Raw genomic sequence first — 72,089 nt, forward strand, 5'->3', positions numbered from 1 at the left:
GTTTATTTCTAAAGAAACACAACAATGCATAAAAGGCTCCGTTACCTTGTATCTTACACTATCGCCCCGTAGAAGCTGTTTTTGTAAAAATAGGCTAACTATTGCGTCATAACCAACGCGACTCTGTCGCACAGTTGAGAAATTACCGTATAGACCTGAGGAGGCGCTCGCAGGCAATCTTTTACTGTCTATGAGACAGTCGGGGGGACGTGTAGACATAAAGTCTGATAAAGTCAAGGGGAAAGAATGGGGAGAAGCCCGTAGTGAGCCAAAAGCAACGGGATAAAATATTTAAACGTGATTCAGCTTTCACTTTCCACAACTACTAGAAGACCTACAGCTGTCAGACAGGAGGCTCACGTCACATCTACGTCGTCAAGCTCAGTCTGAGCCTGCGCAGTTCGCTCAGCCATCAGGAAATCAGTGCTCCTATACTGACATCACTTAACGCCGTAGAAGGCAATGGGATCCCTCCGTCCATTTCTTTTACTGTCTATGGTAAATGAGAGGGAGACTGCAGGCTTGTTTCAGACAAACCCTGACACGCAAATGGTTGCCGTGGTAACAAACAACAAATCCGTAACGTGCTAGACTGCTGGTATGTAGTCTAACTTTTATTTAATGCATGAGGAATATTTAATATGAGGAAATCTGTTGTAATAGGCTATTAGGTTTGAACTTATTGGTCCTGCGCTTTTTTAGTGGCATTCAGTATAAGTATATGGCTGTTCAGTGTTCATAGATTAGTTAGTGATCTCATTCTCTCTTGCGCTGCTGCTTCGCTAGCAAGAATGAATGAATGAATGAAAGCATCGTCGGCATCGGGAGTTAAAGCAGTTTGAGCCTACAAACTCTGTGTCTACAGACATTTCACCCTCCTCCAGTCCACTTCAGGTGAAGGTTGTGGAGAAAAGTCCTCTAGTTTAGATGACTGCTCTGTTGCAAAACTACTGTCCTCACTCCAGTCACTATCCATCTTTGCGAGTCTGACAACTGTCAAACAAGTTGTCACTACGGGTCTCCCGCTCATCCCCGCCCTCATCTCGTCCCCTCTGTCTCCGCTGGGCTCTGCCCACTTTTGCAGCATTTTTCAAATATTGCCAGAGGGCGGAGTTAGGCTGTGAACAGGGGTTTAGTTACCCTTTAAATGTAAATAATTACATTCCAACGTGTTTTCGCTTCGGTGAGTAATGTAGCCAATCACAGACATATTTGTAATGTTCTACAACATTATACTTGGAATCACTCACTGCTCAAGTGTTTATGAGGCGCCACGTAGGATTTAAATCAAACTTCGCTTATCAATACATAACACGTGCATATACACCTATACATTACTGGCATATACATGTATACTATTGGATGTTCAAAATACATATATGAAATACACGTGCACACTAATATGAAATCCATACCAATACATATAATGTTAGTAATGAATGCATACACACTTGTGAATAACTTGCATATACATATAAACTTGACGCACGCATAGACCTATGAATACTCGCATATACATATAAACTTACATGCATATACACCTATAAATACTCGCATACACATATAAACTTCCATGCATATGCACCTATAAATACTCGCACATACATATAAACTTCCATGCAAATACCATAGACAGTAAAAGAAATGGACCGAGCGTTCCCATTGACGTCAACGGCGAAAGAATGAAGTCAACCTAGGGGCACTCACTTCCTGATGGCTGAGCGAACTGCGCAGGCTCAGACTGAGCTTGACGACGTAGATGTGACGTGAGCCTCCTGTCTGACAGCTGTAGGTCTTCTAGTAGATGTGGAAAGCGAAAGCTGAATCACGTTGTTTAAATATTTTCTCCCGTTGCTTTTGGCTCACTATGGGCTTCTCCCCATTCTTCTCCCTTGACTTTATCAGACTAGTCTCCAGGACATGTCTCCACGTCCCCCCGACTGTCTCATAGACAGTAAAAGATTGCCTGCGAGCGTCTCCTCAGGTCTATACGGTAATTTCTCAACTGTGCGACAGGGTCGCGTTGGTTATGACGCAATAGTTAGCCTATTTTTACAAAAACAGCTTCTGCGGGTCGATAGTGTAAGATACAAGGTAATGGAACCTTTTATACATTGTCGTGTTTCTTTAGAAATAAACAATGGACAAATGGAGTCTTTAAACGTCTCAGATGTAAAGTTATTCACTGTCAAAGTGACTCAAAAATGAATGGGAGTCAATGGGATGCTAACAGCAGGTGGTGGCTTGGTTAGCAATGGCAGCCCCTAGGGGTGGAACGCTTTCCGAGTGCTAGATTACCCCCTTGGCAAATACACCTATACTCACTCGCATATACATATAAACTTCCATGCATATAAGGGCTTGGGCGCCGCGTTGCATTCTGGGACGTCGCGGCCATGTTGATGGCCTCGCGAATGTAAACATACAGCAATTCGAATGAGGAGAAGCAGAGTTGGGAGAAAGAAAAAACATGTTAAAATCCTGAAAGGGATGTGGAATTTACCGGGATACGTTAAATAGGGAAGGCAGGGACCGCTATAGAGACAAAATCGGAACTATTAAAGTTTTGGATCCACATGAATTTCCAAAGAAAGAGCGGAGCACCGACGACGACGAAAACTTTATTTTGTTGGTCCCCAACAGACATTCTACTGACTATAAGTAACTTTGCAACTACAATTCAACTTATTCTACTAACCCGAACCCAACACATATAACCATAACCTACCAGTCTACTAACAGTACAGTTAATACTCTAATTAGTGTTAGTTGACATGCTGTTGAAAACGTACATAGTTAGTAGAATGTTTAAAGTGGACTATCGAAGTAAAGTCTAACCGAAACGTATATATTATTATTATTATTTTTATAAAATATAAGAAATTTCTCTGCCTCCGTTTTTATTTGTTATTGCAATGTTATTGTTTACTATATTTATAATTTGCACTTCCTCCATTTTCTGTGTCTTTTGTTGTTATTTTATAGATACCTATTTATTTGCTTATATAGTATTGAAATAATTATTTTTTTTTAAAAAGTGTATTTATTGTTGTTATATAAAGTGCACTCCGTTATATAAAGTGCAACAACTTCCAGTAGCAGTATTAACATTAAGTGACATGGCATCTGACGCACAGGAGCCAATGGCACATGTCGCGACACACGCAGTGGCACTTCCGGTTCTCATTGGCATATGTCAGTGGATAGTGACATGTGTCACTGACACTGTCACGAAACGCTGACACTGGCAGTGACACTTAGTCGCGGAACATCTCGCTGTATGTGACACTCACTGGCAGATGAGCTGAACAACTATACTCACGTAATTGTGGCACAAAAGCCAAAATAAATATCCTATTTTCGTGACTTTTTTCCTCTCTTAAATAAATGTTAATCTAACTTGTTAAATTTGGTAATATGTGTTAGTTTGTGACAAGCAGTATCTGAGTGGCATGTGCCACTGAATGATTTATGCAATGCCAATATTGGTGCCAATGTTGTTGATCACGCAAACTGCACGTCCTAGAAAACACGTACAAACCTATGGAGGGATTTTTCAGTCAGATTATAAACTAAAAGTCTAAAACTAAAAGTCTTAAACCAAAACTAAAAATCTAAATTTGAAACTTAAAGTCCAAGTCGAAAATGAATTTGGTATTTAGGATTGGGCATTTGGTATTTAGGATAGGGCATTTTCTATTTAGGATTGGGCATTTTCTATTTAGGGTTGGGCATTTGGTCATTTAGCCATTTAGGATTGAGGATTGGGGATTTGGGGATTTAGGATTGGGAATTTGGTATTTAGGATTGGGCATTTAATCATTTAGCCATTTAGGATTGAGGATTGGGGATTTAGGATTGGGCATTTGAGGATTGAGCATTGGGGAGTGTATGCAAATTAGGAGGCGTGGCCCAAATACTGGAGGCTGGGTTTGAAATGGCTGGTGCGCAGATGCACCTTATGGACAGCAGAGGGAGCTCCCAGTGCTAAGGAGCACACTTTAATGAAACCAAACGGAGCGAGTGAGCGGCTTGAGCGAGGACTGTGCGATAACTTCAACTTAATGACAGCTTTGTAACATTTGTGGCCTCAAACACAAAGTCACCAGTGAAAGGAGTGCTATCGGTCTGACGACGAGAAAGCAGCAGACAGTGCAGCAGGTAAGATGCTAACATTAGCTACTAGTTATATAAGCTGATATTGCTAATATGCTTTAGTAGGGAATTATTATATTGGGACATGCTGCCTTGTTTTTTAAACTGCGGTTAACCCCTCTGACATTAGTAGATACACTCCTTTCCCATTGCCACTAGATGGTCTTGTTTATGTTTTTTTCTTTTTTGCTATATAGCCTATATACATTTTATTAAGATTGTGAGAGAAAAGAAATTAGGCTTGTTCGACTTGAACGCTGCACACTGCAAGACCTATCGGTTTATGACATCAAAGTACTGCGATGCAAAAGCATAAGGAGCGTCTACTCTCTTTGATGTCATATGTTGTGTGTGTATGTATGTATACGTTAAGACGATGTCAGTCAGAGCATAATATAGCAATATATTGCGGTCCTTTTTACACTGCACAAAAACCCTGCTGTTACATCGTCACTGGCCTTCATGATTGCTTTCCTAACCTTGTTTATATATATATATATATATATATATATATATACACATACATATACTCTCACAATCTTAATAAAATGTATATAGGCTATATAGCAAAAAAGAAATAAACATAAACAAGACCATCTAGTGGCAATGGGAAAGGAGTGTATCTACTAATGTCAGAGGGGTTAACCGCAGTTTAAAAAACAAGGCAGCATGTCCCAATATAATAATTCCCTACTAAAGCATATTAGCAATATCAGCTTATATAACTAGTAGCTAATGTTAGCATCTTACCTGCTGCACTGTCTGCTGCTTTCTCGTCGTCAGACCGATAGCACTCCTTTCACTGGTGACTTTGTGTTTGAGGCCACAAATGTTACAAAGCTGTCATTAAATTGAAGTTATCATCGCACAGTCCTCGCTCAAGCCGCTCACTCGCTCCGTTTGGTTTCATTAAAGTGTGCTCCTTAGCACTGGGAGCTCCCTCTGCTGTCCATAAGGTGCGTCTGCGCACCAGCCATTTCAAACCCAGCCTCCAGTATTTGGGCCACGCCTCCTAATTTGCATACACTCCCCAATCCTCAATCCTCAAATGCCCAATCCTAAATCCCCAATCCTCAATCCTAAATGGCTAAATGATTAAATGCCCAATCCTAAATACCAAATTCCCAATCCTAAATCCCCAAATCCCCAATCCTCAATCCTAAATGGCTAAATGACCAAATGCCCAACCCTAAATAGAAAATGCCCAATCCTAAATAGAAAATGCCATATCCTAAATACCAAATGCCCAATCCTAAATACCAAATTCATTTTCGACTTGGACTTTAAGTTTCAAATTTAGATTTTAAGTTTTGGTTTAAGACTTTTAGTTTTAGACTTTTAGTTTATAATCTGACTGAAAAATCCCTCCATACAAACCATCATAAGTCACTACAAATATCACATTAACAGTCGCATCCGTTACTGTAGTAAAGCTTTAATTTTGCATCATGCTGCACGCTCTCCTCTAGGTGTCAGTATAGCCAGCACAAAGATACACCATAACTTAAGACAGTTGAGAAACATCAACGGGTGGTGTATTTGACATTTTGTTTGCAAGTTTGACGGTAGCAAAAACAGTATCTGATAGTATCAGAGTCTGATATGTTAAGACAAATTTGTAAATACTTTATCAAATTTATTTTTTGCATACTTAGGCCTACTCAGTCATGGCTTTAATATTTCACAACTAATTATATTGGCATTGCATAAATCATTCAGTTGCACATGCCACTCGGATACTGCTTGTCACAAACTAACACATATTACTAAATTTAACAAGTTAGATTAACATTTATTTAAGAGGGGAAAAAAGTCACGAAAATAGGATATTTTCAGGACATACAGCGACATGTTCCGCGACTCAGTGTCACTGCCAGTGTCAGCGTTTCGTGACAGTGTCAGTGACACGTCACTATCCACTGACTTATGCCAATGAGAACCGGAAGTGCCACTGCGTGTGTCGCGACCGGTCGCGAAACATGTCACTATCCACTGACATATGCCAATGAGAACCGGAAGTGCCACTGCGTGTGCGACATATGCCATTGGCTCCTGTGCGTCAGATGCCATGTCACTTAATGTTAACACCGTCTCTCACAACTTGCACTCCGTTTTCTGTGTTCATTTTTTATTTGTTACCTTTTACCTTGAAGCATTCCACATTTCTGTGTTCTCAGGTTGCACTACTTGCAGATAAACACTAAAAAAAAACATCTGATTCTGTGACAATTCTTGCTTTTTGCACATCGTACTGTTATTACTTCTTGTCCGTGGTTGCGCCTCCAAGCATGAAAGCGGTGGAAAGTTAATCCATTTTCGATATTTCCCATGGTGATTATGTGTTGCGCTGTTACACCCCAAAATGCAGCAACGGTTTACCATAGTTGAAATAACGCCAAAATAATCAAATTAAGACACACGACTGAGAGGGAGTACGTCTATAAACAGTGCGCAGTAGTCCGAGTAGTAGTAAAGGATGCCATCAACATGGCCGCCACGCCAAGTAATGACGTCATGACGCCCAAGCCCTATAAACACTCACACATACAATAAACTCGATGCGCGCATACACATCCATAAAACGCGCATACATACAAAATAAAACGTGGATGCATGCTTTAGTTGTGTATAAATGTAAATGCGAGTGATTTCATATGTGGATGTGCGAGTGATTTCATATGTGGATGTGTGAACTTTTCAGTGTAAAAGGAAGTCATTTCAGTGTAAAGGAAGTCATTTGTGTGTACACGGAAGTAACCTGCCTATATTTACCGCATTTACAACTTTGCAATCATGGAGAGGGATCGTGCTACAACTAAAGCAATAGGCTAGAATTTTGCGAAACATGCTTACTTGGCGGTCCGTGTACCTTCGGATAATTTGTTTTTTCCTTTTTGTCTTCCAAACGGAAAAACTAAGAAAGCATTCATTTATCATATCGACTCTCCCTATGAGAATAAATGAACAAACCTTGAGTGTTTTTTTCCCCTCATATTTTTATTTTTGTTTTAATCACACTCGGTTCCAATCCGCCAAATGGGGAAAAAATGGATAAACAGCTTGAATATTCACACACACACACACACACACACACACACACACACACACACACACACACACACACACACACACACATTAAATGCATATTTTTTTATTTGTACGAATTTGTGTCATTTTTCATATCAGACCCCCGTACCCAGCGAAACCCCGTTGCTGCCGCCACGGCCAAAATCTCACTCTGAACTCAGTTCAACTTGAGAGCCCTGTAACCTTTCACAGTGTGCAGCCCGGCTGAGGCTGTGTTCTGGCGGGAAAGCATGACGTTGATGCATACCCTCTATTTCCTTGGAGCGGTGTTTCTGATGTCAGTGAGCGAGGAGTGGGAATTGGGAAATTATTGGGAAATTGTCAAGAAGTCCTCGCTGCAGCCTGTAGCACGATGACGTACTGGATCAGATCCAATATGTACTGGACGCGCATGCGCGGTGGTTTCATTCACAATTCGATGACGTCATAAACGCATGCGCAGAAGAGTTTTGAGGATATTGAATGCTCAGGAGAGTTTTGCTGGATAGATAAATACTCAAACCGCTCGCGCAAAAGTAACGATTAATAATATGCTCACGCCATCAGGACACGCGTTTTGCATTTTCCCTTGAATGTGTTCTGGTATTTTAAAGTTCTTTACAGATCGTGTTGCATTGAGGATTAAAATTACAGAGACAATTACTTGACTCATTTTTCCTTCCACTCAACAGCAAGTATGATCAGAATATATAAAAATTAACTGTTTTGCATGCATGTACAGCGAAACTAGGATAATTTAGGCATCACATTTATGAAAAGATGATTTATTAATCAAAAATTAGCCTACTTAATACTATTCATCAGCAGTACTACAACTACACAGTTTAGAACATCATATACAATAATGATCATACTTTATGACTAGCACATACGCATTATAAATTAACTCAGAGATCTGTATAATTGACATTGCCATAACTGTTGTGATACGTAATACGTGATGATGTAATACGCTGTGTACGTATACCGGATGTAGTGTGATGTTGAGCACATTTATCCCCAGTAAAGATGTTCCTTACAACCTCTGATGCTGTCCAGTAATACTTCATGGTGGCAGCGGTAAACAACCGTGTTATCATCCGCGCATATGTTGTGTTCGTAAGCAAAGTGACGCTAGCTTAATCGTGTCCAGCTGTGCTGAACGCCTAAACGGGAGATCAGTCCGTGACGCGGTCTTTTGTATGTCTGTGTGGGATCGTGAACGAGCATTGTCTGCGTGATAATTGCTAATGGTCCAGAGAACACAACACTATACAACTACCTGCAACGTGAGTAAAAGATAAACATTAACATGGCAGCACACCTACCAATGATGAACTGGTCTGACCCTGATCTGAGTGAAGCAATGTCCTTATTCAGACAAAAAATGAATCTTTACCTGGAAGATGAAGAAATATCAGATGAAGCAAAACAAGCTAGGAAAATATGTCGTGGCATTGGTGATGAAGGATTAAAACGACTCAATGCGAGTGGGCTTAGTGATGCAGATAAGAGAAAACCTGACACCTTGTGGAATTTCTTTGAAGGACAACTAAAGATAAATGTGAATTTCAGAATCCACAGGCTCCATCTCATGCAATATAGACAAAAAACAAACGAGAGCATCGATGACTTTGTGACCAGAGCTAGAACTTTAGCACTGAAATGTCAGTTCACTGATGAAGAGCTCAATGAACGTCTAGTTGAACTTATCATTGCCAGTACTCCCTTTGATGCTTTAAGAAATGATCTATATAGTAAGCCTAAAGGTCACCCCATTGCTGACGTACTAGCAGACGGGCGAAAATATGAAGCCTTAGCAGCTGGTAATGAACAGATACAGCAGCTTGGCATGACACACACTGAAAATGTCCATGCTATAACAAGAGGACGAACATGTCAAAACTGTGACACAAATCACAAGCCAAGGCAGTGCCCTGCATACAATGATACATGCTCTATGTGTGGTAACAGAGGCCACTGGGCAAAATGCTGCAAAAAGAGCAGACGACCGAGACAGCAATCCAGTCAGTTCAGAAGAAGTAAGTCACGAACACGCAACAGATACCAAAGCCAAACAAATGCAAGAAAAGACTACAAACCCAGAGACGAACACAGCATCAATGTTGTAGACGGCACTAAAAACGATGATGAGTATACATACCAAAAACACTTTTACTCCATCACCATTAGTGCAAAGTGCATGCATAGCATCCATGTTAAACCACCCAGAGATGAGGCATTTACAACTCTGAATGTTAAACCACCTCTCCTGCAAGGTCATGGATATACGCTTCGCCTGAAAATAGACACTGGGGCATCTGGAAACACACTTCCACTGCGTACATTTAAACAGATGTATGGTGCATCACCACAAAGCATGGAGCACCTAAAACCAGCATCCAATGTGAAATTAACATCATACACTGGTGATGTGATTGCTTGCTTTGGAACCATCAATATGCCATGCCAATACAAAAACTCCAGGTGGATAGATGCAAAATTCTATATTGTTGACGTACCTGGACCAGCTGTGGTTGGACTACCCACAAGTGAGCTTCTCAACCTCGTGACAGTAAACGTCGATGTGATGTCTGAACGGGAAAACAATGGACATGAAGGAAGACAATCAAAAGAGAGTACCCAACGACACATAAAAAGCATCAGTGAACTAAAAGAGAAATATCCAGACCAATTTGACAAAATTGGCAATTTCAGCGGCACAGCTAGGCTCATTCTCAAGGAAAGTGCCAATCCATTCATCGACCCACCACGCAAATGCAGCATCCACATCAAGGACAAGCTTCAAAATGAGCTGAACAAACTTATCGATCAGGGAGTCCTGCGAAAAGTTGAAGAGCACACGGATTGGTGTTCGAGTCTTGCCTTCAGCACAAAGAAAGACGGTTCACTTCGAATCTGCTTAGACCCACAGAAACTAAATGCGAGCCTGAAGAGGTGTCCTCACAAAATTCCAACTGTGGAAGAACTAAACCCAAAATTTGCAAACGCAAAAGTGTTCAGCAAACTAGACGCAAAAGCTGGATACTGGTCGATACATCTTGACGAAGAGTCACAAATTCTAACTACGTTCCGCACCCCTTTTGGCAGATACTGCTGGAGACGTCTACCATTCGGTCTCAGTGTGTCCCAAGACCTTTTCCAAGCCAAAATGGACCAAATTCTTGAAGGTCTTCATGGTGTAATTAGCATAGCAGATGACGTTGCAGTATGCGGAGTTGACGAAGAGGATCACGACAGGAATCTGATAAGCCTAATGGAAAGAGCTGTGGAAACAGGCCTGGTGTTTAACAGTGATAAGTGTGTCATCAAACAGCAGAGCATTTCTTTCTTCGGCAACCTGTACACAGACAAAGGCATCAGACCAGATCCAGCCAAAATCCACGATATACAAAAAATGCCAACACCACAAAGCAAAGATGACCTGCATCGATTCATGGGCATGCTAAACTACCTGTCACCCTACATACCAAAGTTTGCGGATAAAGCCCACAACCTGAGAGGTTTGCTAAAAAGCGACTCACAGTGGACATGGGACACTGATTATCAGAAATGCTTTGATGACCTAAAGACAACATTGACTGTTGATGCCTGCTTACGGTACTACAACCCAGCAATCACCCTCACACTGGAGGTGGATGCATCACAGAGAGGCATTGGTGTAGCACTGGTGCAAGACAGCAGACCCATTGCTTTTGGTTCAAAGACGCTAACTGAATGTCAATCAAGATACAGCAACATTGAAAGAGAAATGCTTGCTATTGTGTATGGTATGCAGCGATACCACACATACCTCTACGGCAAATCATTCACCGTAGTAACCGACCACAAACCTCTCGTCACCATATGCACAAAACCTCTGCATTCTGCTCCCCCCAGGCTACAACGCATGCTGATCAAAACACAGGGATACAACTACAACATCGTGTATCGTCCTGGAAGCCAAATGATTCTAGCCGACACTCTCAGCCGCCTGCCAAACCCTGAAAACAATGAAGACATTGAACTTGATGAACGCATTGATGGGCTGGATACAGAATTTGAAGACCCTGAGCATCATACTGTTGCAATTGTAAACTTCTCCCCAAACAAGCAGGAGATTCTCAGACATGAGACCGCAAAAGACCCCAAGCTCAGTGCTCTGAAAGAAATCATCCATCAGGGATGGCCAGACAGGATTCAAGACCTGCCAAAAGATCTACGCAGCTACTGGCCTTTCCGAGACGAACTTGCCATAGAAGCAGGAGTTGTATTTAAAGGCAGACAAGTTCTTATACCAGAATGCATGACCAGCGACATCCTGACTCAACTCCATGCAGCCCACCAAGGAATTGAAAAAACACGCAGGTTGGCTCGAGAAAGTGTATATTGGACTAAGATAAATACAGACATCGAAAAAATGTGCAGATCTTGCCGTACCTGTGCAGAAAATCAAGATGCACAACCAAAAGAACCTCTCATTCCACACAAAACACCCACAAAGCCATGGCAATACCTATCATCTGATATGTTTGAAATTCATGGACATCAGTACCTACTTACCGTGGACAGGTATTCCAAGTATCCATTGGTTGATGAAATGCCTACGCCAGTAAGCAGCCATGCAGTTGCACAAAAAATGCAAAGTTACATGTCTTTATTTGGTCGTCCAGATGAAATAATGACAGACAATGGACCACAGTACACAGGACAACCTTTCAAGAAATTCATAGCCGACTGGGGAATAAAACACACCACAAGTTCACCACATTATCCAAAAAGCAATGGATTTATTGAAAGACATGTGAGACACATCAAAGCCATCATCAAAAAGACAATACAGCACAAAGGAGATGTACAAGTGGCTCTAATGCAAGTTCGGGCGACACCCATTGACTGTGAGTTACCATCCCCTGCAGAACTACTCTTTGGTAGACCTATCACCACACTGCTACCGAGTCATGCAGATCCGGGTAAGCTGGAACACAGACAGCACCTGGAAAAAATGACGACACGGATGAAAACACATCATGATCAATGCAGTGGTAGAGACTTACCTCCATTGTTTCGTGGACAGTGTGTAAGAGTACTGGACAAGGAGAGGAAAACATGGCGCCCAGGGACTATTGTGGAGAGCTGCAAGGAGCCAAGAAGTTACCTAATCCAAACACCAAATGGAAACACAATCAGACGTACCAGGAGCCACCTCCGTGAAATGTATTCTACACACACACAGAAAATCCAGAAGAAGGTACAGTTCGCCGAAACACCAAAAAAAGATGTGGTTGAACAAAACCACAAGAATCCAGCTGAAAACAAAGTCACACAACCTCTTGAAACAAAAACTGACAACACAGGCACTGAGACAACAAGACCAAAATGCACAAGATCTGGACGGATCATAATCAAGCCAGTGCAATACAAGGACTATGTGTGAAGCTGAATGGAATGTCAAGCAATACAATAGTACCAAATAGAGACTGAATGCTTATTTCTGCACACTTGACTAAACAGGTTGTTATTGTTCATTATTGTCATAGTGTGCACCCTATCAAAAATCAATCGAATTGTCTTGGTTACCTGAAATGTTACACACTTATGTTAAACAGGGGGGATGTTGTGATACGTAATACGTGATGATGTAATACGCTGTGTACGTATACCGGATGTAGTGTGATGTTGAGCACATTTATCCCCAGTAAAGATGTTCCTTACAACCTCTGATGCTGTCCAGTAATACTTCAATAACGATCCACCATCCAGTACGTATTGGATCTGATCCAGCAACGTCATCGTGCTACAGGCTGCAGCGAGGGGTGTCTCGAAATTGTTGCCATTCCATTCCGCTCACATACTCTACTGCTCCATAAGCAGTTCGTTACTGTCCCCTGCTGGTATAACAGTCTTTTGAGTCTTATTCACTGACTTTGTTTTTGTTTTTTTGCCTGTTTAGCTGAGCCAACCATGGTGGAACAAACAAAACAAGCCCTGAAACTTGATAAAAGAACACGTAGGCTATACAGACATTTAATCTTATTAGATGATTAGTGCATTTGATAGATTTTACTTTGTTTCAATAGAACATTTGCAGTGGGTTTATGCATGTTTGGACCATAGGGTTTGGACTGAGTTTTTGTTGCATTTCCACTATTCTGACCTGCAGAGATCACCGGCATGCATGTGGCATTTCGAACGCTTTGAATCAGTGAATCATTTTGCGAGGTTCAAATGATTTGAAACAAACTTTAACTAGACAAGATTAGCACGTTATTTATATTTTATAAGGGCATTTATAATAAATACGGTATATAGGCTAAGTTAGACTCTCTCTCTCTCTCTCTCTCTCTCTCTCTCTCTCTCTCTCTCTCTCTCTCTCTCTCTCTCTCTCTCTCTCTCTCTCTATATATATATATATATATATATATATATATATATATATACACACACACTTTTGTTTTAGATGAGGGTAAACTCAGCAGGAAAGTGGACCACTGATTTAGTGTTTCATTTTATTTTCTTTCTCTCGCACCCCATTAACAGATTAACTCACAGTCACACTTCAACCCAGTAGGTGGCGAAATGGTTTGCCGACCGCCATGAAACGAAAAAGAAGAAGCCCTTCAGTTCGCGCATCACTACACTAGGTGGCAATACTCTGGCTCTCGGTGTTCAGCGTCTCTTGTTCTTGAACCTCCAGTAGAGAAAAAGCGCCCACCGTCTTTCTTTTTTCAAAATGGCCGAGTACTTGGCGTCGATTTTCGGTACAGAAAAAGACAAGTAAGTATACATTCTTCTTAAAATATTGCGTGCATTTGATTATGCGTAGTTGTCGTATGCACTGTTGAAAACCGGTGATTACGGGCTAAATATAAGGTTATTTGCATTTCCTATATCATGCCTCGTGTGGTTATTATATGACCTGTTTGCCAACCTCGCCTCTTGTAAAACAAAAACAATAATAATAATTATACATTTTGTTTTTACACCGAAGAGCTTTCATATGCGGAATAAACATCATAAGTTATATCAAAATGCTTATTTTGGTTTTTACATTGTTTTTTTCAGTCCAACCGTGACTGTAGTGCGTCTCATTCATTGTGTTGCTGATCGATCTTATTCATAGCAAAATCACATCCGTTTCCTTATAGCATTTAGCTGAGTTTGACTTCTCGTTAACTTATGATTTAATATCTTGGGAAGAAATAGTCAAATGAACAGATAGCCAAACTTATCATTGTGTGTGTGTGTGAACAAATCAGACCAAGTGCACGTTATGTATTTTGAACCTCCCTTCTTTCAAACAGGGTTAATTGCTCTTTCTACTTTAAAATTGGAGCATGTCGCCATGGAGACCGATGCTCCAGACTCCATAACAAACCCACGTTCAGCCAGGTAAATTATGCACCAGTTTTTTTGTTTGTTTGTTTTTTGCAATGGTGAGCCTGTAATGTAGTTCTGCAATCTTCTGCTAGATTTGCTTTGTAACTCGCCTTTGGTTTGTGTTTCAGACCATTGCTCTGTTGAACATTTACCGGAACCCACAAAACACAGCTCAGTCTGCTGATGGCATAAGTAAGTCTTGATTAATACACATCTTGCATGATGTGCTGTAGTGGCTTGAAGTCAGACTACATATAACGAACAGCATCAGAGAGTTGCTGAAGTCATTACTGTATCTGATTGCGGTGTCTTCTCTCTTTTTTCTTCAGATGCTGTAAGTGATGTGGAGATGCAGGAACACTATGATGAGTTCTTTGAGGTAGGTGGTCTTTTAAAGTCATGGTAAAATGGAGTGGTGCAGGTATGACATCAAAACCCAAAGTCTAATTCACCACTGGTTCCTATGAGATTTTCCTTGGGTTTTATAATGGGTTTTTTATTTGAGTAAAATAAATTCTTATTTAAACATAACGTGACGTTACTTTACTTTTTATTATACAACGTAGTCGTGCGCTGCACACTCACACCCCAAGTTGCCTTATCTAGTTATTTATTGAACATGGCTGCTTCAAAATTCACGTTTTCACTATGGGGGTTTGTAATGTGGCACATGACGCAATCATCGGCTGTATAAGGTACAGTAACAGGTATGGGTGGAACGGTTTTATGAAAAAAATCGAACCGTATTGTTTTCCACCCACGATTAAGCATGCATTTGCACCGCGGATAATCTAAAATCTTTTAACACATCCAGAATATGGTTTCTCTTGTATGTGAGTGCCATCTGCACTTTCAGTTAAGAACTGAAACACCACATGTTGTTTAAACTGAACTCATTTAAGCCTTTCCAGTTTAAACATTCAAGACGAAAGAGAACTTGCACACACTGAGAGAAGATATGTGTGTGACAGTAAAGTAATATAAATTTAAATGAATAAATAGATTCACTTTAAAACATTGAAATAGAAAACCGTTATTTGAAATGTATTATTAATATCTTACCGAACTTGTTTTTGTTTTTTATGTTTTTTGGTCCAGTGTCACATTAGGACAATTCTTTCAGACTACTGAACACATTTGTTGCATCAGTTTTGTTTTTAGGCTGTAATCATTCTTTTTGCGTTTATTGTTTACAGGAGGTCTTCACTGAAATGGAGGAAAAATATGGAGAGGTTGAGGAGATGAATGTGTGTGATAATTTAGGAGATCACCTGGTGGGAAATGTCTACGTGAAGGTGAGAGAATTTACAATACTGCCATGCCTATGTGAGGGGAAGTAAACGCCAGTATACTCATACCTCTGACCGTACATTGTATATTCATATTGCTCTTGTTAGTTACTGACTACTTAAAGGGATACTTCACCGCTTTTTCATATTAAACTATTTTATTCCCTTAACTAAAACGAGTTTTTACATACCTCTCTCGTCTCAGTGCGTGCACTTAATCTCTCTGACGTGCGGTGATGATCTGATAGCGTTTAGCTTAGCCCACTAAGCCCAGTTCATTCACTATGGAACCAAACAGAGATCAAGTTAGAAGTACCAAACACCTCCACGTTTCCCCTATTTAAATACAGTTACACGAATAGTTGAACGATCAAGTATGGTGACAAAATAAAACGTGGTACTTCTCTAATCGGATTAAAAAGGAGAACTATAATGTATGGCGGATTAGCACTTCTGAGAGTACTTCGGTTCGGCGCAGTAAAAAGTCCCGGCCGAAACATCTTTCCTCACACCTCCCCCTTACTCTCTCATTTCTGTCAATAGGGAGATGTGAGGGAAGATATTTCGGCCGGGACTTTTTACTGCCCCGAGCCAAAGTACTCTCAGAAGTGCTATTCCGCCACACATTATAGTTCTCCTTTTTAATCCGATTAGAGAAGTACCACGTTTTATTTTGTCACCATACTTGATCGTTCAACTATTCGTGTAACTGTATTTAAATAGGGGAAACGTGGAGGTGTTTGGTACTTCTAACTTGATCTCTGTTTGGTTCAATAGTGAATGAACTGGGCTTAGTGGGCTAAGCTAAATGCTATCAGATCATCACCGCACGTCAGAGAGATTAAGTGCACGCACTGAGACGAGAGAGGTATGTAAAAACTCGTTTAAGTTAAGGGAATAACATAGTTTAAAATGAAAAAGCGGTGAAGTAACCCTTTAAAACAGTTAACTTGAAATTTAATTATGTATTTAGTCTGTTACTTGGTACCTGGTGCATTTTTTTTGTTTTTGTGCAACTGTAAAAATATTGCTCAGCTGACATTATTATTATGGTAACACTTTATTTTAAGGTTGTTATTAACTATTACCTAGTTTCTTATTAGCATGCATATTACTAGGATATTGGCTTTTTATTAGAACTTTATTGCCTTATTCTGCATGCCCTTATTCTACATCCCTTAATCCTACCGAATACCTAAACTTAAAAGCACCTTACTAACTAGTAATAAGCAGTAAATTAGGGTTTTATTGAGGCTAAAGGCGTAGTTAATAGTGAATGTGTTCCCCATACTAAAGTGTTACCATTATTATTACAACTACTACTGTTTAGTCCTGTAGCTCCTAATGTAATTGTTTTTTTATTTTGTATTACTCCTGCATGGGTGTTATTAGCAGCCCTATAAAACTTAATGATGAAATTTGGCACACTGATAGGGGTGGTTCTCAATAAAACTCTTGAGCATTTTTGGAGTGTCTAGGACCAACTCTATAGCACAACCACACGCTCCAATTCTCTTTTCAATTGGTAATTACTTTAGACCCCTTTGTTCTAGAAAGATAACTTGGAATGTCTGATTCCTCTTATCATGCTGATCACATTTAACATCTTGCATTAAAGCCCTAATTATAAGAGTAGTGACCGAAGTATGTAATGAGCTATGGCACTGTATCGCTGCTTGCAGCTATATTTATTATTATTAGAGCCCGACCGATCTGCCAATCTTATCAACTGATATGAGCCTGTCGCAGATATATTGGCATCGGCATATATGCCGCAGATATGTCACCGATATAAACGCATGCAAATATTCACACACAATTGTCAAAATGTCTTGTCGAGTATCATCTTAAACCTAGTCAGTTATGTCACACGAGAACGTTAACTTTGCCAGTCACCATTAGCGTTTTGGGGCCCACATAATATCTTGTATGAATATCTGAACATGCAATATATCTAAAGAGAGAACAAACCCTGTTTTATTCAAGCTTCGTGCATTCTTTTTCTTTAATCAACACTTGAATGTGGGTATGTTTCATGAAAAAAAGAGCTAGATTTTGGGGGAAAGCTGAGAAAATCGTGTTTTTTTTTTTCTTGTTTTTTTTTCTTCAATAACTACATCCAGATGGGATTCAGAATGTTGATCAAAATGCATATGGAGTAGACACCCCCAAAACTTCATGGTCCTACGGCTTGTCCTGGGTCCACATTTCATTCAGTAACATTTTTGCAATTTGGATTTATGCTGTTTGATGATGATCACATTATTTTACATATGCATCTGCTTATGAGATCGCTCATTTCTGCTGGAGCTTCATCTGTGTTTTGATCAGAAAGATCTCTGTACTTGTTCAGAAGAAGCGTAATGGCGCCCTCTAACTTATAACAGTTAAAACATGGGAAGCCGGAGAATCTTGTCAATGGCAGGGAAGCATTTTCTCCTATTGGACGAGATGACAAAAGACAGAAATCAATCACAGCTCAGGAATGAATAACTTTAATTAGGGTTAATGTATATTTTTACAGTCAAGACTAGGAAGTTTTATTTTACATTTGATTACTGTTTCTGTTGTAGCCAACCTGAAAGTCTAGTTTAGACATGAAAAACCTGAAAAGAACATACCAATGGGAAAGTGTCTCCAAACTTTTAACTGGTACTGATAATATACACATAAAGAATAATGGAACACATTTCCATCTGACTTTTTTTACTTCCTAATATTGATATCAGAGTGAGAGCGAGTTCTTTTGCATCTCATCGTGCTTGAATGGTTTAGTAGCACTTAAGTGATGGAGTAATCATATAATGTAACGCTGAAAGGTTTTAATAATTAAAATTAAAAAAAGCTAAATAATGCATTTTATTATTATTATTATTAAAAGTCACTTGGAAATTATCACCAATGCTTTATCATGGTTAAATGCATCTTATGAACTAAATGCATAAATCACCCCCTATTTCAAAGAAACAACCAAAAACCTTACTTCGTGTAAAGCTTTATTTATATTGCACCTTTTTAAGACAGTGTTTACTAAGTTTTACAGAATGAAAAAGTCAGTATGCTATTATAATAAGGACCTTGTGTGTGTCTGTGTGTGTGTGTGTGTAGTTCCGCCGTGAGGAAGATGCAGAGAAAGCGGTGATTAACTTGAATAACCGCTGGTTTAATGGCCAGCCCATCCATGCTGAGCTCTCGCCTGTCACCGATTTCAGAGAGGCCTGTTGTCGACAGTATGAAATGGGGTAAGTGATCAATCCAGCAGAGAGTGTTGCACACATTCTATTATACAGAAATTTAAAAGGCAATAATGGTATTAAAGAGTAGGGTTGGTGACTGAAATACCTACTATATACAACTAATATACCTATGGGAACCTATCCAATGCTGTACTTCAAACAAACACGTCAGCTGAGTGCTATGAACACACACAGTCAATGTATCACCATTCCAAAATTAAACCATGGTTTTACAATGAACAAAACAAACAAAAACAATATTAATAAATAAATAAATATTTTGTTACAATATAACTAGTTATTCAATGGTAACCATAAATTAACCATTGTTTTGCTTCAAATCCATAGGTTAATATTGTATGTGTGTGGTTATACAAATGGTAATCAATACGGTGAAAGCATGGTTTTATTATAATAAAAACATGATTTTACTATCTAATATAACCATGGTTCATTTCCATAAGGGTGTATCTGTGGTGTAGCCTACATTATTTGCAAAAAAATTACTAAGTATAAGTAAATCCCTACATTAAAATTATATTAAAGAAAAACACAAACAGGGCTACCAGGGAGGATGTTCTGCAGGAACACACACTCTATGGACCGTATTTGTTTCTGTCATTTCTGTCCTGTACATCTTGCATTTATATTCAATATTTATATTCACGCTGTTATCCCTTTACAGTTACTACTGTCTTAACATGTTAACTCTTAAACATAAATTTTGTGTCCAACAACAAATATTTCCGATAAATTAATGTTTTTACGCTGAATATCAATGGTCCCCCTCTCTCGATTGCGTTCTGTCTGTTTGACGCGCATGTGCTCCCGCCGCACCGGTGCTGGTTCAGTGAAGTTTGACTGACTGTTGGAACGCGTTTTAATGCAAAACGGAAATACTCGCGTGAATTAGTAGCATTTACAGGTGAAGATATAACTACTGTCCTCTATATAGTTCAGAGGATAACCTGTAAAATGACTGTTTTGCGCTAAGGACGTACACGCATATCAAGAGCATAACAGAGTATGTTACACTAATGCATTCGCTTGAAGCTTAAAATAAAGACTTCTCATGTTTTGGGCCCTTGGATCACATGCCTTTCCTGCATCAGCAGTTTCCACTCCACTATTTCTAGATGCGCATTTTGTCCATAAAAATGCATTATTCAATGCTGTAATTTGGCATGACTGGTGGAAGATTTGCAAACAGAAAGCAGACCCGACTAATCGATTAATGAGTAGTATCATTATTGATTATTTTCATTCAGTTATTATCGATTTTATTGATCAGTTGTTGCAGCCCTAGTACCTTTATAACCAGTATGTAACTGGACCGAATCTGAACACAGATTTTGGTGCCTCGTTTCCATGCCACTTAAATTTAAATGTGCTTTGGTGGGCGCCAAGCCAGACACGTGTGCTCAGCGCTCATCACACATCACCACTATTCAGTGCTTTCAAACACAATGTTTATTTTCCGTTTCAGACATTTAAATACACTTACGTACTTGCAAAAAACACACACTGATGTCTATGAAACTCGCGATAACAATCCTTTCAGTTATAATTTCTTATTTATATCTAGCACAGTGTATAGTAACTATATAGTTTACCCTAATCTTCTACCAGTTCAGCAGTTACTTCTTATGTGTTTTGTGAGACGTGGATCAATTCACATGATATAAATCCGACTCTATGTGCTAGATGATAGCCCTGTACCCATCAGAACGAACAATCCCTGATCTTATTATTGCAGATGACATAGCAGTTCTTGCTGAATCTAAGGGTTCTATTCAAATAATAATTGATCATATTACCCAAATGACAGCTTCTGTTCTGTGGCAAAAATGTAAATACATGACTGCCAACACTGACCCCCAGAAACCCCAATAACAACCAAACCATCAAAAGTGAACCAATGAAAAATGTCACCTCTTTCACATATTTAGGAAGCAACATTGCCCTAATAGGAAGCTCGGATGAAGAAGTTCAAACAAGAATACAAAGAGCATCCTCAATCTTTGCGGCACTGAAATATTTCTGGAATAGACATGACATCTGAATCAAAACGAAAACAAGAATATATTATGCTATAGTTCGGGCCACTCTATTGTATGTCTCTGAAACGTGGCCTCTGAAAGCTGATTAACAAAAAAAGATGGAAATATTCAACCACCTAAGACACAACCAAAATCCGTTGGTCTGATTTAATCTCAAATGAACAGGTCTGTGAATGCTGTGGCCTAAAGGAACCCCTGTCCTCCTCGGTGCTTGTGCAACGTCGCTGGAAATGTATTGGACATGTCTTTGCATATGCAAAATAATTGCCTACCATTAAAAACTTTTATGGCAAATCGTGGCACTCTTTGGAAACACCTTAAAGGCGTTCGTATGACAACGAAAAGATACTTTCACAAGGATGTCGAATTCTTTATCATGGTACCCTTTGGACTGAGTAGAAAGAAATATGACAGCTAATGCAAGGGGCCGAGTACAATGGAGGTGCATTACACAGGATGCGTCCAAACCCAACAGGGGTGTAAAGGATGTACAGTTAAATCCACATTTACATACACAATTGAAAATCAGTTTGTGAATATTTTGAAAAAAAGAAAAATATAAAAGTTACATCTGTCTCCATGGAAACAAGGCAATGCTTTCTAAAATTTAGAATATGTTCATATTTCTGCAAAAGTGCTGCTGATCCTTGAAGCTGGTTTGTAGCATACCAAATACTTAGCTGTTATCAGTAATGTTAATGTAATTTAGTGTTAAATTAGGCATGTAGTTGGATTCGGTAACTTAGGTTTTTACTGTGAATTTGAGTAAATTGTGTTTTGTATTTATATATTTACATATATACTTCATATTTATATATATATGCTTCAAGCTTTGAATAAATTGTTCAATTTAAAAGATTTTTAGAATTTATTTTTCAATAAAAAGCCATTTTAATGTTATCCACCATGGTTTTGTGGCTTTTTTTAATTTTAATTTTATCGCTTTAGGCACTGGTACCATTTTAAAAGTATCGATTTGGCAACGGCATTATAAAAGTGTCCATTGTAGAGCGTTTCATCACAATGCCCTATATTTTAACAGAAAAATCTCACATACTTCACCTTTAAATTGCTTTTCACTGACTTCACTGTGGTTGACTGCACTACTTGTGTCTTCCTGCAGAGAGTGCACTCGAGGTGGCTTCTGCAATTTCATGCACCTGAAGCCAATCTCAAGGGAACTCAGAAGAGAACTGTATGGTCGCAGAAGGAAGAGGTATGTCTAAGCAAGCTCAAACGCATGATGATCGTTACAAAACAATTGAGTAACGTGAGATCTAACATTTGTGTCATTATGCCTCTATAAGGTCTTGATTCATAATTATCTGCTATGAAGATAAAAGGTCCTTATTATAATAGCATACTGACTTTCTGTTCAAATGGTTAACCTTGCAAAAATTTTTTAGATATGTATAAAAAAAAATATATATATATATATATATTGGGTGACCTCGAATAGTCGAAGATTAGATGCATCGATAAGCGGAGCCTGATTCGACCACCGATCTCACGGTCGAATCTTCGCGGGTGTTATGAAACGAGGATCATACCATTTTGGCAATACGGGGGTGCTCAATATTTTAAAGACGTGTCGCGGCGCTGAGCTGAGCTGAGCATCAGTGTGTGACCCCTATAAGGGCGCTGAGCTTCGCACCGCGCTTTTAAAATTAGAACACGTTCAATGAGTGTACGCACATCAGCGGCAGCATTCAGCGCCTGTCCGTGGCCACTCGGGAAGTTGTTTAAAATCCTGCTGCACCACAGAGCGCTTTCGTGCAGCTCATCTGTCAGTCAATTCAAAATTGAGCTCGCGTGTATAAAATGTGCGCGTCAGGTGGCGGTGTGAGATCCGAGTCCTGGGTTCGAAGCTGGGCTTCGAGTCCTTCACGATCGGTTTCAGAACGTGCATGTAAACGCACTCAAAGTGTTCTTTTCCTCTCTAGGCAGGTATTTTTTTAGGTTTATTCATCAAAATGTTCTTTTATATATTTGTGTGATGCTCTGTATTTCGATCGCGGCTTTAACATGTTATGAGAAAACGGTTTATTAATGTTTATCCACCACATTACCTTTTAGGCTATTTAAACCTAAATAAGAAAGCCATTGTCAGTTCGTCTCTTAGTTGGCAGGCAGTTTTGGTCACTTTATTAAAAGTTGTTGCTGTGTGCAGTGTGTAAAGGAAAATAAAAATAGTTTTACCCTCCTGCTGACAGTGTCGTGCCCCTCCCAACCCATTCACACACACAGATGATTCGACTATTAGTCGACCATAGAGAGATTCGACAATTCTGTTTCGATTGTCTAAATCCTTAGTCGAGGACAGCCCTAATATATATACAGGGCTCTACATAACGCCCATTTTGGGCGCATTTACGCCTAAAAATTACTGCGTGCGACTGTGAAAAAATATTTAGGCGCACCAGTGCGAGTGACCCGATCTATTCTCATGAATGGATGTGTAATACAATCGGAATCAAAACTACAACACGGAGTGAATCAACACTGAGAAACTGACAGGCTACGTTTCCTACTTCAATCAACTGCTTTTCATGACTTCAGTCAGCAGAAGAAGTGCAAAAACGTGTGTGACGGACTACACTTAAAAAAACGATTGTTTACAAAGTGAAACGTGTGTGATTTTTTTTTTTCGGTCTATGGACGACGCAGCCATGCGCACTTTACCAGACGCCTCGCGCTGTTTATTTACAGCCAAATAAAAATGAACTGGAAATACCACATTTGGATTATCATAAACAAGCTCAGAAATTAGCGGATGCTTGGGGCATAAATGCCATCAAACAATAATGTATTAATAATACATTTAAAAAGCCCTTGAGTTAATCTTTATCACTCATGCTGTTTAAAAAAATACTAAATGTATAGAATGAGCAAGTATATCATGAAGATTTTTTCCAAACCGGGTTTTTGTCTTATTCTGAATCACTGTACACACAAAACAAGTTATTCCCGCTGCGGATTAGCACAATATCTGCGTGACTCGTATTTTAACCCTAATATGGACTCACCACAAACAGAGAGTTGAATGTTCTTCCGCGAGGCGCATGCGGTTCTGTTAATGAAGCGCCAGAGCGCCAAAAGTTACGGCTTGCTAAAGCTCCGAGTATTGGCATGATTGCATGTGTGATACTGATCTCGTACAAAAATCTAATAGACAAGTTGATAATGAGTAGCAACGTTTTAGCGACAACACTGTCTATTTGTGAAAATCAAAGCCACACCAGAACTGATTCGCATCTCCAAGCGATTCGATTCAAATGAATCTGTGTTTTGAACTATTGACTGAATGACTTGCCGCCACCTACTGGCGGTTTTATTTTCATATTTATACTTTGCATTGGCTTTTTATTTAAAATATTAAACTTTTAAAGTTTAATTTGTACATATTTCTAAATTCAAAAACTTATATGTAAAACATTCATACAACATTAACCCATGCATTAATGCATTAAATGCATAGGTGTTTGATTGTATGAAGTCCAGTTCTGCTTTTTGTGTGTGTGTGTGTGTGTGTGTGTGTATTAGTGCTGTACTCTCAGAAGTTAATGATAATATTATGTCAGAATTATGTTGAATTTAAGAAATTGACAGATGATGCATACATTTAATTAGATTAGAAAACATTGCTCTTATAATGGTAAAAATGACCCTGGACATTAAAGGTCAAATATCGTCCTGTAATGGGAAAGTTATAATTGGAATGTGTTTGATGGATTAGAATGTGCTCCTAAATTTTTGACTGTGCTCCTAATTTTTTTAAATTAGGAGCACAAGTGCTCCTCAAGAAAAAAGTTAGCGTAGAGCCCTGATATATACTGTTTTAACTGTATTTTTGATTAAATAAATGCAGCTTTGGTGAGCAGAAGATAAACATTTCAAAAGCTGTCAGTTAGCACTGCATTATTCATATGATATAGGCCTACTTTATTATCAATAAATAGCCTACATTGAGATGGCTTGAAAAACACACGTAGGGCGTATATTGCCGCACTCGTCTGATTGTCGTCGTCACGTTTCAGCTCATAACGATTCTTTTTCTTCAGCTGCAGCTACAGCGTGACAGTAAGTTTCTACAAATCCGCTTTTGGACTTTATGAGAGAGCGCCCGCCTCATATTCGTGTCCCCCTCACTTTTAATAAAGTGTATTTTCATCCCCTGCACGTTTACTGGGTCTCCCCGATCCTAGTCGACCCACTCCGAGCGGGATTCGAACCGGCGTTCCCTGCACGAATGCGGGCAAGTTAACAGGGACGCTAACGACAGCTTTCTTTACCTCGGTTGATTGCGTGCTTCTTGAGGTCACGGGCAAGTGTATTTATACATAGAAACCAATGTGAATACATTAAGATTTAAATTCAGAGAAAAAAATTAATCTGTGCATGACCTGTCATTTTATTCGTATCTAAATATGAGGCGGGCACTCTCTCACAGAAAGTCCAAAAGCGGATTTGTAGAAACTTACTGTCACGCTGGAGCTGCAGCTGAAGGAAAAGAATCGTTATGAGCTGAAACGTGACGACGACAATCAGACGAGTGTGGCAATATATGCCCTACGTGTGTTTTTCAAGCCATCTCAATGTAGGCTATTTATTGATAATAAAGTAGGCCTATATCATATGAATAATGCAGTGCTAACTGACAGCTTTTGAAATGTTTATCTTCTGCTCACCAAAGCTGCATTTATTTAATCAAAAAATACAGTTAAAACAGTAATATTGTGAAATACCATTACAAATGAAAACAGCCTTTTTCTATGTGAATATAGTAAAGTGTAATTTATTCCTGTGATCAAAGCTGAATTTATCATCATTACTCCAGTCTTCAGTGTCATATGATCCTTCACTAATCATTCTCATATGAGGATTTATCAAGAAAACTATTTTGATTATTATCTGTGTTGAAAACAGTTGTGCTGCTTAAAAATGTTGTGGAAACCGTGATACATTTTATTTTTCAAGATTCTTTGATGAGAGTTCAATGGACAGCATTTATTAAATAAATTATTACCTTTTGTAAAATTAAAAATATCACTTGTGATCAATTTAATGTAGCCTATGTCTGATCAACAAATGTATTAATTTCTCTCTTTTTTAATTTTACCACAAATGTTTGAATGGTATGGTGGTTTCCGCAAAAATGAAGCAGCACCATGAGCAGCAAAACTGTTTTCAACACTGTAAGAATCATAAATGTTTGTTGAGCATCGAATCCTAATATGAGAATGATTAGTGAAACTGAAGACTGGAGAAATGATTATAAAATCAGCTTTGATCACAGAAATAAATGACACTTTACTATACATTCACGTAGCGAACAGATATTGATCAGAATAATATTTCACTATATTACGTTTTTTTACTGCATTTTTAATTTTATTTATATCTATAACACCCCACCCCACCCCGTCACTTTTTTTACTCTGAGGAGTTTGCAGTTCTGTTTAAGCCTTTATCTATTGCTGAATTTTTTTTATTTTTTATATACCATATGTTGAAATTAATGCTGAAAGGCATAGTTCACCCATAAATTAAAATTAGCCCACGATTCACTCACCCTCATGTCATCCTAGGTGTATATATTCTTCTTTCAGATAAGTTATATTTAAAAAGTCCTGGCTAATCCACGCTTTGGCAGTAGTTGTAGCTATTTTTGAAGTCCATAAAAATTGCATCTGTCCGTCAAATAACATGCTCCACATGGCTCTGGGGGCTTCTGAGGGGGATTGCTGCGTTTATGTAAGAAAAATGTCCATCTTTAAAAATGAAAGCTCTGCCGATTGCCTATTGTGGGAAAAGTGTTGAAAGTGCGCATATCTTGAATTGCGAGATGGCACTTTCAACTCCTTTTTTTTTTTTTCAAAACTTTTTTTTTTTTTTTACGGAAGGCTGTTGGCGGAATTTAAGTTTTAAATATGTTATAATATTGTGAAAAGACCATCACTTTTGATTAATTTAATGCTTACTTGCTGAATTACCCCAACGTTTGGTACAGTATTTTTGGTAGTGTATAAATGGACAGTTTTTGCTCTCATTGGTAAATTAATTCTCTCTCCTACACAGACATCGCTCCCGCTCGCGTTCCCGTGAACGCCGCTCTCGTTCCAGGGAACGCAACAGAGGTGGAGGAAGAGAGGGTGGAGGAAGAGACAGAGAGAGACGGAGGTCAAGAGATCGAGAACGCTCTGGACGATTTTAAAATTTTCTTCTTTCTTCAAACCAATGTTCAGTCCCCAAACCCTGTCCAGCTCTCTCCTGATGAAATGTGATAAATGTTGAATTTATTTCCCTCCCTGATTTCTTTGTCCTCCCATCTTTTTACTTAAGATTTGTTTGCTTTTCAATAAAAGATACCTTAGTCATTTTACTGCTTTTCAGTAGTTATATTCTCATATTCTATTCAGTGTAATTTATGCTGTTATTTTATAGTGTTTCCACTTGTATTATTTTTTTACAATGAAAGCAGTGGTTAGCGATTGTTTCTTGATTTCCTAACCTAGTGATTAAATACTTTTCTGTTTGGCGGAATGGTCAAGCTGTTCTCAAATGTGCTGTGATCTCAAGTGAATAATGTGTGTTGCAAAAGCTATTTTATTGGCAGGAAAGATTGATATCCACATTACGGATAGTATCAAGTCATTTAATTTAAGTTCATTTTAAGGACTAAGATTTGTAGATTTTAAATGTCTGTTTTAGGGTTTATGCACCTGGTTTATTTCACAGCACCATGGGTTACAGGAATCTTATTTGTCAACGAAATTGAGCGATCAAACATCACAACATATCTATTTGATGATTTCCATGCAATGTGCATGGAAACTATCTATCCGTGTCCTCCTGTTTTCATAACTTACTTAGTTTTTGTAATTATTTTTTTGTATAATCTACAAATGTTTTGTTTGTGATACTATAGTTGTAGTAAAATGGCCTCGGAACTCAGTATTCTTATGAGCAGAACACTGATAAACGGCTTGACGAGTCTTTAATAAAAGCAAGAAAATGAAAACAAACCGGTCACAGACGGCTAGATGAGGGACAACATCAAATAGAGGCATGTAAAGATGAATAAAATAAAACGGATTGATAATATATATATATACACACACACACACACACACATTTATAATGTTATATTACTGACCTTTGGTTTAATTGGTTATTTTTTATGTAACTTAATCCTACAAGATATTTTACTTCAGATCGGTCGGTCGTTACTCCAAGGGGATGTTATAAAATGTACGCGTATTTCAGACTCGATAACGATTTTTAGTTGTATTTATTTGTAAATTAGTATAATACAAGTAAAATGTTATATAATACGCCGGTGTTAGTTCACTATGTTAGAAATAAATCGGTCAAGTGCACTTGAGTAACACAATCCATTTGGTTGAGCTCACATCACTTCCCGTAGAACTGTTTTCAGCGGACGAAGGCACGACTAAATCTCGATAGTCCATTGGTTAGAAGAAAAGAACATACACCCCCGTCATAGCCAATCAGCGCTCTCCCCCAACAAGGTATGCTGGTGCCTGATTGGACAGCAGCTTGGCTCTTTAACGCATGTGAGCTTCTGGCAAGCCGACTTCTTTTCACATACGGATAGGTCATCTGTGTAACCGGACCTCACCGTCTCGCGAGTTCGTCTCTATCTGATAGTCAGGTGAGTGAAAAAAAGCTTGTTCGTATTTTAGTCGTTAAGCCCCGAAGAAAGCCTTTTTATTGATAATGACAAAGGCACGGTGCAATCATTAATCGACGACACTAATACATAATGCTGTTTTTTTTCTTCTTCTGAGGAACATATCCTAATCGCTTGTATCCCACGGAAGAGTTTTCCACATATATGTTACATGATCGCATTTCATCCGCGTGCCGTCAGTGATGAGAGTGCGGCGCGAGCATGATGAAATCGCCCCCTGCGTCAGCACCACGAACAACGCGGGCACAACGAATGCAATAGCCACGCGATTGCGTCATCTTACTTTGCTATGTTCTTCAATTATTATTATTATATATATATATATATATATATATATATATATATATATATATATATATATATATATATATATATATAGTTGAACTTAGTTTCTTAATTGCTTCGGTGTGGTACAGTGTACAATACCATGACTAAACAGAGTTTGTAGGAGTAAATTTCCTCTGTACAGACTAACTGGCTTTGCATCATCTTGTAATGTCTAGAAAGCCACACCTCTTCCCCGAAGGTTGTCTGTGGAAAGCAGAAGTTTCTTATTCCACTGTGTTGGGTTTACAATAGCTCAATTTCAGAGTATGGATGACCCTTCCATGATAATGTTACTAATTGCTATCAATTGATTGCAAAGATAGCATGCAGATAGTAGTAAAAACTTCAGGCAAAACATCCCTGATGTCAGTCCAAGTGCTTGGACCTTTTATCTCTGTTTGGTAATGCTAAGTGCTCTTTTGGCTGAAAGGCTTTGTTGGTGTTATCGCTTTACTGTTCATTACATAAGAGTCACTTCCTGGCAAATTTACAAAGTTGTGAGGTATGAACCTGAACAAATACAGCCGTTCTGTTCTGGAGAGACACCTAAACATCTCCAGCTCCTGCCTCCTGTTGAAACCGAATGCAAAGTCAGTGGCAGTTTTCCACAGGGATAAAATTGACAGTTTCACCTGGATTCCAATGCATATCCTTCTCTTAGTCGATCATTTGTTTTTGTGCTTATTCATGCTTTGACCAGGAGGAAGTTGAGGCAATAATAAGGGTTCTTGTTTTATCTTCATGTTTGTCGGTTGAGACTAGAGCGTTATAGAACTAATCTAATAGATATTGTTATCATCAAGTGAGTGTTTTTTTTACACATTCTGAATGATCTAGTCTCTGATTGTCTTTAAACACGCAAAACAGTGTTATCATACATTGAGATGCACTGCTTGCCAAAAATCTACATGAAGTAAAGCACCATAAATATTATCTGTTTGAAACTTCTGTGGAACTTGTACAGTGATTTGGCCTCTTACACTGACAGATCACAACATGCCGTGTTGCATAAGCACTTGAATAACATGAACACAGTAATCAAACACAATAGGAGTGAAAATCCGAACGAATGTCTAGAGCGATGCACCCACGTTTATGATCAAAGGGTTGTCTAATGTTTCATAAACATTTTTATAACCGTTCTTTGGATGTTTGCATACTGTAATACAGTAAGTAAGTAAGGAAAGCCTGTTGGTGACTGCCACTTAAACTGTTTCCTCTCATAGGTAAGCCATGCCATCAGTACCATCGAGTTCAGAGTCAGTTGGGACTGGTTCCATCTGCCCACATGCTGCCAAGGTCCTCACGGATGCTGCAAATGGAGAAACTGGCATTAACTTGGATGCCGAGCTGAAAGTTAATGCCATCTCAAACGGAAATACTGGGCACAAGTTCGTGAAGGGCACTGCCCATGTAAATGAAACAAACGGTCACCATGTGAAGAGTACAAATGGAGAGCACACTGAGAATGGATCAGAGGTCACCATGGAGAGGAAATGGATTCGACCAGATTTACCCAGCAGATGCACCTGGAAACTTGGTGACCCAGACACAGAGTCGCCCCACAATCACTTCCAACGGTAAGAATGCAGCCACTTAAAGATGTTACACACTTTTCTCAGAAGCCATATATGTCAGTGTAGAGGTTTTAAAGGGATCGTTTACCTGTAAATTCTGTCATTTTCTCTTCTCCAAGTTGTTCCAAAACTGTATATATTTCTTTGTTCTCTTGAACACAAAGGGAGATATTTTGGAGAATGTTGGTAACCAAACAAAGAATGTTGGGGCACTACTGACTTCTGGCAAAGTAAAGCAAGGAGAAATTAAGAGTCAAATATTATCATTTATATTAATATATTAATATTATAATATTAGTATTAACATTTAAATACATTTATTTTATGGTACAGTAGTATTATTGCATTAGTAATTGTTTTATTGTAGTATTTTTATTTCAAAAAAGTCACAAAACAATTATAAATATTATTAATATTTTATAGTCATATTGAATGAGTCAAAACAGTGGAAAGTGGCCAATAAAATAAAATAAAAATATTTATATATATAAAAAAAAATATATATATATAAATATACAATGGTTTAATGTATGAGTGAAAACATGACCGAAACATGCAATACACTGAGATCAAATCTTTTTTTCTTTCTTTACATTTTTTTGTTGTTGAAAATATTGGTAGGGATTATTCTCTAACTGACTATTACCATCTACAGTATATGTTCAAATCTCCTCCTGGTGTTAAAATGTCAGCCTTTTTACTACACAGTCTCATGAGCATTCATGACGATGGAAGTAACTCCTGTTTAACAACAATGATCTTTCAGGAAGAATGTCTCGACTAGAAATGTAACAGTGAATGACCACACCTTTAAAATGCCCTTAAACCAATATCACAGTCTGCAGAGTCACAGTGATTTAGTCACTTCTGTTGTGGTTCTTTTATGGTTGACGTTTCCCTCAGTGTGTGTTTGTGGTAGTGTATGTGTCTCCGCATAACATGCTCCCTTTTTCTCACAGGACAAAGACACCCAGTATCCTCCCTAACATCTTAAGCAAGATTGGAGAGACCCCAATGGTCCGCATGAACAAGATTCCCAATACTTTTGGCCTCAAGTGTGAGCTTTGTGAGTATCTGTAAAATATGGGTGCAGGGGACGTTTCTTCACACCTGGTTTCATGCAGTGAGACGTTCTTTCCCCCTTTTCTGCTGGGTCCTTTGAGGGCATGAAAGATCACATGATCATTTAACATTCTGTAAAGTGCACGTGTTGGCACGTGTGTCTTGGTTGCAAAGTAAGGGGCTGTGTGGAATGAGTTATGCAGGTGTTCGGTTTCGCTCTTCTCAGCTGAGCGAGGACGTGAAGAAGCAAACGTTCCTGGACTGACTGTACTGAGTCAGTTAATTCAAGCATTTTGAGTGCGTGAACCTATTTATTTACTCAAATCACATACACTACGTTCACACCATCTATTTTTAGAAATAGAAAGCTGCATCTGACTAGGCATACTTCCCTTCTACATAGTAGGTGAAAAACAGTTTGTGAACGGTATGTCTGACAGTTTTCATGAAACCATAGACCAACAGCGACATGACTGATGTAGTACATCCATACTTCACACATTCAAACAATATAGAATGTACTTTTTATTGGTCACATGAAAAGTATTTCCAAGCGCTCATCCATAATGTACAGAAGACATACTTAACAGAGTGCCGGATCCAGGCGTCACCAATTAAATGATGATAAAAAAAATTATAATGGCTGATAGAATTAAAGAACAGTCTTTGAATTTTAGTTTTTTATTAATTATATCGTGTGTGTAATCTATATTTTCACACCTGCTGCAACCTCATCAACAAGGCATGTGTATGCACCAAATACCTAACTTTAAATGCTTGAATAAGCAGATTAATTTACATGTAATTTAAAATTACAGTGTACTCTCAACTTAATTATTTTTAGTAGTGAAAACTTGGTTAACTTTAGCCACCTAATTCAGGGAATTCTAATTTGCTAATTGGTAACACGCTTTGATAGCCATAGCATAGCAATTGCTGACTAAGTACAACAGTATAGACTCATGCATGATCGCATTTCAACAGTATAGACATACACATTATCATGTGTGTATGTGGATGACCATGTCTGGTCAGCCACCACCGAAGGCCATTTCTGACCCAGGAAAAACCCTGAGTCTGTTCCTTTTTTAAAAGAGTACAATATCCGTCGTCATTATGAATCTGTATTATTGTGTATTTGGCATTGAACTGTATTTTACATTGAACACTTGGGGATTGTTGCCCATTTAATTGTTCATTAAAAGGCAACACTTTACAAATAAAACTGCTTTAGTTAATCAGATTAAAGTTGTTTTTTTATATATATTTTAAACATTTTGAAATAAATAAACCCATAGCAACTTTAATGTTATACAGTTTGTTTTATGATTAAAAAAAATTACTTTCGGCCGACGGTTCTCAATCAAGTTTGATTTTTGGCCCTTCATAGGAAAATGTTTGAGTATAGAGCCCCTGGTATAGAGCATTTAACATGCTGTATATCTGTTCTCAAACTAAGCTCATGCTCCACTTGTCACCATGATGATAACTAAGAAATGCCACATAACAGCATAATTAGCAATGCAAAACATTAAACGCTACTAAATATCCCATTTAACATTAACATTAATCTTGCACTTCAATATTAGCATTTACTCTCCCTTTTAAGGGGCCATTCTCCTTTTTGAGTGCCATTGCAAAGCATGCTGGGTAATCAAATCCCAACCCAGTTTGAGTTGTATTTAAGTTTTTCTAAATGAAAAGAAACAAGTTCCTAAAACTCAAAACAATTAAAGGTTTACTTCACCAAAAAAATGAAAACACTGCCATTAATTACTTACCCACATGTTGTTCCAAACCCGTAAGACCATCGTTCATCCACAAATTAAGATATCAGATATCAATTAAGGAATCTGAGAGCTCTCAGGCCCCTCCATAGACAGCTAGGTGTTAAAAACATAGTTAAAATAGTCCATGTGTCTCCAGTGGTTCAACCTTAATTTTACAAAACGACGAGACTGTTTTTGTGCGCGAAATAATTACTTTATTTAACGATTTCTAGACTGGCACAGGCTAGACTGAAATTGTGAGTAAATTTGTCATATTGGTTTGTTTTTGCATACAAGAAGAATTCACGTCGCTTCATTAAGTTAAAGTTGAACCACTGGAGTCACATGGATTTTGTTAACAATTTTTTTACTACTTTTCTGGACCTTCAAAGTGGTAATTAAATAGCTGTCTATGGAGGGATCAGAGAGCTCTCGGATTTCATCAGAAATATCTTAATTAGTGTTCCAGAAGATAAACGAAGGTCTTAAGGGTTTGGAATGACATGAGGGTGAGTAATTTAATCATAGAATTGTCATTTTGGGGTGAACTAACCCTTTAAACATTTGGATTACTTAAAACGTGCCAGTTTTGTGAACTCAAAAGAAAAGGAAAGGTAAATATTCAGGAAAAAGGTAATTTGACTGAACTAATTTGTTTAATTTAAGTTTACCCTAACCCTACTCAAACCACTAAATTATTTTGAGCATTCGAGATCAAAGCTTTAGAAAATTACCTGGTTAAGTTGCTTAACATGCTTTTGGAATATCTCCCAAATCTCTTTAGAACAGCCTTCTATTGGCTCTTCTACGCCCTAATTAAACCCACCTGGAAAGTAACATTTCTCATCCTCAGATAAAATGCTTTAAAGATTAAAAAAGGCCTTCAAAATACCCCTTAGTAATTCATTGGGTATTGCAGCAGATGCATACCTGATACCTCACATGGCCAGGTTGTTGCATGGTATTTTTGCTTTTGGTCAGAATCTACTCTCCTTGATGTAAACCGAAACTAAATGCATGCTTTTGACAAAACCAGGCTCACAAAATGGCAGCAGTCATAGTTTTCTTTTGTGAAAGGTGAGCGAGTTTAGCCGCTTGGGTCAAAAGTGTTGCAGGGCTGTAGTTAAGCCCCTCTTTAGTTTAATGAACGTCATTTAAAAGTGCTATTGTGTGGAAGTCAAAGCCTTTTGATTTCTAAATGTTTTAATGAGCTTTATAATGGGGATTCAATACATCTAGCATTTTCATGTGAACAAGATTACCCTTTGGCCAGTTGAGCTGACAGGCTTTGGCATTACAGATGTAGAATTAGCTGACTAATTACATCTGAGTTAGTGCATATTTCACATATTTGCATGTGTGGTTGGGATGGAGTGGGGGTTCAGGTTGGACAAAAAATGGCTTCCATAGATTTTAAGTCCACCGTGTATTTGCTGTATAGAGTAAATAGTGCAATCTGGATGAAAATACAAAGGTATTGCCAGTAGTTTTAGTTTATGCTTTAATGATTTTTAATTGGCTACATACCTAAATGGAAAAGGTGGTTTACTAAGTTGTGAGTGTTTTTGTCTCTCTATCGTTGTCTAGTGGCTAAATGCGAGTTCTTCAATGCCGGCGGCAGTGTGAAGGACAGAATCAGCCTGCGAATGGTAGAGGATGCTGAGCGAGATGGAATCCTTAAACCTGGAGACACTATTATTGAACCCACATCAGGAAACACAGGTATGTGCACCATTTTATACCATAATACTTATTATCTTCATTTATTTGAATATTTTTCTTGAATGTAAGTACTAATTGTTTTTAACTTTGCCATGTCGAGAAAGAGCCTCTGCTCTGTTTAGTTTAATCTAGACACTGGAATGCTGGAAGACCAGTTAAACATGTCATGTACCAGCTAGCATGGCACCAAACTCTTAGAATGACTGTACAAATACAGTCTGTTTTTCAACATCTCTTACACTCAGGGCTTGACATTAACACCTGCCAACCCGCCATTTGCGGGTGGATTTCAGTTGTGGCGTATAACACAACCACTCCCACTTGCCACTTTGGTGGGTTGAATTTTATTGTAGTCTGCTCTAAAGGCATCTGTTATAATCTTGTTGCGCAATATAACCAATTGCATATGATTATTTTGAGGCCTTCCGATTAGTCATCGCTGAAAGTTTTGTTCAGAGTGTGCAATCTACACTCTCATCATGAATAACAAAGCAGAGATGTAGCCTAAGTGTGATGAAAGCAGGATAGTCTTTCATTATACAGTGATTGACTGTTTTGTTCAGCAGCAAAAATAGTTTCAAACAAAGATCACAACAGAACCACAGTGCATCTGATATGACTGGTATAAAGTTGGCTTGACGTTAGATGTTCGATATTGGCGAATTTAGGGACATTGTCTGAAGTTACATATGATTCTAACCTGTAAAAACATTTGAAGGAAATGATTTGACAGTCATAAAACGAACTGTAAAGTGTTCATTTAGGTGTCAGGTATGGTGCACACCTTTTAGATTTTTGATGTATACAAAACAATCACATGAAAATATGAATATGCATTTCACTAGGCTATTGTATGATCATGTAGAGTTGGTGTGTACAGTGTTCATTTACACTTAATTTCCCAGGAACAATATTTTGGCCAGAGAAAATGCTGAGTGACTAATAATTTTGGCAAACCACAAGCCACAGTGGCTGGTGAGCAAAAAAGTTAATATCAGTCCCTGCTTACACTTACTAGTCAACTATTGAAGATCTTATTGATTTCTTTTTCTATTTTGTACTTTTCTGGACAATGTTTGACACTTGGTTTTGCTAGCACTTCTTATGTTTTGCCTCCTTACGCAGAATCGCTTGTTGTATTCCTCTTTTATGAGTCGGTTTGGATATATCTCTCTTTTTTTTATTTTTTTCAGGCATTGGACTTGCCCTGGCAGCAGCAGTAAAAGGTTATCGCTGCATCATTGTCATGCCTGAAAAGATGAGCATGGAAAAGGTGAAATTATAAAAATAATTATGGTGTGGGTGTATATCCACGTGATTTCTGAAGATCTGTGTCCATATCTGTAGTGTGTGTGACTGTGTGTTTGCATAGTCATGTGGGTTTCGTGTCCTTACATGCTCCCAGGTGGACGTGCTCCGCGCTCTGGGTGCAGAGATTGTTCGTACCCCCACCTCTGCTCGTTTTGACTCTCCGGAGTCTCATGTGGGTGTGGCTTGGCGTTTGAAGAATGAGATTCCTAATGCTCACATTCTGGACCAGTACCGTAATCCCAGCAACCCCCTGGCCCACTATGACACCACTGCAGAGGAGATTCTTGAGCAGTGTGATGGTAACTGCAGAATTTGTGTAGAAGCAACAATGTGGATTTTTTTTTCAAATTAAACATTCACATCTTACTTCAGTCAATTGGACTCCTTTTATGAAAAAGCTAATAATTTACTATTGGTTCTCAACCAGGGGACCTGGGCTCTCTAAGGGCCTCAACAAACTTCCAGGAAGCCTCGGGTTTTACAATTATTTAAATTTAGTAGGGCTGGGTGTTGACACATTTCATGATTTGATTCAATATTGTTTTATTTTGATATAAATCATTTACAGTAAATGAAAGATTTTCTCAAAGAAAAAAACAATGCTATAAACTATGATTCAGACTCCGAGTCAGTCAGTTTGTACTGCACTATAATATTAAAGGACAACTCAAATATTTAAGTTTATCTTGATTGTTATATCTTTGTGAGTACAGATTTTTTATTTTTTTTGTGACTATTTGCCTTTTTTTCCGGCTACAACTGCGTTCCCACGGGACTACAGCTAGCCGTCTAAAACACTGTTTAGGTGAATTTAAACAATGGCTAAGTGGCTAAACGCATCTCGTTGTCATGTAAGGGACCTGTTCATGTTGGACAGACATTTTAATTGCAGTAATAGACTGTACTCAAAAAGGTATAACGATCAATATAAACTTAAAAATTCCCCGGAGTTGTCCTTTAAAGGTTAAAATTAAACTATTTGTTTACAATCACTTTCACACAAGGAAGTTTTTATAATTAACAAAGTTAATACTAGCTTTATAAATGCATAACTAGCCATGTTTTTGTGTTGGCCTCTTTAGGTAAAATAGACATGCTGGTGGCTGGAGCTGGCACTGGTGGCACCATCACTGGCATCGCACGGAAACTGAAGGAAAAATGCCCCAATATCAAAGTGAGACTCAGATTGGTTCATGAATGTGTTTTCTTCAAGTCTTAAAAGTATTCCTTTTTTTAATTTCACAAATCATAGTCAATACAGTATAATTATCACTTTGGAGAGACACTTATTACATTTAATATCTATATAAACAGCTATATTTTTGCACAGCCTATACATGTGTTAATGTTTCTCAGATAGTTGGAGTCGATCCTGAGGGCTCCATCCTTGCTGAGCCGGAGGAGCTGAATAAGACTGATAAGACACAGTATGAGGTGGAGGGCATCGGATATGACTTCATCCCCACTGTTCTGGACAGATCTGTAAGTGTGTATTTGCACAATAGGTTTTGATGCAGCTGAAATGACATTTGATGTTTACAGATAGCACATTTTTTTCTGTTTGCTGTGACATTTCCAGTGGTTGCCATCTGACCTTGACCAATATAGACAGGTTTAAAGCAAAATTATTAAAAATGTATTTAGTAATAGTATAGTAATAGTATATATTTTATAATTTAGTAATAGTATATATAAGTATTTAGTCAGCCACCAATTGTGCAAGTTCTCCCACTTAAAAAGATGAGAGGACTATAATTTTCATCATAGGTACGGTACACTTCAACTGTGAGAGACAGAATGAGAAAAAAGTTCCAGAAAATCTCATCTGATTTTTAAAGATTTTATTTGCAAATTATGGTGGAAAATAAGTATTTGGTCAATAACAAAGGTTCATCTCAATACTTTGTTATATACCCTTTGTTCGCAATAACAGAGGTCAAACGTTTTCTGTAAGTTGCCACAAGGTTTTAACACACTGTTGCTCGTAGTTTGGCCCATTCCTACATGCAGATCTCCTCTAGAGCAGTGATGTTTTGGGGCTTTCGTTGGGCAACACAGATTTTCAACGATACATGGCTCCATTCATTCTTTACTTTACACGGATCAGTCGTCACTTTGCAGAAAAACAGCCTCTAAACATGATGTTTCCACCCACATGCTTCACAGTAGGTATGGTGCAACACAGCATTATTTCTCCTCCAAACGAGTTTCTCCACGAGTTGAGTTTTTACCAAAAAGTTCTATTATAGTTTCTTCTGGCCATATGATAATCTCCAAATCCTCTTATAGATCATCCAAATATTCTATAGCAAACTTCAGACGGGCCTGGACCTGTACTGGCTCAAGCAGGGGACACGTCTGGCACTGCAGGATTTGAGTCCCTGGCGGCGTAGTGTGTTACTGATGGTAGCCTTTGTTACTTTGGTCCCACCTCTCTGCAGGTCATTCAATAGGTCCCCCATGTGGTTCTGAGATTTTTTCTCACTGTTCTTGTGATCATTTTGACCCCACAGGGTGAGATCTTGTGTGGAGCCCCAGATCAAGGGAGATTATCAGTGGTCTTGTATGTCTTCCATTTTCTAATAATTGCTCTCACAGTTGATTTCTTCACACCAAGCTGCTTGCCTATTGAAGATTCAGTCTTCCCAGCTTACATAGTGTAGGTCTACAATTTTTTTCTGGTGTCCTTTGACAGCTCTTTGGTTTTGGCCATAGTGGAGTTTAGAGTCTGACTGTTTGAGGTTGTGGACCGGTGTCTTTTAAACTGATAACAGGTGCCATTAAAATGCAGGTAACGAGTGGAGGACAGAGGAGCCTCTTAAAGAAGAAGTTACATGTCTGTGAGAGCCAGAAATCTTGCATTTTTTGTAGGCAAATACTTATTTTTCACCATAATTTGCAACAATGGACAATGTGATTTTTCTGAATTTTTTCTCATAGTTGAAGTGTACCTATGATGAAAATTACAGGCCTCTCTCATCTTTTTAAGTGGGATAACTTGCACAATTGGTGGCTTTCTGGCTGACTATATTTTTGCCCCACTGTACACAGAAAAGATGCACAGATATTGAAATCTTTTCCAGATATTTAAAGATTGAAGGACATGGATGTTACACCTCTTTTTACACTGTGAAAATGTAACATTTTTCTATATGAAAATAGCAAATGTTATAGATGTTTGCAATATAGATGTTTGATGTCACACTTATTCACAACCCATGCTAGACAAAATCCATGCAGTATTTTTTTTTTTTTAAACCACATTTTCTGTCTCAGGTGGTGGATAGTTGGTACAAGTCCAATGATGAAGAGTCTTTTGCCATGTCTCGTATGCTCATCAGAGATGAAGGTCTTCTGTGCGGTATGTGACTCATAATACATTTCGCACATTTAATGTAAAGTGTTTATCTAAAGTGTGTCCTCTATCATTCTTTGTACAGGTGGCAGTTCAGGCACAGCCATGTCTGCAGCAGTGCATGTAGCCAAAGAGCTGAAGGAAGGCCAGCGCTGTGTGGTGATCCTTCCTGACTCCATCCGCAACTACATGTAGGTTTCAATATTCCCAGCATTTTAGTGCGCTTGGCTGCGGTGTGAATGTGTGTTTTGTGTTGCCTGGTAGATTAAGCAACAACAATACTATTGTGACGTTTTAGACTTGAACCTAGACAGCCGGTATGTTGGAAATTGTATGCCACCGTTTTTACCAGAGTCAAGAATCTGCTTTGAAGCTGTAGCTTCCCAAAATACAAGCAATTCATAACGTAATTTAATCTTGTGTACTAAACTATGCTAATCTTAAATAAGTGGTTAAATTGGTGTAGTTAGCTACTTTTAGTGATGCTGTTTAAAGAGGAAACATCATGGAAGCTGAATTTTGATCTTGTGACAGTTAAGCAGTCATTATACTATACAAATATCCTGTACGTTTTAAGGAAAATTTGAATTCTCAGTTCATGAACCCTTTAATTAAACACATTTTTTTTTAGCAGTTAATTTACATGTGAGCTGCTTGTGAACCAGTGTTTTCAGTGTGACAGAACTGTAATTGCTCTACATGAACTAATTTCTGCATCTGATATAAGTTTGAGTCATTTATAATAACATGCAATGTGCACCAATGTTCCCAAACTTGTAATAAGCACTCCTAAAACAACTGCAGTCAACAAAAGAGAATCCTTAATGGCTCCCTGCAGTTTTCTGCCAAAGTAAAAGAGGGTTTCATATATTTTTTTTAATTAAACAAAGGATTTTTTTTCTTCTTTAAAAAACATTTTATTTTTGTTTTGTTCTTTTTTTTTAGTTAGTAACAGTTAGCCATACATATTTATTTATTTTATTTTATTAATGTATTATTCATATAGAATCACACAATTTTGGGCCAAATTGTGCAGTCCTACAGCAATCACATTAAATGTGGAGTTTTTTTTAAATTATTATTATTATTTTTTTAATTTACACATCTCGTTTTAAATCACAATTGCAAGTTTTATTAGAAATCCCTCTCTCAACCTCAACACCCCCACCCCCAAATAGTGGAGCACAAATTATTCCCATGATGCAGTGCACTCATCATTCCACTGAACTCTGAAAACAGAATCTAGTACTATTAATCTATCAAAAACCTATGACTATTATTTTTTTTTTTTTATAGAAACACACAACATCTTAAGTGCCGCCACCAGTTCAGTTAAAATGACATGGTTACCAAGTTTTAGTTCTTAATTATTAAAATTGTCATTTAAATAGTGCTTGATTTAACATAATATCGTAATATATTATTTAACTAAAAAAATACTAGCCAATGGCAATCCTATTGGCAAGGTGTGTGTTGAGGGTTTGTACACTCTTAGTCTTGGCCTAAATGTTTTGTTTTCCCCCTTAGGTCTAAATTTCTTAGTGACAAGTGGATGTGTGAAAAGGGCTTCCTGAGTGAGGAGGATCTTATTGTCAAGAAGCCATGGTGAGTGTATAGACATACCCACGTACCCACGTACGCATGTTGTCTTTGGAAGCACGCTTGTTATTTACACACAGATAGCTTCTGCAAATATAGTTTTTCTCTGTGTCTGCTATTACACTAGGCTACATTACCGCTACAGTCAAGCTTCTATATGTGGAGGCATGTTCACTCCCCCAGATTACTCTGTCTGTGTGTCCTCTTATGAGCTTTTACTGTCTTTCCCCCTCCACCCGTCTCCCTGCCCTCATCTCTCGGTAGGTGGTGGAATCTGACTCTACAGGAGCTCCGGCTCTCCGCCCCCCTGACTGTGCTGCCTTTAGTGTCCATCAAGAAGACCATTCAGATCCTGAAAGAGAAGGCCTTTGACCAAGCACCTGTGGTAGACGAAGCCGGGTAGGTCATTCAATCAGAAGCCAGTTCATCCAGATTGTCAATCCTTTTAAAGATTTTAATCTCATGGCCTCGAAGAGAATCCCATATCAGTGCTGATCACTCAGATCAATGCAGTGTTTATTACAGTTTGTTTAATCCCACATATAAATGTTTCGACTCAACCTATTATGTATTGCGTTAAAAAGGATGCAAGGATGTCTGAGATGTGAGAGAAATGTGTAACTAAAAAAATATATATATCAAAAAATATAGAGGGAAATATTTTGCAAATCTTTGCAAAGGTTTCTTGAGTTATAGAGACTTTTTAATTTTAGTTAATGATTCTGTTCATGTAACTCTTAGTTTTTATTGTAACTTTCTTCTTTTATTATTTTTTACAGACAGTTAAACGAAATCAGGAATAGTTTGTGTGTGTGCATATATGTGTGTATGCATGTAATTAAGTATATAGTAATAGTACTTATTTTACATACAAATATTTTTCTAAAATTATTACAAATAATTGCGATCGCAACGTAATGCCATCGCATGTAACTGGAAACTAAATTCTATTTACACTAAGTGAAAATATCATGTTTTCATTTTTCGATTATTTTCTGCATTTTATTGAAAATAAATGCACCTTACCCCTATACTATTGCTACTGCTGACAATCGAGCTCTTCCATTACTTTGTTTGGCTCAACCAGACGTCAGTGGGTAGAGTTAGTGTAAATAACCTCTGCCAACAAGACAGGCTCTTTGCACTTAGTGTAAATAGACACTTGTTTTTTTGTTTTTTTAATAGCTTCATACATTCTGATATCCTGGCCATGTGTGTACCCCAGCATTGGTCATTTGGAAGTCTCCCTGATTTATATCATCGGCTCATTAGAAGGGTCTCCCAGGGGAGATTCACAAAATGTACAGTGCTGACGTCTAACAGGACCAAGATTGTGACTTAATAGATCTGGACAAAAAAAAGAGTGTCATGTCATTGACCCAAAAATACTAAAATGATCAAGCAGATGGTAAGTGAAGGAAGGTGTGGCTCAGTCTGGTGTCTGGTTTTCTCCCTGTAGGCAGATTCTGGGCATGGTCACGTTGGGGAACATGCTCTCGTCTGTCCTGGCTGGGAAGGTTAGGCCTTCTGATCCCATAAACAAAGTTCTCTACAAACAGTTTAAACAGGTGGGCACACACACACACACACCCTTTCTGTCATTCTGTACATACTGAAGGTTCAAGAAAAAGTATTCACACAGTTTGTTCAAATAAACCTTGAGACATCGGAAAATCTTACAAGTGCATGCTGTGGTAGTGTTTTTTTTTTTGTTTGTTTTGTTTTTCCCTCTGGCTCTAAATGCAAGTTGGATCTTATTTTTTGATTGTCTGTAATAATGTGTTAATTGTACATGTCAGAGTAAATATCAGTACACCCCGTACTGACAGAAGTAATGTGATTCCTGTAGGTGCGCCTAACTGATAACCTTGGCAAACTCTCTCGTATCCTGGAAACGGACCATTTCGCCCTTGTTGTGCATGAACAGATTCAGTGTAAGTCAATTTCTTTCAACTTTTCTTTTTTACCTCTTTCCTAACTAATCTGCATTCTTTCCATTGTCTTATTTTTTCATCACAAACATTACTATTCAAAAGTTTGGGGTAAGTGTAAGTGTTTATATTTCAAGGAAATGTTACATTGATCAAAAGTAACAGTAGAGACATTTATAATATATTTATATTTAAAAGAAATGCTGTTCTTTTGAACTTAATTCATCAATGAATCCTGAAATGTATCAAAAATATAGTTTTCAACACCTTTCTTGAGCATAAAATCTGCATTTTAGAATTAATTCTGAAGGATCGTTTGGCAATGAAGACTGGAATAATGAAAAAACAAAAACTTTTGAAATTGCATTTTAAAATGTATTCAAATAGAAAGCTTAAAATCACTATTTGTACTGTATTTTTGTTCAATGTAATGTGTCTTTCAGAAATATAAAAATGGTAGTGTATATTTGGAGTTTATTTAAATGGGTGATGAACTGAGTAATCAACTTCCCTTGAGCTTTTGATATATAAAAGGTCATGGTAATATAAGAATATCCTGTAAATTTCAGAGCTGAAAACTTCCTTGTTAGTCAAAGAAAAGCTTTTATAGACACCAGGCTCAGCAAACAGTCCTGTGGTTCATACTTGCGTCAGTGGGCAACGAAACACCGCCTCTACAGAATCTACAACGCGTCTAATCCAGTAGCCCCGCCCACCGACTCATGGAGCTGTTCGATCGATCACAAGCCAGTAGTTTCGCAATAGCGCAATATCTTAATCATCCTCTGCATGTGTATTGTTGTTGACCAGCTAGCACAAGCCCTCCATGAATCGTTCGAGAAACAGTTACTGTCCGAATAGGGCTTTAGCCAACTCCTGCACCACTAATGGAGCGCGCTGAAAAATCAAAACTTTTCCTGAATTCACCCTGTTGTGGAGGAGGGCCAAAACAAACCATCATGGCCACCAACAAACCCCAGCAAAGCCTTCTTGCTCTGGCTTTAACTTCTGGATATTCGGCAGCGGTGCCACAACCGAATGAATGGTTTCGTTCGCATCTTTCTCTGCTGTTATTACTGAACTCAAACTAGCGCTCGACATCAACGTCATCGTTCTCAGCCACTCCCTCTGTTCGCTGATTGGACCGGTACAAATTTGTTCTGAAAAAAACCTAAGAATACACCGCAGTCCCAGATGAAGTTCTAAAGGAAAATGAAAATTGAGTGGAAGTACGTAGGAGGGCAGAGCCAGGCTAGGTATTAACACCATTCCCAATGATTGCTTTACACTTGGTAGAAGCTGCCAAATTAGACGGATGCCAGAATGCCCTAAAACTAAATGTGACCCAGACTCCCTTCAATACAGTTACATTTAGTAATGTATTGGGACTCCACTTAATGTACAATGTAAAGTTTGGGTCCCAAATCAAAACCTTTGGTGAATGTAAAACATTCTCACAGAAGCGTTGCAGACAAGCATTTACATCACATGACTGGATTAACAGGTATTGTACAAAATGTACAAAGTCTTTCCATACAAAACACTGCACTATTCAGGAACAACCGTCTTATTCATGGAGTTTAATGCAATACAGCTCCAATTCCTGATACAGGACACGTGTCTTCCTGATCTACGGATCACTATTCCCCTCTGTTTGCACATTGCTACATTTGTGTACCTGTTGAGGGACATTACACCTGCAGTGGCATATACTCAGCCAAGTGCTAGAATGACACCACGGTGAACTTTACTTTTTCTAGCTAAGGTTAACAAACATTACATAATAAAGGGTTGCTTTTATACACTATTTTGCCAAAAGTTTTGGGATGCCTGCCTTTTCATGCACCTGAAATATAACAGTTCCATTCTTAATTCGGAGGGTTTAATATGAAATTGGCCCACGCTTTGCAACTATATAATCTTCAGGTCTTCTTGGAATGCTTTCCACAAGGTTTAGGAGTGTGTTTATGGGAATTTGACCATTCTACTAGAAGCGCATGTGTGAGGTCAGGCACTGATGTTGGACGAGAAGGCCTGGCTCGCAGTCTCTAATTCATCCCAAAGGTGTTCTATCGGGTTTAGATCAGGACTGGCCACTGAGACTGAGGCCAGTCAAGTTCCTCCACTCCAAACTTGCTCATCCGTGTCTTTATGGACCTTGCACTGGTGCACTGGTGCGCAGTCATGTTGGAACAGGAAGGGGCCATCCCCAAACTGTTCCCACAAAGGAATGTCTTGTTATGCTGAAGCATTAAGAGTTCCTTTCACTGGAACTAAAGAGCCAAGCCCAAGCTGTACACCACTGCATCCAGCGCTTTGCATTGCACTTGATGTTAGGCTTGGATGCAGCTGCTCGGCTATGGAATCCCATGCCATGAAGCTCTACGCACTGTTCTCGAGCTAATCTAAAGGCCACACAAAGTTTGGAGGTCTGTAGCTGTTTGACTCTGCAGGAAAGTTGGCGACTACTGAGCACTGTGCGCCTCAGCATGCGCTGACCCAGCTCTGTGATTTTTACATGGCCTACCACATCATTGCTGAGTTGCTGTATGTTCCCAGTTGCGTCCACTTTATTATAATACCAATAACAGTTGACCTAAAGATTTGTAGTGAGGAAATTTCATGAATGGACTTTTTGCACAGGTGGCAACCTATCACAGTACCACGCTTGAATTCACTGAGCTCCTGATAGTAACCCATTCTTTCACAAATGTTTGTAGAAGCCTTTACATGCCTATATGCTTTATTTTTATACACCTGGGGCCATTGGACACCTGAATTCAATGATTTGGAGGGGTGTCCCAATACTTTTGACAATATAGTGTAAGATTTCATAACATAAATAAATAGTGTTATTTTAGCATCATTTATATACTGTTTTTGTAGTAGCGCTTTACAATCAGCATTGGGGAAAGTTATTTAAAGGTGGGGTAAGGGTTATTCAAAACCGTTTTAGAAAAAGGACACGGGCCGAGTGGAAAAACAAACTTTTAGCCAATCAGCAGGTAAGGGGCGTGTCTACTATTGATGGTGAGAAGAGCGCTCGCTTTTGCTCTGTGCACGTCATTATTCAAAACACACGAGTCACATATGACGGACATTAGCCGAGAACTAGTCTAATATATGCTGCTTGACTATGCTCGTGTGTCATGTTCACTTGTTAGTCCATTTGCGGTCGTATTGTGGCTCACTTCAGCGATGATAAAGGCCGCAATGTTTTTCTCATCTAGACTGCCCCAGTGAAAAAAAAGTATACTAAGTATACTTGCGACTCATTTTCAGTATACTTGAAGTGTGTTAATGACTAGATAACTTGAAGTGTGCTATTTTGACACAACTAATTTTGTACTAAGTATATTTAAGTTGTAACTAAATTGTGTTAAAGCACAACTTTAAGTGTATTTAGTATACTTTTGTGTGCTAAATTGGAACAACTTTAAGTATACTTAGTACACTTTAAGTATAGTGACTAATTACATGCTTAGTGATAATAAATGTGCTTTATTTGTATTATAAGTATATTTTATTTGTATTATAAGTATACTTTATTCGTGTTATAGTTCACTTTATTTAGATTATAAGTAAACTTTGTGGTATAGTATACTTTATTTGTATTATAGGTATACTTTATTTGTTTTAAGTAATTTACAAATTAATTACCAGTATCTTCAGAACACACAAGCAATATACTACGAATATAATATATATTTTATTTACTTTGACTTATTCAAATTACTAAAAATATACACTTTGTAGTCAATAACAATACAATGTGTTATTACTTAGCTATACATTGTACAATATACTTTAAATAACATAATGTCACACATTACAGTATTTTAATGTGCTACATTACATTTTAATGAATTACTTACTGACTTACTTTCCCAATGTTGAATGTATTTGTTTTCAAGGAAATTACAATAAATTAATCAAATCTAACACACAAAACTAATGAAGAGATATTTCATTAAACAAGCCCAACATTTTATAAATGGTTTCAGCAAAGCTAAACAAAATTAACTTACTATGTTTTTCATTTAATTAACACTGGAAGATGTTGGAAAACATATAATTGAACTAATTCCACTGACCATCTCTTTACATAAATATAAATTACACATTATATTCAATTTTCTGGTGAGCTGCTCATTACACTTGCGTCTGATCGCCGCTTACACATCATCAGGGACAGTTGACAGCAAACACTCGTGAGGAACGCAATTCTGTTAACAGAATATACGAGATAAGGTCAGGTGCATGTTCATTCAACTTTGTATTCACGTTTAGTGACATTACTTATTACTTAACTCCAAACAGCAGGACTTTTCCGGTTCTTTTCGGGATCACATACGTTTGGCCATTTTATTCCAAAACCACCATCACCATCAAGGTCAGGCAGCGATGTGACGTAATTGAACTGGTCCGGAGAATGAGCAATGTACTTTCCGCTCTCAGTGTTTTATTAAATAAATAATGCAACGCAACATTGTACTTCACCTGCAAGGCTGCAAACCTCCGTGAGTGAGCGTCATACAGACGAGTACCGTCAGCAGCTCTGCCTCTGCTCTGATTGGCTGCAGGCAGGGTGTTGCCCTGGTGAAAAAAAGTATACTTTATTGTATTTCAAATATATTCTCTTTTCCGATAGTATATTAGAAATATACTTACAAAAACGGTACTATTTCTAAATACTGTATATAAAAAATATATTAGCACAATATTTCACAATACAACTTTTAACACACTTTAAAATAATTGTATTTTAGAAAAATATACTTTAAATGAAAGTTCAGTGTATTTTTTAAACATTACTTATAAAATATATTTTTTGAATATATATTGAAATACAATAAAGTATACTTTTTTTTCACCAGGGAATGTTTGCTTATTTGTATGGTTGAATTGGATCTTTGAAGATCATCAGCAAAGACATTGCTTAAAAAGTGAATTAAATGCATAAAATAACATTTAATTATTGCTAGTTTGAGGGATGCTGAATCTTTGTTTTTGTGCAAGTGAGATGAGTGAATGCATGCTCACTTTAGTCCAGAACTACAAAAAGCATTATGTAAAAACAATGCACACAACGTTACTTGCAGTTTCTCTTAACATGGAGATGGGAGCAGGGTCTGCCAATAAATGGGGAAGTAAAATAACTGATATTTTGTTGTTACTTGGAGAAAAAAAAATCTGATTACATAAATCTCGTTAACATCTAAGTAATCCCTTTGTTAAAGTTAACATTAATTATCAATGAATACTTCTACAGCCAGTGTTGGGAAAGTTACTTTATTGTAATAGGTTACAGTCAGATTGCACGGTACCCTATTGTTAGGGGTTAACAGTTTATGACCCAAGACCAAAAAGTCAAGAGTGCAATTAATGAAAGAAAAATTTGAAAGTATAGTTAGCAGTTCCATCAGCAGAAGCCAGCTTCAAGTCCTCACAAGGAGTTCGTAGGCCTCTCTCTCTCTCTCTCTCTCTCTCTCTCTCTCTCTCTCTCTCTCTCTCTCTCTCTCTCTCTCTCTCTCTCTCTCTCTCTCTCTCTCTCTCTCTCTCTCTCTCTCTCTCTCTCTCGCGTCGCGCTATCCGTCTTGTCGTTTCCAAGGTCTATCTACGTCATTAATGCAAGTGATTAATGCAGAGAAAATTAACAGTCATGGTAAATTTCCACACTTTGTCATTTAATCTGATGCACGTTTCCATAGACGTGTCACTTGTTGACGCTTTCACCCCCGGAATTAGGCCCGTAGTGACCTTTCAGATCTGGAGCAGGCGCCAGCTTGACCAGAACAAGTCCACCCAGGATGCCCATTCTCAACACTGATCTGTAACGTAGAATATTGCGCACATTCAAAGATACACATACAAAGTCTCTCCAAGGTTATAGTTCATTGAGCTCCAGTTCTAACTAGAATGTTCCCCAAAACATACTGATAACATGTGCTTGCTCTCAGTGAGAGGTACAGACAATAGTACACAGCATTATTCATCTTGACTCTTTAGTTTTTTCAGAAAAAGGAAACATAAAATGAATTAAATATAATAAATCAAATGAAAGACTTGATTAAGGTAAATCATAACTGGAAAGAACTATTATAATATAGGAAGACAAATATTGATTAAGGCTTTGATTATGAATTTAATTAGGAAATATACAGGTATATTGAAGTTGCAGTGGATTTTAGAATCCCCCCTTTCACTATTAAAAGTGTAATAAGCAGTGTAACTATCCCAATTACTTTATTAATGTAACTGATTACATTGATTACTTTTCTAATTTCCAGCACTGAAACTCATTTTTATCACTCCCCATGGTGGCAACTCTGTCAGGTTATAGCCTAAAGCTTTTAGCGGGCAGTGTGGATTGATGTAATTGGATGTAATTGATGTAATTAAATGTAACCCCACTTTGTAATCATTCACATTTTCATAAGAAACCATCATTTAATTACATACGTTTTCTTAGTAACTGTAATGGATTACAGTTACATTTATTTTGTAATAAAATTACTTAATCTAATTACATGTAACTAGTTACTCCCCAACCCTTTGTACAGAATTCATTATCCCGAATGTTGTTTGAACATTTACATTTTTAAGGTCAAAATGTTAAAATCAGTTACTGCACTGTAAGCTAATATGAACATGAACCATTTTTAACTTAAATTAACAAAGAGTAATAAATGGTGTAAACGTATTGGTCATTGTTAGTTAATGCATTACATAATATTTACTGTAAAGTATTACTGTTTTTTTAAACTATATTTTATATTTATTTTTGTGTTTTTCATTTTAATTGTAAAAATGTAGCAATTTTGGTGGTGGCTTTGTTTATTTAATAAATTTGTCTGTGCAGGTTTAGCTTATTTGGTTAACTTAAACTAAAGGTTTCGGGTTTCATTTTTATTTTTTCGGTGTATATGCATTTAATTACAAGTAAAGAAAATGGTTATTTATTAATGGTTTTAGTAAACGATAATAACCCAGCACCCCCGTGCAGATGAAGTACATTAAATGCAGGCTGTGATGTCATTGCAGTGGATGGTGTCCTCAGTCTGAATTACAGTTCCTGTCTTACAGACATGAGTGATGGATCCCCCAAGATGAGGCAGATGGTGTTTGGGGTCGTGACAGCCATTGACCTGCTGAATTACGTGGCCACGCGTGAGAGGAGGGAACGCACGCTGTCTGAGTGCTCTCTGTCTGAAGAACAGTGAATGAGGAGTGGGAACAAAATGCTGGAGCATTAGTTCTCTCTCTCTCTCTCTCTCTCTCTCTCTCTCTCTCTCTCTCTCTCTCTCTCTCTCTCTCTCTCTCTCTCTCTCTCTCTCTCTCTCTCTCTCTCTCTCTCTCTCTCTCTCTCTCTCTCTCTCTCTCTCTGTCTGTCTCTCTGTCTGTCTCTCTCTCTCTGTCTGTTTTTCGGCAAGTGACATACTAAGTTTTAAAGAACAGTTATGCTTCTTAGAAGTAAGAGTCAATATACTTTGGTCATTCTAACAGATCTTTCGTTCTTCTTTAGTCTTTCTTAATTTTTTGTTCGGTTTAAGCTCTTTGTTAACCAGCCAACATAATGAAGTAATCCTACAGGTCAATCAACCACCACTTGCAAATTTGATTTTTATCGAGGTGTATATATATTTTTTTATTGAATGTATTTCATTCTTTCAAAAACTCTGCATGCGGTTTAGTTTTTCAGCAACTCAATTCTGACGCTTTCTTGTCTAATCTAGAGCTACGTTGCCACCTAGTGACTGCAATAGTTTACTACAATCATGGAGATCTTCATCTTCATAAATCATGCTCTGCTTCTTGGCATAGATCTCTGCAGTGTGTGGAAAGTGCTGCAGGCATGATAATAATATTTGATGAAGCAAATAATAAGTGTGTTTGGTAAACCAAACTGCACCCAGACAGGGTTACTTGGTATTTTTTTCTTGTATTGAAACAAGATATGATATAGAATGTAAATAAATAAGTTTGGACTTGCTTAAAACACCACTCTGTGTTAAGCAAATTTGATTATTCTTTTCATTTTTCTATGTTCTTGTTGTCTGAAATCTGTAACTTATGGAGACTGAATAAGATTGTTTGTATATAGGAGAAGATGTAAAGTGAATGAATGTGCATTAGGTTGATCTCATGTTTTTGTGCATGCAGCTGGAGGTCTTTACTCTTATGTTATGATGTTATGGCATTGATTTTGCTTTCTTGAATCATTTTGCTGTAATAAATACTGGTTACAAATAAAGGCTTTATTTCCGGAAGCAATAGTGGTTGTGAGTTGTCTTGTCCACTTGTCTTTAGAAATTACTGATCGTTTGCTCTATACTCGCGTTTTCCTCCATTAACTCCAGTCACACATCTTTTCTGCCACTAAGCCCCGGCTGAGGGGGCGTGTTCTGGAGGGAAAGTGATGTCGATGCATTCCCTCTATAAACCATAGACACTATGCCATAGACTGTAAAAAAAAAAAAAAAAAAAAAAAAGCTATAAACACCGTGAGGTCACGCACAGCGCTCATCCTTAAAGGGGTGGTGAAATGCTGTTTCATGCATACTGAGCTTTTTACACTATTAAAGACTTGGATTCCCATCCTAAACATAGACAAAGTTTCAAAAACTAATGTTGGACGTTTGATGGAGTATTTCTGTGTCAAAAATACTCCTTCCGGTTTCTCACAAGTTTCGGAGAGTTTTTTGGTATGGGTCGGCTTGACGTCGATAGAGTGGAAGGTCCTTGTATGGGCCGTACGGGCTCTTCTCCTGGTGGTGCGAGCACGTGACTAGAGCGAGAGAGGAAATGCGCGCCCATAAACACTCACTCAGGTGCAGATCCACTCCTCCGTGAACACTTATGTCGTTATAGTCCGCGCCGCGCTCCACTTTATTCCTATGGGTGACATCAAGCGACTTCAACGCTTCAGCACAGCATTCCGGGAAGGCAGCGCTGCATTTGAACCGATTTGAACGCAGAAATGACGGGAAGCTTCACAACATCGCTTCAGTCGCCTCGCAAAGTGGATCTCCACGGTCACAGGACTTCACCAAATCATACCAAAGAAGTGTGTTTTTGACAGAGCGGTCCCAGCGATAAAGGTTCACGGTCGGTGAGTAAAACTGCTTCAAATGTCTGTGCTGTTGGCTCGTCGCGTGAGTAAACATCAGTAAACTACACGATCGCGTGCTTCGTCATTCAAATGCGCTAAAGGTTACTCCATTGTTGTTCTATGTATAACGTTACACTAGTGTGCAAAACCGTTTTGCTTGCTACTGCTAAGGTTTAGTCGCATACAATAGTCCATAAACCGAATCATGTCCTCATAAACTGCGAGTAAACCCACACAAATGTTGACGCTAAATACAGTACATACCACAGAGACGGACGTCCTGCTGTTGCTGTTTCTCCTGTTCAATTTATTTCAGCCTCCCAATCTGATTATGGATCATATATAATGTATTAGCTCGATAGCCATGGGTTTCTCCACGCTTGAGGAGGTCACACCGCTTTGTGCACGATCGTCATTCTTTAGCTCCGCCCACACGATACAACTCCAGGTTTTTTCCAGAAACACTCGAACAGCCTATATTTCTTTTATAAATATAATAAAACTAAAGACTTTTCGGAGATATGAAGGATGCAATACTACTCTATAGGTACTCAAGATTGACATGAGATTGACTGAAACAGTCAGAAACAGTGAGTGTTTCACCCCCCCCCCCCCCTTTAAAGGAGCGTCAAACTTCAATTATTAAAAGGATTTTGATCATTTTAAATGTTAAATTGCACAGCAGTACAACTTTGGTGACATATTCATTAAGCATTTTGAATAAAAATATAATTGTTACAATTTATATATATTTATCTCTTTTTTTTTTTTTTAAACAGCTCAATTCTGACCTGTGTTACAATAGCATTTATATGATGGACATAATTGTATTGTAGTTGCGGGTACACCAGAGTCCTATGAAATATATTCTTGCCTTACTAAACGCCACAAAGTGTCCTCCTTTTTGGTGTTATGGAAATGGCCACCTTAAGCATGAGATAGCTATAAATGAAAGAGAAGATACACCTGCAGATGAAAATCCTCTCAGTTGGTGGCAAAAATCATGCGCTAACTAACCACTAACGTGTATATAAGTACACATATTGCGCAGCTGGCAAACATAGGCCTGCTTGACCATAACTCTGCAAAAAAACTCTCAACACTCTCGACAGGTCATGTTAACTGTTTGGTGTTTTTGACGTACAATATGTAAATGTTTAGTGAGTGGAAACTGATTGTTTCTTAATGCCAGTTTGCTATGTTGGGTTCACATTACATTGCTGTTGTTTTCTCAGGTTACTGATGCTTTTGCAGTTTTACGCACTTTTGTTACCTAATTTTCCTTACATTCTCATTAATGAAAATGTATTTTATTTAATAACAATTGTTTAAAAAAAATAGTGCACTTTGAAAAGTTAAAGGGTTAGTTCACCCAAAAAGGAAATTTCTTTCATTAACACTCTACGGATCTTAGGGACAAAACTGTCCAAAAGCATTTTTTTATTTATTTTTAAAAATACTTCCCTTAATCTGAGTGGTACAAGACTTGGCTACTTTTTCTAAGTTTGTCACCTGAACATAAAAAAAATACATTGACTTGATTTTACAATGTTAAGTGGTTGAAAAAAAAAACTCCTTAATTGGGCCTTCGTGGACAAAAATGTCCACCCATAGGAATTAATGGGAATTTAATAGATTTCAGAGCTTTTTCATTTTTATTTGTCCAAAAAAAAAAAAAAAATCCAACACAATGATGATCATACATACACAGAAATGAAGGTGTGAGTCTGTACAACATTCTGAATGTGGCAAACACTCACACATGCATGCACACACACACACACACACACACACACGATCTCCTACTTTGTCATTTTCTTATTGCATGGTTAGATTTTTCTAAGCATGTTTTGGCATATTTTTATAGTCTAAAACAACAAAAAAAATTATTATTATTTTTTTAATTTACAATTTTAACTTGTGATAAAATGTAAAATTTAAGAGGTTAAATTCATTAAAACATTGGTTTATAGAGTTCAGCCTTCATGCAGCTATGCATATTGCAGCCATTGGGTACTAGTATTGCCATCTAGTGGCTACTGAAAATGATTAATTTTATACCAACATAGGTCACCAGATGTCACCAAAGTCATCACATTTTTAGGGTTTGGCTCTCTGAACATACTGGAATTGTTTGTTTCACTAAAATTAAGTTACTAATAAAAATATAAAAATAAATATATAAAATAGATATGTTTTACATAAAAATGGTACTTTTAGTGGTAAATAAATTCAAAAATTCAAAAAAAAAAAAAAAACTGCATCAATGGATAGTTTTTATATTATTGAAGATATTGATATAACAATTATTTAAAAACATTTTTTGAGGTCACACCTCAGACCCCCGTGGACAAAAGTGTCCACTAAGGACCAATTAAGGGCAGTTAAGTGAAGGTCTTTTGAGGGTAATGACTCACCCCAATGTCGTTCCACACCCGTAAGACCTCTGTTCATCCTCGGAACACAGTTTAAGATATTTTAGATATAGTCCGAGGGCTTTTTGTCCTTTGAATGTAAGTGTATGCCCACTTGCTGTCCACGTCCAGAAGGTGATGAAAAAACATCATCAAAGTAGTCCACATGTGACATCAGTTGGTTATTTAGACTCTTTTGAAGCATTGACAATACATTTTAGTCCAAAAATAACAAAAAATATTACTTTATTCAGCATTTTCTTCTCTTCTGTGTTCCTCAAATAAAGAATCAAAAGGTCATGATTCAAGATTCGGATCGCCTGTCAAACTCAAGTCAAACTGGCAAACTGCTGAAATCACGTGACATTGGCGATATGAATCACGAATCAGATTCATGACCGTTTGATTCTTTATTTGAGGTTTGAAAACAAACGCAGAAGAGAAGACGTGAAATAATGCGTAAAGTCGTATTTTTTGTTATTTGTGGACCAAAATGTGTAGGGCTTGTGTACCGCGTCGCATTCTGGGACGTTGCGGCCATGTTGATGGCCTCGCGAATGTAAACATACAGCAATTCGAATGAGGAGAAGCAGAGTTGGGAGAAAGAAAAAACATGTTAAAATCCTGAAAGGGATGTGGAATTTACCGGGGTACGTTAAATAGGGAAGGCAGGGACCGCTATAGAGACAAAATCAGAACTATTAAAGTTTTGGATCCACATGAATTTCCAAAGAAAGAGCGGAGCACCGACGACGACGACGAAAACTTTATTTTGTTGGTCCCCAACAGACATTCTACTGACTATAAGTAACTTTGCAACTACAATTCAACTTATTCTACTAACCCGAACCCCAACACATATAACCATAACCTACCAGTTTACTAACAGTACGGTTAATACTCTAATTAGTGTTAGTTGACATGCTGTTGAAAACGTACATAGTAGAATGTTTAAAGTGGACTATCGAAATAAAGTCTAACCGAAAACGTATATATTATTATTATTATTATATAAGAAATTGCTCTGCCTCCGTTTTTATTTGTTATTGGAATGTTTATAATTTGCACTTCCTCCATTTTCTGTCTTTTGTTGTTATTTTATAGATACCTATTTATTTGGTTATATAGTATTGAAAGAATTTATATTTTAATACATTTTAATAATGTATTTATTATTGTTATATAAAGTGCACTCCGTTAAATAAAGTGCAACAACTTGCACTCCGTTTTCTGTGTTCATTTTTTATTTGTAACCTTTTACCTTGAAGCATTCCACATTTCTGTGTTCTCAGGTTGCACTACTTGCAAATAAACACTAAAAAAACATCTGATTGTGTGACAATTCTTGCTTTTTGCACATCGTACTGTTATTACTTCTTGTCCGTGGTTGCGCCTCCAAGCATGAAAGCGGTGGAAAGTTAATCCATTTTCGACATTTCCCATGGTGATTGTGTTGTGCTGTTACACCCCAAAATGCAGCAACGGTTTACCATAGTTGAAATAACGCCAAAATAATCAAATTAAGACACACGACTGAGAGGGAGTACGTCTATAAACAGTGCGCAGTAGTCCGAGTATTAGTAAAGGATGCCATCAACATGGCCGCCACGCCAAGTTGTGACGTCATGACGCCCAAGCCCTATAGTCGATGCTTCAAAAGAGTCTAACCAACTGATCTCACATGGACTACTTTGATGATGTTTTCATTAACGTTACCTTCTGGACGTGGACAGCAAGTGGGCATACACTTACATTCAAAGGACAGAAAGCGTCAGACTAAATCTAAAATATCTTAAACTGTTCCGAGGTCTTACGGGTGTTTAACGACGTTGGGAGTCATTAATGAAAGAAATTTCATTTTTGGGTGAACTAACCCTTTAATGTCATTTTGTTTCAATAAAAGATGCCATACTTGATTTGGTTTACATTTACTTGTTGCACTCCCTTGCGCCCTCTTGTGGTAGTTCACCAAAATATGAAGATTCTGTCATTTAGTCACCTTCAAGTTATTCCAAACCTGTATGGGTTTCTTTCTTCTGCTGAACACAGAAGATATTTTGAAGAATGTTTGTATGACTGCCATAGTATTTCTTACCCTACTATGGAAATGTTATAACAAACATTCTTCAAAATATCATCTGTGTTCAGCAGAAGAAAGAAACTCATGCAGGTTTGGAATAACTTGAGGTTGAGTAAATGATGACAGATTTTTCAGTTTATGTTTAATTCATTTTTTTATTTCAGTTCATTTTAGTGCTTCGTCTTAATTTTATTTCAGGTTATTGCCAAGGCAACAGCTCTAATTTACATTTATTTTTAATTTTTGCAACTAATATTTATTTTTAATCACTGTGCGCTCATGCTGTGAGCTCACCAGCTCAGCCCCTTTCACACTGCACGTTTGACCCGCAATATTCCCGGAACATTAAGGGTCGCCTTCTGTGTGAAAGCAAACACGTCCCGGAATTGAATACCGTATTGAACCCGGGTCGGGGACCTAGTAACATTGCGGGGTTCGATCCGGAACGAGTGCTGTGTGAACAAAAGCCAAAACTAATGCCGCACCGGATGTGACGTAGTGATGACATAGTTATCGTGCGACTCCTAGAGCTTGTTTTTTTCAATAATACAACCCTGCAGTGCCAGAAGAGCTAGTCGGTGTTTTAAACGCAGAGAGTGTTCGTATACAAAAGCAGAAATGTGCGCAAACTGGACACAAGTCGAGACCACGGAGCTCCTTACTATCCGCGCTGAAGCTCAGATCATTCGCCAGCTCAGTGGAACGGTACGTGATGCGCTCGTTTTTGAGAATATAAAAATGCAACAGCGTGCTTCAAGTGGCTTTCTCCAGTTTGTAGACTTTCGTCTTAAACTTCGCTCAACAAGTTGCAGAACAAACTCAAACGTGCTACGTGATATGCGAAAGTGCTGACGCCACTGATCGGCGGTGAAGTTTGACATTAGTCCAAAATACCGCACCTTGAGGTCTTCGTAGTATCCACATTCTTCTATCAGAAACACCAGTTGCATGAGCCGTGTACACAGAGTGGTAGCTTTTAGCATCCGATGGCGCCTCTGTGGTCTAAGTCTCGCTGCTTCACTTTGTTTCCTACTCTCAGCAAGCTTTGCTTTCAGTGTACGCGTTATCTCATTAACTCTCCTGAAAGAAGTCAATATCGAAAAACATGAAGTAATTTGAGCATTTAGCATAAACAACAACGCCGCTAGTTGCTGGTCAACAGTCATGTGAGACCACTTCCATTTGCCCTTTCCTTATTATTTGGCGCCAATCTTTTTCGACTCGTACATTATACGTCACATCCGGATGTCACGTGTCAACTCGACCCGGGACCGTTACGGGTTGTGTGTGAAAGCGCACATATTACAGTATTTCGCTGGCAGTGTGAATGGACCAAATCTAGCGGCCCGGGAGCAAATGCCGGGTCGCATTATCCGTGTATTTGCCGGAATCGCAGTGTGAAAGGGGCTCATGTGAGACCACTGTGATATCATTGTGTTAAAAACTCTCTCTGTTAGTTTAATGTGAGTTCACTGTAATCTAAAATGTCTTTAAAATGAATCAGTTATATCACAAACATCATGTTGAAGTTCATATTTTATTTCCATCAACAAACTATTTAAAAATAAATCAGCTTCCTTTTGGATTCTTTTCAGTCTGGTGTTGACAGTTGACATAAATATTTCTATTTGATGAATGCATTCAGATTTGGTTTGGTGACTCCTTTTCGCTTCTTAACCTCCATTTCTTTTTACCTTAAAAAGACTTGACACATCCTGAAACACAGAGAACAATATGTCAGTGTAATCAGTTTGATAACTTCTGTGTACTGAAGACAGGGGGTTCTACGCCTGAGCAGACGAGATGGCTGGTTAACATCTATCTGGCCAAAAAGCAGTTACAGCACCCAGAGAAAAAAAAACTGATGTTAAAAAATCAAGGGTCAAGAGCTCAACTAATGCAAACCATAATGGTGACCTCAAACTTTATTATTTTCAATAAGACGTCAACATCTAAACCTCTATTAACTCCCCTGCATTGTAATGAGTGAATATGCTGAGACCTTGAGGGATCCGTTCGGTTTTAATGTTCTGTGAGGATATAAAGAGTTCCCTATAGCCTCCCTCTCCTGACGCCTCTCCCAATACAGTCAGTTCGTTGGTTCCACCTCTGTTGTCAGCTTCTCCACTCACTCATCCATCCCACACCACACTGTATTGTATGGATGTGCATTTTCAGCTTTGGTTTGGCAAGAGGATCCCCAGTCACATGTATGTCCTGTTTTACTTGAGTTCTTGTCCCAGTGTTAGTTTTTACCCAGTGATGTAATGTATTGTAAGCTAGTGTGTTACTCTGTTCATTAAATCTTCGTTTGCTTTATTTTCCTTTCGTCTTCTGGATTATATAAGTGTGACAGATTGCCACAAATTCCCTGAACTTGGTGTGGTTTTGTCTGTCAGTATGATTAGTATGTTTGAGAGTTGTCCACTGCCAAGAACATGCAGTGGTTTTTCATCCTCTGTTTTTCAGGCTGTGGTCAGTCAAACTCATCATTATGTTTTTAAAGCTCCTTAGGCAGCATGGTTAAGGGAATGTGTGTGCAAACGTCTATATCAATCTGTGTTTAGCCCGCTTTACACCCAGCATGCTGGACAACCTCCATGCATGACAAACCTTTATTGCAAGAATTTCTCTGTCAACATCCTTCAGTCTGGTTTCAGTCCTTCTCATTTGCCTGGACAGATCAGTGAAATCGAGTTCACTTACGGTCAAAGACACAATGTGATAAAGAAATGCGTATGAATAGTTCAAAATGTGCATCCTCAGATGCATTTTTATAGAGCTTGTTTTGAGAATACTATCTCTTAGGCTGTCTATTTCAGATACATTTGAATACTGACATTTAAAAAAGCTCCCCATCCGCACTATCATTTTAAAGAGTTTTTCAAAAGTTGCTGGTCCACACCGAAGCGTCTGAAAATGCTTAAATCACATACTGCTTATAAAACAATAAAAGTTGATGATACAGAGAGAGCAGACATAATATACATCCCATGCTATTCTTCTATTTTATTAGCAACATATACACTAATATATACTAAATGAATTGTCATCTTGTTTTGCCACATGACAGCAATTGCAACTTCTGTCATCTTTGCATGAATGTAATATAAAGATTCTACAAAGGAACTGTAAAACCTGATAAGTTACATAACTCCATAAACCATTTGCCTTAAACATTAAAGTTCTGAAACTAATACGTATGAGTAAACTCATTGTAAACTCATATACTTTAAGTTAAATTCACTTATATGTTAGTGTTGGTTTAGTCAATTATTAGAGTACTCAACTATTTAAAGTTTATTTCACTCATTCACTTTGAATTCAGGAAACAAATCTAAGTCTGAACAACTATATAGCAACTTAAATGCTTTGAGGAAACGGATTGCCTTAATTGGTTTAAGTTTATCAAACTTAAAGTAATAAAGTTACATAAGACTAAGCAAAAACTAACAATGGTACAAAGCAATGACACAACAATAGTTGTAAAAGCAATAGTTCTGAACAAAAGTTCAGAATACTCAAAACATTATGTAAACTAACAATTTTTTTAAGTTAGTGAAAACTTCTTAAAAGTATTATAGCCCATCCTCAACCTTAACCACAGGCTTTACTTTTTACGCATAACCTAATTAACAACATAACCACTGTAAATCCCAACATAACACAACATTAAACAATAACGTATGTCTCCCTATGTGCAAAAACATCAAATTACACCAACTTAATTATTACATGTTGGGAATTAGAAAACTGCTGCAACCTAATAATATTAAGATCAGCTTACTACAAAGACATTTTTAAATCATGCAACTTTTTTCTATTAAGTACAATGAACTCTCATTATTAATTGAGTAAAACGATCTCATTTCATTTAATTAATTTCACTGTTTGATTTTTTTTTTTTTTTTTTTTAATAAATAGAAGACACAGCAATGCCAGTATAACCATATACAGTATATAATCAAGATAATTTGTTTATAATTTTTATAATTTGATATCAGATTTGTCCACTTGGGAAAATGATAACGTATTGTGGACAAGGCCTTACCCAAAGTATAATAACCCCATAATAACTGGTGTCACTTTATTTACTGAACCAGATTATTTTGTGATATCTGACACCCTTCATCTGGAGCTTTAAAGGGATTCCAAACTTTTGACAGACAAGACCAAGAACTTTTGTCATCCAAACCTGTTCAGACAAGAAGTTGACAGAACACATTTATCCTGTCAAACCTGTGGAGAGGAACAAATGTGCCCCCCTGCCCCTAATTACATGCACATGTACACGAACAGGCAGGTCAAATATGCAACATTCCTACATTTATTGGCAGAGGAACAGCTCCTGCTGGGAATGTTTAATGAAGGCTGAGGTGTTTCAGATGTACTCAGCCCCCAGAGCGCGGCCGAAAAAGCCAGCCAGGGCGCCACATAATACGAGGCATTGAGAGTAGCCATTTGATTCTGAAATGCAGGAGAAGGTGGTGATTGTGCGTGTGCTTGAAAATCGTAATGGGAAGTTCCTGGGAGGGTTGAGGATTGGGTAGACATGACGTAAGGAAAGACAGCTTTGGTTTCAATTTGAGTCTTTTGCGTCATTCCACTGAATGGCATAATAAATCATGGAAATGACATCCCATTAGCCTCGCTCCAGGCTTCCGCCCTCCCCTGCCTCCACTCAGCCTTCAGCTGCTTCTTCACATGGCGAGGTATGAAATATCACTATGCAAGGAGAAGAAAAGCACTATGAAAGCAGAAAGAACAAGTGGCCCCGAGAGTGTAATTGAAAAGGTTATCAGGTTATTTTATTAGACAAAATGAAAGAGGTTGTTGAAAGAGTCAGTGAGAGATCTAGACGGTATGGGTAACTGCAGGGTGGTTGAAAGAAGGGAAGAGGAATAACTGTGTGTATTGATGATGAATATTCTCTCTTTTAGTCTTCACTGATGTCACAGCCAGTGCTCAGAGCACAGCTCCAGGCAGAGAGGAAAAACTTTTCACCTTTTCACTTTTACATTCTAAAAGTGACTGTTTTTGTGTCTAGAAGCTCTGCGTTTTCAGCTGTAGTGCTTTTATGTTCTCTATTTTGCAAAGTTTAAACTGTGGGGCTAGTCAGCCGGTTCTGTGAGCATTTTATGTAAATAAAGAAATCATTTAAATAAATAGTCAAAATAAATTCTCAAATGAAAAATACATAGCTTGATCATTAGGATATTGCGCCAACTAAATACATAAAAAAGAAGATTAGAAACCAAATCAAAACAACTTTTCCTAAATATATTGTCATATAAGAAAAACAAGAACAACGCATTCAATTATTATTATTATAAAACAATATCCCGTAGCTAAACTATAATATTTGAATATCCATATTAATTATGGATGCTATTATGATTATTATTAATACTATTATTAGTAGTAGTAGTGGTAGTAGTAGGAACTTTATTAGTTATTATTAGTTGCTATGGTGTCTTAGCCTAGAAATCTAGACGCACCCAGCGGCAGCAAATCTAATCTGCCGCGAGTGTCGTCTAGCAACTCTCAATACACTTCTGAGCTGTAAACGCCAAACTCTGGTCGGGCCAATCACATCGTGTATAGAGTCGGTGGGCGGGGCTTAACATAATGACGGCCGAGTTGCGTTTGCGTGCTTCTAGTAAACACAGAAACTGGCTAACAGCGGTCTTTCGGATCAGCTTTGACCGCGACTCTGGAAGACTTGGAGTTAAGCTTTTCTCTGAGAAAAGAACAAAGAACGGCACTGAAGTCATTCTTAAAAAGGGAAGATGTGTTCTGAGTTTTGCCGACCAGATACGGCAAAAGTTTAATCAACTAGCTCTGCTTCACCTTCGTTGCTCTGGTTGGTGTAGCGCTATCCTATCGCGTGCAGAGGAAGTTTGAAAGACAACCGTTTATCCGCATTTATACTCCATTTACTGTTCAATCCCTTATTGGTTCTCATAGATGTTTAATGTTGTTTAGGTTAAAGTCTGTAATTCATCTTCACCTTCGCCCTGTGCTTTCTACAACCACCACACTGTTCCAGATGAACCAACCACTTAAGAATGAGTAAAGAAAAAAAAAAGATGGACTCACAAGCGCTACATGACCTCCTTTGCGAGAACCTTTCGTGGCTGAGGTATTTGTCCTGGATGCTCCAGAACGGAGGCCTCTCCCTCACAGCCAATGAGTCAGAGGCAACCTCGTTCAAAAGGAACCAGAGCTGGAAAACATCAAAGCTTCAGAGTCGATGCATCCGGGTCAGTCCATCTCAGAGCCAGGAGCGGACCTGGACCTGATAGATCTGTGGTCCTTGGATCTAATTCCCACCCAAGTCCCCACCCTCAAGTCTTTATCGTAGTCACTGGTCCCATCCATAAGTGATCTTCTGCGTATATACCTGCCTGACTTCGTGTTCTCATCTCCATTCGCTGGTCACAGCCAGTCACCTAGATCCGTTGGCACCATTGGCGTTGTCCAGCTCCGTATAGCTCATCTTCCTTGCCCTGGGATTCCCCTCCAACAGCTCAGCATGAAGCTGAGTCCCCGGCTGCACCTCAGCCTGTCGTTCCATCTCAAGTCAAGTCAAGTCAACTTTATTTATACAGCGCTTTTACAATAACGATTGTTTCAAAGCAACATCACAGTATAAAACAGGAAAATATTGCAGCAAAATCTGATTCGGCTGTACAGTCCTTCTGGAGAAAAGTGATGTCATCAGCTCATTTCAATTTATCAAATAGCGACAATGTGGGCAGATCAGTATAGTTTATATAGTTAATTTAGTAATTCATTTTATTTGCATATTTAGTTACTTAGATCAAATTTAAGTGTCCTCAACTGAGCAAGCCAAGCCAAAGGCGACAGTGGCAAGGAACCAAAACTCCATCAGGGCATGATGGAGAAAAATAAACCTTGGGAGAACCCTCTGGCCTATTATCAGTCAGTGTATGATTATTATTCTGGCAACCTTACAGATCAGAAATCATATTAGATCGGAATATTCGAAAGTTTGAGGTCTCCATCACCTCAGCTCACTGCTCCTTTGTTGCCTCCGTGGCCAATCTGCCCTGAGACTCCACTGGGCTCCCTCCTCACTCCAGGTCAGCCTCTCATGGTCAAAACCCAACTTCTCCCACAGACTTCTGGGATTTGGGCGGTGCCCACATCCTGCACCCCCTACGGCATCATACCTCCCTTTCTCTGACCTCCCCGACGTCCTCGCTTGTGCTATTGTTGCCCCGGTCACTGAGTCCTCGTTGCCACCTTAGTCCTTAGCTTAGTACTTTTCAATGTTGCCCCGGGTCTGTCAACCTATCTGCTCCACTGGGTCCTCCACTCACCATGATTCAGCCTCCATCGATCGCTCCCAGGGATCCTTCCGCTCCCAGTCAGGACTCCGTCAATGCCACTATGGTGCCTGTGCCCAACTACCCCAGGCTTCTATTTGTAACCAGCTCCATGCCCTCCATCGAAGCCTCCGCCCTCTTTTAAAAGCAATATCAGTTGATCTCTATTAGTCTAGCCAAAAACATTAAATAGGAGGGTCCACATTTTTTTGCCAAATAGTTTATATAATTAATGACCTTTCTCTCAGACATCATTTAATTTGTTTTGTTTTTTTGCAATTCCATATTTTATTCTGTTCATTCACTATTTTTTGCAGACATTTTGAAACAAATGTATGCATTTGATCTTTTTGTGTGTTCAGTTGGCATCAACCCCATGACCATGGCATTGCTAATGCCATGCTTTACTAGCTGAGCTGCAGGAACTCATTTGAGCATAAGAACCAAAGGATTTCCCGCTAAACGAAGGGTTGAATATTCCAGTAATGATGCATTTCCTGCTGTTTTGGATGTGCAGTTTTCTTTAAGGTTTCAAGAGCAATTTCGACTCATATGCTTTGATTTGAATGACTGCCAAGAGAGTTTGTGGCTCATTAAAGTGAGTAATTGATCCTGTCACTGTGAGAAGAAGGAAAATTCTGGGAATGACCTTGCACTTTCAACATGTCTGTTATTATATTACAAACGTTTGAGCTCATTTGTGAGTCAGCCCCTATGAAGGCTAATGTCTAGTTGGCGTTGTTGACCCTCACACTGATTTCATTCTGCAAAGATCATAATCATAATGAGATAATCTGTGCCGCATTACTTGCTTGAACTATTAGTAACTGTATTTCCTGTTTTTAATTACACATACTGCCACTACTTTAACAATGTAATTGCATTTTACATACAGAGTATGGAAATGCTGAATCTTTTGATTGGGGGGATAAGGGGACGACTTCAAAATGTCTGTGTCACTGTGCTTTTTTTTTTTTTTTTATTTATTTATTTTTTTTTTTTATACTGCATCTGAGGTTTATTCTGAACCAGAGGAGGGCGCTCTTGAATTGGCATGAGGTATGAAGCACGTAACCTTTGGAACTCTTGCAAACAACCTCAAATGTGTTGAAGATATTTATCACCATATTTTCAGCTGCATAATCCAAATATTTGTAATAATGAGCTTAATTATACTAAAATCTCCTTTGTCACATAGCATTTGTAAATGTCATTATGGCACATTGCGTAAAAGCATTATTATCTTTTGGATATCTGGCTGAGAAAAGGTGCCAAAGCAGTTGATAAATGAGCTTCTAATGAATCCTTCTGTGTGGTGATTATTTGTCATTACGCAGATTACGATAGCAGCTAACGATGTTCCTTCCACTCAGGGACAGGACTATTTTTCATCATTACTGAAATGTGTATGAATCTACACAAAAGCGGTTTTCCAAAGTTGCTGACGCAAAAGGATTATTAGGAGTTTTTCTTCTCCGCAGGGAGAGGCTAACTGTATTAGATTGGTGTTATTCAGGGAAAACAGCCTCCATGTCTTTACACCCTGGGGATTTTTGTCTGTCTGCAATGATCTGAACTTCAGCCACACAAGTCTAGAAAAGTAGACAGATTTTGTGCACTTCCCTGAAGCCTATCTATACATTTGGAGGCAGAGTTAGTGCTATACAGCAGTTCCTAATAAGGAATAAGGAATTTTAATTTGACAATATGTATCTCACCATTGTACATAATCGTACAAATAATTAAACATTTTACTTTAAATCTTTAACATATGGCTTTAATTACAGGTGATACTTTTTTAATAAGTACAGTAAAAAAGTACCTACATTTATTGTTTTTGTTTAATTATCCTGTAGTAAAATAATTGTTAATTTGCTATTAGTAGTAAATAGTTTAGACTAGGTCAGGGAAAGTGCTTTAAACCAGCTTTTATTAGACATGATTTACATTAGTATTAATATATTTCATGGAGACTCTCCATAGACATAATGGAGTCCATTTTTACATTAAAAAAAACAAAACAAAACACACACACACACACACACACACACACACACACACACACACACTTTTTGTACGTTCAGCTATTAGTTTCTTATTAGCATGTATTTTAGGATATTGGCTGTTTATTAGAACTTATAATTATAAAGAACATATTAATGCCTTATTCTGCATGACCTTATTCTACATCCCTTAATCCTCCCCATTACCTAAACTGAAATGCTACAAAAACTACCTTACTAACTATTAATAAACAGTAAATTAATAGTTTATTGAGGCAAAAGTCGTAGTTAATAGTTAAAATGTGTTCCCCATACTAAAGTGTTACCAAGTCCCGATACAACATAAAAACACAATGTGCGCGCGCGTGCGTGCGTGTGTGTGTGTTTGTGTGTGTGTGTGTGTGTGTGTGTGTGTGTGTGTGTGTGTGTGTGTGTGTGTGTAATTTAATGTTCAGCATTCGTAATACCTTTAAGTTAATTACCTTTATGCCTTTGGAATCAATTGTATGCTGTGGTGTACCTGGAAACTGAATTATTACTGATTGTGGTTGCTGTTTTTTTTTGACTGTTCTATAATAATAATAATAAAAACCTAAAAAAAAAAACACAGGTTCCACAAAATAATAGTTAAAATAATAGGCATAGTTCTTCCAAAAATTAAAATGTGATATTTTTCTTCTTACCCCAGGGCATCCAAGATGTAAGGCAAGGCAAGGCAAGTTTATTTGTATAGCACATTTCATACCCAATGGCAATTCAAAGTGCTTTACATAGAAATTAATTAAAACAGTGGTAACAAATGCATGAGAAAAAAAAGAATACCATATGGACGAATAAAGAATTAAAAACAAGCATAGTTAAAACAGTCGTAAAGATATAGTAATTAAAAAATAATAATAAAAAAAAAAAAAAAAAAAAAAAATGGTCAGATCCACAATAATGGTCTGATATAAAAATAAACATTCTTCAGTTTACTGCCTACATACATGTACCATCTTAATTAGAACACCTCTCATTCATTTCTTTCTCAAACACGTTCATAACATCCATTTTAATCACTATTCCCTGATTTTTACTCAGAAACCTTCTTGTTAAAACCCTTACTCACTCATTATACCCTCCACAGATTTACACATACTCAAACCTTATTGTCAAACTTACTATTTCCATCAAACCCAGTTTTCACTCGTCATATTCAACTCAAAAGAACATATAAAATAAACAATAACCAGAGATAAGAACAAAGGTAAACTAAAATAATTATAAAAAGAATAAAGAGATAAGATAGGGTGCAATCAGTCGGACATACAGTCCTCAGAGCTCATTCAGTAAATGCACAGCTAAACAGATGTGTTTTGAGTCTGGATTTGAATGTGGCTACTGTTGGAGCAAATCTGATCTGTTCAGGAAGCCGGTTCCAACTGCGGCTGGCATAATAGCTAAAGGCAGACTCTCCTTGCTTTGAGTGAACTCTTGGTATTTCTAACTGACTTGATCCTGCTGATCTGAGTGATCTGTTGGGTTTATATTTAATCAGCATATCTGCGATGTATTGGGGTCCTAGCTCATTGAGTGATTTATAAACAAGTAATAGTACTTTAAAGTCGATCCTAAATGTAACTGGAAGCCAGTGTAAAGACCTGAGGACTGGTGTGATATGGTCATATTTTCTGGTTCTGCTCACAATCCTGGCAGCAGCGTTCTGTATGAGCTGCAGCTGTCTAATGGTCTTTTTAGGAAGGCCAGTGAGAAGGCCATTACAATAGTCCACCCTACTGGTGATGAAAGCATGAACGAGTTTCTCTAAGTCTTGCCTGGAGACAAAACATCTAATCCTTGCAATATTTTTCAGATGATAGTAAGCTGATTTAGTTATTGCTTTGACATGACTACTGAAACTCAGGTCGGACTCTAAAATCACTCCAAGATTCCTGACTTGATTTTTTGTTATCAGGCCTTTAGCCTCAAGATATGCGTTCACCTTGAGAATTTCATCTTTGTTTCCAAATGTAGTGATTTCGGTTTTGTCTTTGTTTAACTGAAGATAGTTTTGGCACATCCAGTTGTTAACTTCATCAATGCATTTGCACAGGGAGTCAATGGGGCTGTAGTCATTAGGTGACAGCGCTAAGTAGAGCTGGGTGTCATCAGCATAGCTGTGGTAAGCAATATTGTTCTTTTTCATTATTTGGCTCAGTGGCAGCATATACAGGTTAAACAGGAGTGGTGCTAGAATGGACCCTTGTGGGACTCCGCATGTCATGGATGTCCACTCAGACTTATGGTCTCCTATACTCACATAATAACCTCTCCCTTCTAAGTATGATCTGAACCATTTGAGGACCATCCCAGAAAGCCCGACCCAGTTTTCCAGCCTGTCTAGAAGTATGGTGTGGTCAACAGTGTCGAATGCGGCACTGAGATCCAGTTGTACCAGAATTGATGTTTTGCCTGTATCAGTGTTTAAGCGAATATCATTTATAATCTTTATGAGTGCTGTCTCTGTACTGTGATGTGGACGGAAACCAGATTGAAAATTATCAAAGTATCCATTTGAGCGTAAGAATTTGTTCAACTGATTGAAAACAACTTTTTCAATGATTTTGCCTATGAAGGGGAGATTTGAGATTGGTCTGTAGTTGCTCAGTATGGAGTTATCCAGATTTCTCTTTTTCAGAAGAGGCTTAACTATTGCAGTTTTAAGGGCGGTTGGAAAAGTCCCATAGAGAAGTGAGGAGTTTACCACTTCTAGGAGATCTGCTTCTAAACAGTTAAACACACTTTTGAAGAAAGAAGTGGGGAGTGTGTCTAGGGCATAGGTTGATGTTTTAAGATGCTGTACTGTGTCTTCTAAAATTTTGCAGTCAATAGCGTCGAAATCTGACATGGTAATTTTCCGAGGGTTTGGTATGATCTGACTGACCCCAGAGCAACTAGAGGATGTGCTGATCGCCTTTCTGATATTATTGATTTTCTCGGAGAAGTAGGAAGCAAACTCACTGCACTTACTGTCTGAGAGCATTTCACTAGGAGTCTGACTCGGGGGGTTTGTTAGTCTCTCGACAGTAGCAAAAAGAGTGCGTGTGTTGTTTATGTTTCTGTTTATAATATTTGAGAAGAAGGTCTGTCTAGCTTTGCCTAGTTCAACATTGAAAGCATGAAGGGTGTCTTTATAGATGTTATAATGGACTACAAGTTTTGTCTTCCGCCACATGCGTTCAGATTTTCTGCATTGTCTTTTCATTATTTGAACTGCTGTTGAGTTTCTCCAAGGTGCTTTTTGTTTGGTACTCTTTTTCCTGACTTTTAGAGGAGCAATATCATCAATTACACTCTTAACTTTTGAGTTAAAGGAGTCAAGGAGAAAATCAACAGAGTCTGCAGATATGCTTGGTGTTAGAGATAAAGCCTTCATAAACAGCACATTAGTGTTCTCATTTAAGCATCTCTTTTTGACAGAGACAGATCTAGCTTCAATGGCAGGAGAGATTGATATATCAAAGAAAATACAGAAATGATCAGACAGTGCCACATCCTTAATAACAATTGATGAAATGTTTAGACCCTTACTGATAAGTAAATCTAGAGTGTGTCCACGATTGTGTGTGGGTCCATTTACATGCTGTGTCAAATCAAAAGTGTTAAGAACAGTCATGAGCTCTTTTGTTTTACTGGATTCAATATTGTCTATGTGAATGTTAAAATCCCCAGCAATAGCAAAACAGTCAAACTCTGAGGAAATTATTGATAACAGTTCTATAAAGTCCTCAGTGAAGCCTGCAGAGTATTTCGGAGGCCTATAAATAATGATAAGCAGGATGCGTGGAGAACCTTTTAACACAATACCCAGATATTCTAGAGACAAATAGTCACCAAATGATACTTGCTTACATTGATAGAAATCTTTAAAAAGAGCAGCAACACCCCCACCTCTCCTAACAGATCTGCAAACACTCATAAAAGTAAAGTTAGGAGGGGCTGCTTCATTGAGGACTGTTGCACTACAGTTTTCTTCTAGCCACGTTTCATTTAGAAGCAGAAAATCTAGGTTGTTAGTGGTTATTAAGTCATTGACTAGAAATGATTTGTTCTTAAGTGAACGGATGTTTAAAAGCGCTAACTTAACAGTAATAATTTTTTTCTCCACATTAATCCTATTTTGGCAGGTAACAGGCAGCAGATTATATTGGTTTATTAAACGGCCTGACAAGGCCTTAGACTTTCTTTCACGTAACAGAACAGAGATAGAGAAAGAGGCAGGCACACTGGGTTCCCCCTTGTTTTGTAAACATTTGATAGAGTTACTGTTATCATAGCGGGGACCCAAAACACATCACTGAGAGCTGGAATCAGTTGTTTTTGGTTCACCTACAACAGATGGAGGCGGGTGTGGGCCCTGACGTTGTGACCGAAGAAATCTCACAGGAGGAGGGCGAGGACGAGCTGGGCCCACAGGCTTTGGTGTTTGTGGGGCTCCACGATTTTTGGTCGATATTTGGGGGCTCATAGCGATCGAGTGTGATAGTCTGATTCCAGCATGAACCAAGTCCTCCATTTTCTCTGAGAAGCTCAGATGCGGGGATGCTGGAGAGAGGAATGACATGTCCGGTGAGAGGGGCTGTTTCTCTGGTGTTATCGGAAGTTGAAATATGTTGTCCTGGCTTCCCTGTCCATTTTCCAGAAAATCATCCTTGGGTGCTGAATCTTGGAGCAGATCTAATCCTTCACAGTCAGTCTGTGGTGAGCTCTGTGGGCAGGGCTCAGCTGGGAGTGTGTCCGTGAGCAATTGTTGTTGTGGGGGCGTGGTCTTATCATTGTCCTTGTGGGATGTGTCAGCCACATGTCCATTCAGCTGCTGAAAAGAAGTCCTGTGGTCGTCCATACTCTGTATCAGGTTGAGTGGGTTAGAACACACAGCTGAAGGATGATGAAGGGAAAAATAAATATTGTCCTTTAACACTCTTGCACCAAGTTTGTTTGGGTGGTGGCCATTTGATGTAAACAATTGTCTCTGGCTCCAGAAGAGATTAAAGTTGTCGATGAAATTCACTCCCTTCATCATGCAGGTTTTTTGCAGCCATGTATTAAGCCCAAGCAACCGTGAGAATCTATTTGTTCCTCTTGCTGGCAGTGGTCCACTGATGAACGGCTGAACTTTCAGTTTGCTAAGTGTTTCAAAAAGTTCATTGAAATCCCTTTTAATGAGTTCTGACTGCTCTCTCTGAATATCGTTCTTTCCTACATGAATGATAAGTCGATTTGCGGTCTTATGTTTTATCAGGATGTTCTGAATTTCCCTGTTTACATCAGAAATGGTTGCTTGTGGAAGGCAGCATGTAGTTGTATCTCTGCTGCTAATGTTTCTGACTGTGGAATCACCCACTATCAGAGTCCTTGGCTCGGCTGCGCTCTGAGCTGAGGGCCGCTGTCTGCTCGACCTTGAGCGCCTGTTAGCATTAGTGTTAGCTGTGGGCTGATGCAATCCGTGTTCGATCACATTCATCACGTTTTGGGATTCATCACCCTCATTCATTAATACTTCAAATCTGTTTTCGAGATGTATCGATGGTGGTCG

The 72,089-nt window shown here is 38.2% G+C and overlaps 2 protein-coding genes across 2 annotated transcripts; both read left to right on the forward strand.

Annotated features, from left to right (window-relative positions):
• Positions 1-13,847: 13,847 nt before the first annotated feature.
• Positions 13,848-27,568, forward strand: u2af1 (U2 small nuclear RNA auxiliary factor 1). The gene is made up of 8 exons (XM_067443408.1): positions 13,848-13,998; positions 14,526-14,613; positions 14,730-14,793; positions 14,931-14,980; positions 15,798-15,896; positions 18,999-19,132; positions 22,310-22,402; positions 27,265-27,568. The coding sequence occupies exons 1-8, from the start codon at positions 13,955-13,957 to the stop codon at positions 27,398-27,400; spliced, it is 708 nt and encodes a 235-aa protein (XP_067299509.1). The 5' UTR covers positions 13,848-13,954; the 3' UTR covers positions 27,401-27,568.
• Positions 27,569-28,704: 1,136 nt separating this feature from the next.
• On the forward strand, positions 28,705-51,823 carry cbsb (cystathionine beta-synthase b). The gene is made up of 15 exons (XM_067443409.1): positions 28,705-28,861; positions 30,454-30,807; positions 31,764-31,870; positions 35,223-35,357; positions 36,551-36,630; positions 36,763-36,967; positions 37,751-37,842; positions 38,025-38,150; positions 39,945-40,029; positions 40,109-40,214; positions 41,551-41,628; positions 41,887-42,021; positions 43,082-43,190; positions 43,472-43,556; positions 50,640-51,823. The coding sequence occupies exons 2-15, from the start codon at positions 30,461-30,463 to the stop codon at positions 50,774-50,776; spliced, it is 1,827 nt and encodes a 608-aa protein (XP_067299510.1). The 5' UTR covers positions 28,705-28,861; positions 30,454-30,460; the 3' UTR covers positions 50,777-51,823.
• The last annotated feature ends 20,266 nt before the right edge of the window (positions 51,824-72,089 follow it).

This window comes from Pseudorasbora parva, chromosome 5, assembly GCF_024679245.1.
Source record: "Pseudorasbora parva isolate DD20220531a chromosome 5, ASM2467924v1, whole genome shotgun sequence".
In the NCBI taxonomy this organism is placed as follows: domain Eukaryota; kingdom Metazoa; phylum Chordata; class Actinopteri; order Cypriniformes; family Gobionidae; genus Pseudorasbora; species Pseudorasbora parva.

Excerpts from the sequence above, each read along its gene's own strand:
- u2af1 (XM_067443408.1), top strand. The coding sequence starts at position 13,955 with ATGGCCGAGTACTTGGCGTCGATTTTCGGTACAGAAAAAGACAA. Across the intron at positions 15,897-18,998 it reads TGGGAAATGTCTACGTGAAG|TTCCGCCGTGAGGAAGATGC; the intron begins GTGAGAGAATTT and ends GTGTGTGTGTAG. Across the intron at positions 19,133-22,309 it reads TGTCGACAGTATGAAATGGG|AGAGTGCACTCGAGGTGGCT; the intron begins GTAAGTGATCAA and ends GTCTTCCTGCAG.
- cbsb (XM_067443409.1), top strand. The coding sequence starts at position 30,461 with ATGCCATCAGTACCATCGAGTTCAGAGTCAGTTGGGACTGGTTCCATC. Across the intron at positions 30,808-31,763 it reads CCCCACAATCACTTCCAACG|GACAAAGACACCCAGTATCC; the intron begins GTAAGAATGCAG and ends TTTTTCTCACAG. Across the intron at positions 43,557-50,639 it reads TGTGCATGAACAGATTCAGT|ACATGAGTGATGGATCCCCC; the intron begins GTAAGTCAATTT and ends CCTGTCTTACAG.